The sequence below is a fragment of the Rhinoderma darwinii genome, chromosome 3, assembly GCF_050947455.1.
Source record: "Rhinoderma darwinii isolate aRhiDar2 chromosome 3, aRhiDar2.hap1, whole genome shotgun sequence".
NCBI classification, from domain to species: Eukaryota; Metazoa; Chordata; class Amphibia; order Anura; family Rhinodermatidae; genus Rhinoderma; species Rhinoderma darwinii.
The window spans coordinates 237,707,459-237,779,547 of NC_134689.1; the positions used below are offsets into that span (position 1 = coordinate 237,707,459).

At 42.8% G+C, this 72,089-nt stretch overlaps 1 protein-coding gene across 1 annotated transcript; it reads left to right on the plus strand.

Annotated features, from left to right (window-relative positions):
* Positions 1-5,138: 5,138 nt before the first annotated feature.
* RBM28 (RNA binding motif protein 28) lies at positions 5,139-60,135 on the plus strand. Its single transcript, XM_075857564.1, has 19 exons — positions 5,139-5,315; positions 19,279-19,437; positions 20,026-20,117; positions 22,370-22,445; positions 24,901-24,993; positions 27,280-27,351; positions 27,557-27,776; positions 28,172-28,344; positions 29,805-29,871; positions 30,300-30,409; positions 36,530-36,603; positions 37,027-37,162; positions 38,810-38,874; positions 39,213-39,371; positions 40,038-40,187; positions 41,422-41,496; positions 49,596-50,029; positions 58,699-58,798; positions 59,574-60,135. The coding sequence occupies exons 1-19, from the start codon at positions 5,198-5,200 to the stop codon at positions 59,712-59,714; spliced, it is 2,514 nt and encodes an 837-aa protein (XP_075713679.1). The 5' UTR covers positions 5,139-5,197; the 3' UTR covers positions 59,715-60,135.
* Positions 60,136-72,089: the final 11,954 nt, after the last annotated feature.

Below are 72,089 nucleotides of genomic sequence, written 5' to 3' on the forward strand. Positions count from 1 at the left end.
CAGAAGCAAGGACTAGGAGCGGAGGGAGCGGCGGCGGCTGGAGCAGGTAAGTTATGTTTGTGTATGTACGTGTTTTAGTGTGTGATTACCACTGTATGTAAGCCTACTACACTGTGTATTCGCTCAAAAAATGGCAGCACACAGTGTAGGAGGTTTGAACATTCAACCCCCTCCTTTCTCCTGGCACTAGCCAGGATAAAGGAGGGGGATTAATTGAGCACACTAGAGCGAGTGTGTCTTCTCCAATTTTGCAGCATAAAGCAATGAGGTTGCTTTACCACTTGCCAATGCTGCAATTTTGGGAATTGCTCCCTCTAGTGACCAGCACATGGAAATGTTATAAATTATAATCTAATTTATAATATTTCCTGACTTGTGAAAAAAATTAAAAAAATTAGAACAATGTCTAATCATTGATATACTAACTGTTTAACTAAAAAAAAAAAAAATTTTCTAGCGACACATTCCCTTTAAAGAGGCTCTGTCACCAGGTTATAAATGCCCTATCTCCTACATAATCTGATATGCGTTGTAATGTAGATAACAACAGTGGTTTTTATTTTGATTGGGCAGCGTCATACACTTCTCTTTACAACGCCCAGTTGTCCATTAAGAACTAATTAGCATAAATTTAAAATTGCTCATAACTTGCCATTCTTGTTATCTACATTACAGCGCCGATCAGATTATGTAGGAGATAGGGCATTTATAATCTGGTGACAGAGCCTCTTTAAAGAGGATCTGCCACTAGTTTAGTATTGCCTAATTTCCTAGTTAATTTAATAGGCGCTGTCACACTGAATGCTAGTGAAAATTGTGTCCCAAAAAAGTTTATTATTTTAAAAGTTATGAGCTTTTTTCTAAATATGCAAATGAGGCTATACTTGACAAATGGGTGTAAACAGCAGGGATTCTCCTGAGGTGGAGCTACCTCACAGCCACTGACGCTGTCCAATCAGTATGAAGCTGCTTCACACAGTGTAAGAGACTGAGGCTAGAGGGAAGGGGGATCACTTCAAATAGCTAGATCTCCGGCTGTGGACCACCTAGAACAGTGGTTCTGGTGGCATATGAAAGATAAGATTCCAATCTTTCATATGCCAACTGGCTAGCTGTGAAACAACGGGAGTTGGTATAGTGCCAAGGGACTGGCGCAGCGCAAAGGTGGTGCCGATTTTCAAAAAGGGCTCTAGGTCTTCCCCGGGTAATTATAGACCAGTAAGCTTAACATCCATCGTGGGGAAAATGTTTGAGGGGCTATTGAGGGACTATATACAGGATTATGTGACAAAAAATAGTATTATAAGTGACAGCCAGGACGGTTTTACTAAGGACAGAAGTTGTCAAACTAACCTGATCTGTTTTTATGAAGAGGTAAGCAGAAGCCTAGACAGAGGGGCCGCTGTGGATTTAGTGTTTTTGGACTTTGCAAAGGCATTTGACACTGTCCCCCATAGACGCCTAATGGGTAAATTAAGGACTATAGGTTTAGAAAATATAGTTTGTAATTGGATTGAGAATTGGCTCAAGGACCGTATCCAGAGAGTTGTGGTCAATGATTCCTTCTCTGAATGGTCACCGGTTATAAGTGGTGTACCCCAGGGTTCAGTGCTGGGACCACTATTATTCAACTTATTTATTAATGATATAGAGGATGGGATTAATAGCACTATTTCTATTTTTGCAGATGACACCAAGCTATGTAATATAGTTCAGTCTATGGAAGATGTTCGTGAATTGCAGGCAGATTTAAACAAACTAAGTGTTTGGGCGTCCACTTGGCAGATGAAGTTTAAAGGGAATGTGTTGCCAGCAAAACATGATTTTTTTTTTTTAGTTAAACAATTAGTGTATAGGTGATTAAACATTGTTCTATTTTTTTTTTTTTTCACGAGTCAGGAAATATTATAAATTGGATTCAATTGGATTCTAATTTATAATATTTCCCATTGCTGGTCACTAGATGGAGCCATTCCCAAAATTGCAGCATTGCATGTGGTAAAGCAACCACATTGCTTTATGCTGCAAAATTGGGTAAAAAGCCCTCGCTCTAGTGAGCTCTCAGCATCCCCCCCTCCTTTATCCTGGCTAGTGCCGGGAGAAACGAGGGGTTTGAACGGTCTAACCTCCTACACTGTGTGTCGCCATTTTTTGAGCTAACACACAGTGTAGAAGGTTTACATACAGTAGTAAACACACACTGAACACAAACATACATAGAAATCCCTTACCTGCTCCAGTCGCCGCCGCTCCCTCCGGTCCATCCGCTCCGTCTGCTGCCGCTGCTCCATGTGCACAAGTCCGGAAGCCGCGACCGGAAGTAGTAATCTTACTGTCCGGCCGAGACTTCCGGTCCACAGGAAAATGGCGCCGGACGGCGCGCATTTCAAATTGAACTGTGTGGGAGCGGCGCATGCGCCGTTCACACAGACGGCGTACACCATAGTGACTGCGAACGGGCCCCGTTCGCAGTCCCTATGGGACTGTGGCTGCCGTATTCCATGTCTGTATGTGTCGTTAATCGACACATACAGAAATGGAAAAAAAAATGGCAGCCCCCATAGGGAAGAAAAAGTGTAAAAATAAGAAAAAGTAAAACACAAACACACAAATTAATCCAAACGTTTTTAATAAAGCACTAACATCTTTAACATATAAAAAAAAAAATTGTGGTAACACTGTTCCTTTAATGTAGATAAATGTAAAGTTATGCATCTGGGTACCAACAACCTGCATGCATCATATGTCCTAGGGGGAGCTACACTGGGGTATTCACTTGTTGAGAAGGATCTGAGTGTACTTGTAGATCATAAACGAAATAACAGCATGCAATGTCAATCAGCTGCTTCAAAGGCCAGCAGGATATTGTCGTGTACTAAAAGAGGCATGGACTCGCGGGACAGGGATGCAATATTACCACTTTACAAAGCATTAGTGAGGCCTCATCTAGAATATGCAGTTCAGTTCTGGGCTCCAGTTCATAGAAAGGATGCACTGGAGTTGGAAAAAATACAAAGAAGAGCAACGAAGCTAATAAGGGGCATGGAGAATTTAAGTTATGAGGAAAGATTGAAAGAATTAAACCTATTTAGCCTTGAAAAAAGACGACTAAGGGGGGACATGATTAACTTATATAAATATATTAATGGCACATACAGAAAATATGGTGAAGTCCTGTTCCTTGTAAAACCCCCTCAAAAGACAAGGGGGCACTCCCTCCGTCTGGAGAAAAAAAGGTTCAACCTGCAGAGGCGACAAGCCTTCTTTACTGTGAGAACTGTGAATTTATGGAATAGCCTACTGCAGGAGCTGGTCACTGCAGGGACAGTAGATGGCTTTAAAAAAGGGTTAGATAATTTCCTAGAACAAAAAAGTATTAACTCCTATGTGTAGAAATTTTTCCTTCCCTTTTCCCGTCCCTTGGTTGAACTTGATGGACATGTGTCTTTTCTCAGCCGTACTAACTATGTAACTATGTAACTATATGTATCACCAGTTGAAAACACAGTCGGGAATGGAAGCTGTATACGCTGTGTTGCTGGGCTGGGAAGAGAACTGTATGCTGATTGGATATCATCATACAGAAAACATTACACCACCCAGAGTGAAAAGAAAGAGTAACCTCCCATTTGGCAAGTATAGCCAAATTATAATATTTAGAAAAATGCTCAGAACTTTGCAAATAATAGAAGTTATTTTTTTGTTTTTTTTACACTGTAGTTATCAGCATCATAGCACTTATTTGATTAAGTAGGATCTTGTGACAGATCCTCTTTAAGCTGCACATACACATTAGATTAATGTTGAATTAACAATGAATGTATGCGGCAGATGTCAGAGGGAACTAGGATCAGGCATGTTGGATTTCAATGTGACAATCCTTTGTTCTGCTTGGAGATAAGCTGCTTCTAAAAGTTGCAGACTGTGGCTTTTTTCACTTTTCCTATTGAAATAAACATGCCTGCTCTGCCGAGTTAGGCCTCATTCACACAAGCGTGAATCACGTCCGTGTGACGGCCGTAAAAACAACGGCCGTCACACGGACTCATGCATTTCAATGGGGCTGTTCACACGACAGTTGTTTCAACGGAGCGTGTGAACGCTCAGTTGAAAAATAGGACATGTCCTATTTTACTGCGTGTCACGCATCCCTCCATAGACTATAGTCTGTGGGGGATCTGTGACGTGTCCCGCATGGGTCCACCTCGGACGTGGAAAATGGCAGTTTTCCACGTCAGAGGTGGGCTATATTCGTGTGAAGGAGCCCTTAAAGGGGTTGTCCAGGCTGGGGGCTGTTTTTTATACTGATGACTTATCTACAGGATAGGTCATCAGTATATGATCTGTGGAGGTCCTACACCCTGTTCCCACACCGATTAGCTATTCCGACCACTGTATAGTGGCCGTGCTGGGATACTGCAATTTCTGCATATAAATAAAAGTGGTCAACTTTTATTTATATTCCAAAGTTCAAGCCCTGTATCGAGCCCATTCATCAAATTCCCTTTTGACGTAAAAGATTTTTTAAGTACGACGGAGTTGATAACATCAGGACCGGAGCTACTACTATAGGAGCTGAAGCCGCTCTTTTGACATCGGCACCACCAATACATAGACATCTTCAACTTGAGTCCCTCTGGCATGAACATTTCCTTCACTGTGTCATCAGGAATTTCTGGAGAGGAACGAGAGGTATTTTTGTACCCCCAAAATATACTGAACCATGAACAGAACTTCGCTTTACATTTGCTAGAATGGATATATGGGCTAGTAATGTAATACATTGTCAGGGGAAACAAAAAACAATTAAAGGAAGTATTTTCTTCTCTGTATGGGATCAGTTTTCCATTTAATTATAGCAATGGGACGTAAGTATTTTACGTGAGATTTTGTGTAAAAAAAAAAAAAAGTTTCCCAGAAAACCACTGCACACTAAGGTTTAGCTTCCCTGTAACAGAAATCCTGAGACCCCCTCAAATAATGTTATTTACTTAACTTACACATGGTTCGGTATGATTACATTACACGCAGCACAGATTATTGAGAAATATAGTGCTGACTTTGAAACTAATGCAACAGCGGAACCAAATTCACCGTCACAGGGCGAGTTCAGCATGGGAATTATTACGAGGAAGGACTTCCGGGTAACATGGCGGCGCCCTGTAGAAGCGTGGTTTAGCCTGAAGTGTACACCGTGATGGCAGGACTCACGTTATTTATCCGGGGTCTCCCGGAAAATGCCACCAGTGAGCGGCTAGAGGAGATCTTCAGTGAGAAAGGACCGCTTCGGCAGAGCTTTGTGGTCCGAGAGAAGGGTAATACGTTTCTGCTTGTTATACGCGGTGTACGGCAGAATACACTACACGTAAAGATAAGCAGGTCTCCTGCTATGTTTATAGCGCTTTGTGAAGTGCTGCCGGGTACTGAGAGTTCTACGTCTGGTCCTTGTTCCAGTTATCAGATACTGGTCTGTTACTGGGCCACAAAAATGTGTCACGGCGTTCACCGTCCAGTTAAATTATTCTATGGGTCAATACGATGTGTATCTTTTTTGTGTTAGGGCCTATTCACATCAGTGTTGGCTGCAATATGGATTCTGTCGAAAAAAAAACGGAAACCTTCCGGAACGGTGACAAACGGAAACCATTAGCCAAGTTTCCGTCACCATTGATATCGATGGTAATGCAAACGGAAGCTGAGGTTTCCGTGTGACATTCCGTTGAGGGGTTCCACGACGGAAACCTCCGACGGAACCCCTGAACGGAAAAAAGCCAACGCTGATGTGAACCGGCCCTTACTTTTAGGCATTATTCACATCTGTGTCGGGGCTTCCTTTCAGGCGTTCCGTCTGAGCTTTCCGTCAGAACGGAATCCTGACTGAAACAAACTTTTGCATCACCATTGATTTATATGGTTACAGATTCGGTGCAAATGGTTTACGTTTGTCACCGTTGTGCAAGGGCTCTGTCTTTTTGACGTTGACGGAGAAATCAATGGTGTTGCGAATGGAAACCCATGGCTTCCATCGTTTGTCAGGTTTCCGTTCCGATTGGGTGCCTGGACGGAGCCCTAACACAGATGTGAACGAAGCCCTACAAAGAAAAAAACTATTTGTTAAAAGAAGAATGTATTTTGAGATCCGCAACTTATTTATTTTTCCAGCGATGGAGTGCTGTAAGGGCTTGTTTTTCTGCGGGGTGACTTGTAGTTTTAATTGGTACCATTTTGTTTTTTCTTTTATATTGTAAAAGAGTTACTCATTTTAAGACAATTTGACATGTCAGAATTTTTGATCAGTGGGGTTCTGCCCGTTCGCGAAACGAACGGGCAGAAGCAGTGCGGTGTAATTATTTTGTTAGGCACTGTTCGCACTGAGTTTTTTTTTGCCGTGGAAACCGTGCAAATAGTTCACTGGCGTTGTCATAGCGACATGTCCTGTTCTCTGAGCAGCCCGGCCTCCTGTGATGACGCTGCAGGCCAGGTAACCGCTGCAGTCTGTGATTGGCTGCACGAACAGCTGGAAAGAAAAGGAGCCGTCATTTGTTGCAGGTTTTACTTCCCTGTTGAATTCAATGGGGAAAAGCCACAACAAAAGTGCAATGATTCAGCAACATAAATTCACATGCTGCGGCTTAAAAAAAACCAACGCACCACAGGTCAATTTCTGAAGCTTTTCTCATGGTATTTTTTCTACAGTGTATGGCTGACATTGTTCAAGTCTCATCTTTTTGCAGCTACTGTAAATGCTGCAGATGTTCTGCACAAAGTTCTGTTGCTGAAATTCCGCCGGTTTTACACGGTTAGTCTAAGGGTATGTTCACACGGCCAAATTTCAGACGTATACGAGGCGTATTTTGCCTCGTTTTACGTCTGGAAATACGTCTCAAATACGTTGTCAAACATCTGCCCATTACTTTCTATGGGTAGAACGCTGTATTGTCCACACGACGCGTAATTTTACGCGTCGTACGGCAATTACGACGCGTAAAATTACGCCTCGTAAAAAGAAGTGCAGGACACTTCTTTGGACGTTTTTGGAGCTGGTTTCTCATAGACTCCAATGAAAACAGCTCCAAAAACGGACGTAAAAAAGCTGCGAAAACGGCGTGAAAACGCCGCGAAAAATGCGAGTTGGTAAAAAAAGTCTGAAAAGCAGGGTCTGTTTTCCCTTGAAAACAGCTCTGGATTTTCAGACGTTTTTGTTGACTACGTGTGAACATACCCTAATTCTGAACTTCCCGGTTTGAATTTGCCTTCACATACCACAAGCGGAATACTATTTTCTCATTTGCCTCATTAGGGGACAGACTATAAGTATATGCTTTTGCCACTAGGAGGCGTGACATTAAGAATTAAAAAGTAGGTACTCTTTCTATAGCAAACGGTATTTACTGTTAGAGGAGTCACTACTTTTTTAAGACTGACTACTTCAGACTCTATGCTAAGCCAGTTTCAGCTTAGGCCCCATGCACATGACCGTAAAATCGCCAATAACTACGGATCCGTTTGTTTCTATGGCCGAGGGACACCTTCCTGTATATTTACGGGAGGGTGTACGTGCTGTAGAAACGTACCAAAAAAAATAGGATATGTCCTAGTTTTTTTATTTTACGGACCGTGCTCCCATACTTTACTACGTTGGATTCCAGGAATACTTCGATGGCGTTTTTTTTTTTTATCAATAAAATGGTTAATGATGGTTGTGTTTTTTTTTTTTTTTATTTTTTTTTTATTTCAATAAAATATTTTTTCTGTGTCTTTGTGTTTTTTTTAAAACTATATTACTACTGCCTTAGTAATGGCCGCCGGCTGATTGACAGCGTCCATTGCTAAGGCGGGGCTTTGTGTTAGCCGGTGCAGAGGCGAACACTAACCCCCATTATTACCCTGGTACCCACCGCCACCAGGGGTGCTGGGAGGAGCCGGGTACGATCCAGTACCTGACCAGCTGTAGTGATGGTCGGGTAATGGGGCGGCCGCAGGCTGGTATCAGGATGGGAAAGGCCAGAAACAGCGGCCCTTCCCATCCTGGTAATGCTGCCTGCTGCTGCTTTATTCTATCTGGCTTGTTATGAAAAATGGGGGGGACCCCACGTCATTTAAAAAAAATAAACTAAAAAATAATTGGAAAGAACGATGTGGGGTCCCCCCAATTTTCATAACCAGCCAGATACAACACAGCAGCAGCAGCCTAGCATTACCAGGGTGGGAAGGGCCACTGTTTTTGGTCTTCCCCAGCCTAATACTACCAGCCTGCGGCCACCCCGGTGCCTGACCGTCACTACAGATGGTCGGGTGCTGGTTCGTACCCGGCTCTTCTCAGTACCCCTGGTGGCGGTGGGTATCAGGGTAATAATGGAGGTTAGTGATAGCCTCTGCACCTGCTAACATTAAGCCCCACCTTAGTAATGGAGGTTGTCAATCAGCCAGCGGTCATTACTAAGGCGGTGATAATAAAGTTTAAAAAAATACAAGCACATAGAAAAAATATTTTATTGAAATAAAAAAACACCCCCCATTAACCATTTTATTGAGAATAAAAAAATGCTGTCATTGAAGTCGTCCTCGTATCCGACGTAGTCCAACAACCGAACTTGTGAAAATAACACAAACACACAAAAATAATTAGTAACACTTAAAGAAGCAAACAATTATTATTACCGTTTCTGGGTCTGCTGGGCCACTGTATCTAATCCTATCATGTGTGATACTGTTTGCTGGGCCACTGTATCTAATTCTATCCATAGTTTATAGGGTCATAGTCCTATAGATATACTGTCTCCTATATACACATTTTTTTGGGGGGTATATGTATTGGGGCTATTTCCCCTGACATTTTAGGTCCTTACAGATGCCCCTGGCTGCTAGTGCTGCATTGTTTGGTCACTTAGGAGTATCTAATATAATCATCTGTGATACTGTCTGCTGAGCCACTGTATCTAATTCTATCCATAGTTTATAGGGTCATAGTGCTATAGATATGCTGTCTCCTATATACACATATTTTTTTGGGGGGCGTATGTATTGGGCCTATTTCCCCTGACATTTTAGGTCCTTACAGATGCCCCTGGCTGCTAGTGCTGCATTGTTTGGTCACTTAGGAAACCCAGCGATGCAGCTGAAAGCTGCGGGCCATCGGCCATGAGAAGTTTGTGGTGGGGGGGCCCAATAAGAACTTTTGCATTGGGGCCCATGAGCCTTTAGCTACGCACCTGCTGAGACACCTAAAAGATCCCTGATGCGGAGCCATCCCCCTTACCTAAGACAGTCACTTTTTGCCAACCTGGAGAGTTTCACAAGTCTTTTCTCTCTCAATTAGAGTTTGAGTAAGTAGTCTCCAAGTAATAGAAACACTTCTCTTCCCTTTTGCAGGATCCCGACTGTGCGGGACTTGCCTGGATAAGATAATTTTGGAAGCCACAGGTGGAAAGAGCTCTCAATTGCCTCAGACCAAGGTTCGCCGTGCGAAGGCCACTAGGAAACAGGGAGCTCGTTTTTGTCACTTTCACAGATTCCTCAGTCCACAAGCATCCAGACAACTGTCCCACCAGGACTCTAAGCACAAATCCTCCTTCAAGCCTTGTAACTCTTGTCCTCAGGCTGCAAAACCCAGATCGGGTAAAACCCTGAAGTTGTGCCCCATCTTGAGTCCCAGGTGGGAGGTCAGGCTTCTGCTTATCAGTGATGTCTAGCTCTCTCAAATCTTACACCTGGGTGCAGAAAGTTATCACCTTTGGGTACAAAATCAGGTTTGTAAGCCTGCCACGCCTCCTCTGTCAAGGAGTAATCATCCCTGTCCCTAACAATCAGGAATATCTGGGCTTTTACTCCAATCTCTTTGTCGTTCCAAAAATAGGATGTTTGTCTATTCCATCCTAGACCACAAATGCATACGTCCGTCATTTCCGCATGCAGTCTCTGCTTGGTTATCACCTCCCATGGATCAGGGAGAGTTTCTCTCTTCTATGTACATAAAGGACACGTACATCCATGTCCCCGTTTGCCAGTCCCATCAACGCTTCCTGTGCTATGCAGTTCCCCCTCACCATGTGACCGTTACTAATTTGTGCCACTCTGATCAAGTTTCCTTTCAGGGAGGACAACTTCGCCAGCCTCCAGATCGCGCTGGATACCCGGACCTGACACCATGTTGGCTTAAATTCCTTCGTCCACATTAAAGAGCGATTCCCTTCCATGGAAACCACTACGGATTAATTGGACCGACAAAACCCTCTTACTCTTACTCTGACCAAACGACAGTCCTTCAGCTGGTCACTCTCATCTCTAGCCATGCCTCTGGGCTGCTACTTTCTCCCGCTCTGCTGGTATGTCCTTTCTATGGACTCGAGTCTCTGAGTTTGGGGAGAAACGTTGTGAAATCTTACAGCACAAGGTCTCTTGTCCCAATAGGAGTCCTGCCTTCACATTAACCACTTGGAATTAAGAGCGATCTTGCTGTGTCTCCGCTATTGGGCAACCCTTTTTTATGGCTTTCCGGTTCGAGTCCAGATATGCAATTCGCCGTGACGTTCTCTATCTGAATTGCTAAGGAGGGATGTAAAGTTGGGCAACAATGGCAGAAGCCAAGAGGATTCCAGAGTGGGCAGAGCTCCACGTTCCTGCCCTCTCTGAAGTGCACAGCCCAGGGGTCGACAGTTGGGTCACGGATATCCTCAGTCACGAACAGGTTGTCCCAGGGGAGTGGTCTCTCCATCATGAGGTGTTTGATTAGATCTGCTCCATGTGGAACAGGCCGAACGAGGTTTAACCGCAAGGTTCCCTGATTTAATCCTGAACCATGTATGGTCGACGCTCCAGTGTCTCCATGAGACCAATTTAATCTGATTAATTTCTATCCCTCCTCCTCCTCGTGACACTGGCCATCTCGTTGTTGGTATGCCGACGTGGTGGCTCTGCTGGCAGCTTTTCTCTATGACACAATCTATCTTGGGTATCTCTTTTTCCAACCGAATTTATAGACGCTACCAATAAAGGTAGCAATTAAAAATAAAATGGATAAAAATTGAAAGCGCTACTGATAGAGGAAATAATAGCAGTATAGGTAATATCTTAATAGATTCTAATGCATGGCTACGCGTTTCAACACCTGTGTCTTCATCAAGCCCTTTATCAGTAGGCTGTTGAAGCCACAGTTCCTAGAGCATGGGGCTTGTCGGCGCGGCTGGTCTACACCACGTTGAAGGCTAGGAAGCCTTGTTTATACCACATAAAGCACTGTACTTTCACTGGTGCAAGGATAGGACTCTTCCTCCCTTGGTTTTTTTTTTTCTGTCCAGTATTCTGTATTACCTCCAAGAAGGGTTGGATCACAGTGTTGCCCTCCGTTTACTTAGGTGTCTGTGTTGTCTATACTAATTTTTTTTACAGGCCTCTGGCATCCAAATCTGGTGTTTGGTCTTTCTTGCAGGGTGTTGCTTACGCGGTCCCTATCGGTCCCCTGCTGCTACCTGGGATTTGACCCTGGTTCTGGACACGCGGCAGTTGGCTTAGTTTGAACCTCCGTGGGAGATCTCCTTACGTCTCCTCACCTAGAAGGTGGTGGTCCTCTTTGCAGTGACCTCTATCCAGAGTGTTTCTGAACTGACAGCCCTGTCTTGTTGTTCCCCCGTATTTGACTCTCCATCAGGATACAGTATTTTTACGTACCGTGCATTATGTTTTGCCCTTCTTTAAAGAGGCTCTGTCACTACATTATAAGTGCAGTCCAAATACAATGTCAGCCGCACAGCCTTGTAAATCGTAGGTGGGTGCCGACCTGCCCAGGTCAGGGCTAACAGACCTGCTGTAGTAGAATCCAAAAATCAGGCAGCACTCCAAGGTATAAGCAAGGTAGAAAAAGGTGCTTTATTGGTCCATATACACACGACGTTTCAGCTCAACACAGGAGCCTGAGAAAGGCTCCCGTGTTGAGCTGAAACGTCGTGTGTATATGGACCAATAAAGCACCTTTTTCTACCTTGCTTATACCTTGGAGTGCTGCCTGATTTTTGGATTCTACATTATAAGTGCCCTATATTGTACATGATGTAGATTACAGCAGTGTTTTTTATTTAGAAAAACGATCATTTTTTACCTCCGTTATGACCTATATTAGTTTTATGCTAATGAGTTTCTCAATGGACAACTGGGCGTGTTTTACTTTTTGACCAAGTGGGCGCTATACAGAGTGTGACGCTGACCAATCAGTGACCAATCAGCGCCATACACTTCTCTCTATGTCAGCCACATACACAAACGCTAACATTACTGCAGTGTCCTGACAATGAATATACATTACCTCCATCCAGGACGTGATGTGTATTCAGAATCCTGACCACTTCTGTAGCGTCTCTGTGCTGCACAGCACAGCGAGATCTCGCTGTGAATGACATTTTACAGCGTAATCTTGCGAGACTACGCCTGCTATGCTGTAAATCAGAGACGCTACAGAAGTGGTCAGGATTCTGAATACACCTCACATCCTGGCTGGAGGTAATGTATATGCATTGTGAGGACACTGCAGTAACTTCTTCCACTTCTGTAGCCTCTCTGTGATTTACAGCATAGCAGGCGTAGTCTCACGAGATTACGCTGTAAGATGTCATTCACAGCGAGATCTCGCTGTGCTGTGCTGTAAAGCACAGAGACGCTACAGAAGTGGTCAGGATTCTGAGTACATGACATCCTGGCAGGAGGTAATGTATATTCATTTTCCAGTACATCCCTCATGACAGCACTACAGGAGGTTGCCCTATTGATCTCTGTAGGGACAGGAAGACAGAGAGGTTAAAAGGCCCCTCCCACCACCCACTTGCCAGTGTTCTTCCTGTCCCCACAGGGTCAGGAGCAGAGAGACGTCGCTCCTGTATTACTGCAGGAAAGAAACTCGGGCAGGGGGCAAGATCGGGGGGTCCGTGCACTCCCCCTTCTCTTCCCCCTAAAGCCCAGGCTAACACCCCTCGGACGAGGGGTCCCTTAGCTCCCACCCTGAGACACCTACCGGAGGAATCCTAGGCAGGGTTCAGGTAGTGTGTGGGGGCTGGGGATTCCCAAGCAGGCTTCGGCCTGGCCGCGGACCAGGCGGGGACCGGCAGCTCCATAGACGTGGACGCAGCGGCAGGGATCCTCGCTGCGCCGCATAGCAAGCCTCAGTCGCCGGCTATGGCGGCTGCACTACAAGGAAAGAACAAATAGCCGACCGGAAATGACGTCGGGCTACTTCCAGTCCGTGGCCATCTTGGAAGGCGGGAAATTCAAAACGCCCGCATTTAAAGGGACACGCACAGGTATGTAGTTAGAGCTGATAACTCTAACTTGGATTATTTTTGTGGATTGCATATTGCATTGCATGTTACCTGTCGCGGTATGGAATTTCCTCATCCTGATGGAACTCCAGATATGTCCCAGGGTCACGTGAGTCTCACCCTTGGGGTAAGGGTTATGACTCCTTATGTATGTACACCATACTTTACCTACCTTCTGTTTTCTCTAGGATAAAGATTCCTCTCAGAGACAAACTGAAAAAAGAAGGTTAAAAAATGTGCGACTTGTGCAAACAAATTGTGTGCGGATTGTATTGCAAAAATACTAAAGGAGGAACAACCAACGTTCATGTCTGAACTTGGGGCTATGATTCGTGAAGAAGTGGGTCAGTCAGTAGCCTCCATCGCCCCTCCTCAAGAAACTCCCTCCCACTCCCGGGCAAAAAGACCACGTATGGAAGTGGATCAAAAATATTGTCCTCATTCTAAGGGGTCTGACTCGGAGCAGGAGTGTTATTACCTATCGGAGGGTGAGTTAGAAGAAGGAGAGGAACTCTTGCCTTCAACTTCTTCCACTCAAGAGAAAAAAAATGTCTTCTCTTCCGAGATGTCTGATAAATTAATTCAAGCAATACGGGAAACCATGGATATTCCCGAAGAAGACCAACCACATACCATCCAAGATGAGATGTTTGGAGGTCTAACGGAAAAGAAAACAAAGGTTTTTCCGGTAAACGAAAATCTCAAAAGAATGGTGACAACTGAATTGGAAGATTCAGAAAAAAAGCTCTTCATTTCAAGAGATTTTAAAAACAGACTTCTCTTTGATCCAGAAGACACTGGCTCAAAATGTGGTCAGGAGATACGAAGTCCAAGAACAAATTGTGTTCTATCCCGTTTACAGGGTCTCTGATGTTCGGTCCTCTCCTCGATAACATGCTGGAGAATGCAGCAGATAGGAAAAAGAGGTTTTCTAAAGAGAAACCAAAAAAACCCCCTCCGTTTGGGAGGTTTCGCCAACAGAGGGATCCTACCTTACAGAACTACAGCGGGAAAGGGAAGTCCGGTCGCTGGAGTTACCCCAAAGGAAAAAGGGGTCGAGGATATCTCCTTATCCCAAATAATTCATTTCAGCCCTCAAAGCAATGACGCCAAGAGCATAGGAGGAAGACTCCTACAATTTTATCCCAAATGGTCGAGAATAACCCAGAACCCCTGGGTTCTAAAGATCATAGAAGAAGGGTACAAAATAGAATTTTCCTCCATTCCTCCAGAGAAATTTCTAATAACCCAGTACCAAGCAAAAGACCTTCATCAGATCCTTATCCAGGACGTCCAGAAACTACTCAAATTGAGAGCCATTTCTCCAGTTCCCCACAACGAAATAGGCAAAGGCCACTATTCAAAAATCTTCTTATTCAAAAAACCAAACGGTTCCTACAGGACAATAATCAACCTGAAGGTCCTAAACAAATGGGTGAAATATCGAAAATTCAAGATGGAGTCTATCAGATCGACTATTCCTCTAATAAGGGAAGAGGCATCAATGTGTACGATCGATTTAAAGGATGCGTATTATCACGTTCCTATCCACCCCGCGTACCAGAGATTCCTCAGATTCGCAATACAGGACGGTCCTTCCATTCTCCACTTCCAGTTTGTCTGCCTCACTTTCGGCATTTCCTCCGCCCCCAGAATTTTTACAAAAATTATGGCAGAGATCATGGCATTCATAAGAAGTCAGGGTATAGTAATTATACCATATCTAGACGACTTCTTGTCGACGGCAGATACTCCGTCTATCTTAGACAGTCATCGGTCACAGGTTCTTTCCCTACTACAGGAATTGGGATGGATAATCAACTTTCAGAAGTCGAGTCTTCCTCCCCAAAAACAGAAGGTCTTCTTAGGAGTACTACTAGACTCCTCCCTTCAACATTCCTTCCTCCCAAGAGAGAAACAAATACTCCTACTGGCAGAAGTAAGGAAATTTTGGGGGAAAGACGCCTGTTCCATAAGGGAATGTATGCGGATGTTGGGAATGATGACGTCTTGCTTCCAATCTATTCCATGGAGTCAATTTCACTCCAGACCCTTACAGAATCTGATCTTGTCCCAGTGGGATCGAAAACAGAACTCCCTGAATTCAAGAATTCAAATTTCCGAGACTGTGAAATCATCCCTCCTGTGTTGGCTCTGCACAAACATAGACAAGGGAGTCCCTGGAGAATGGTCCCTAAACAGGGAAGTCTTTCTGTCCTTAACCCGAAGGTGGGGTTATCCACAAATAGACCTGTTTGCCACGAGGAAAATCTCCCAAGTAGAGACATTCTTCTCCCTAAATCTCAGAGACAACCCATTGGGAGTAGATGCATTGTCCCAACCCTGGGGCATGGATCTGGCCTATGCCTTTCCTCCGTTTCCTCTAATACCAATGGTATTAAGAAAAATCCAGGAAGATTTGACAAAGCTCATCATTATTCTTCCCTATTGGCCAAAAAGAAGTTGGTTTCCAATCGTAAAATACCTAGCGTTGGAAGACCCTATCATGCTCCCAGTGAGGGAGAATCTTCTCTCCCAGGGTCCCTTATTCTTTCAGGGAATAGAAACTCTGAAATTGTCAGCCTGGATCCTGAAAGGCAGATCTTGAGGAACCACGGTCTGTCAGATGAGGTAATTTCAACTATCTTATCAAGTCATAAAGAAGTTACCTCAAAAAATTTGGAAGAAATTCTGTTCCTGGTATGGAGACCCAGGACCAGACCCCTTTTCTCCCAACATCGCGAAAATCCTAGATTTTTTACAATCGGGATTCAAAAAAGGGCTTAGTCCTAGTACCTTAAAAGTACAGATTTCAGCCTTAGGAAATTTTTTTAATACTCCCCTGGCTGAACATCGGTGGATCAGAAGATTCACTCAAGCGGTCTCTAAACTGAAACCTTCCCTAAAGAAATCCCCTCTTTGAGCCGCTCGACACAATTAGTATGCACTTTTTAACTCTACAAGCTGCATTCTTAGTCACTATTACTTCAGCAAGAAGGATTGGAGAAATCCAATCTCTGTCAGTCATAGAACCGTACCTAAAAGTACAAAAGGATAAGATCATCCTAAAGCTGGATCCCTCCTTTATTCCAAAGGTATCTACTGCTTTCCATAGAGAACAAGAAATAATTCTACCTTCCTTTATTCAGATCCAAAAAACCAACAAGAAGAAAAATTCCATTGCCTGGATGTCAGGCGAGCAATTCTTCAGTATCTGGATAGAACCTCCTCCTGGAGACAAGATGAAAATCTATTTGTCCTGTTTGGGGGAAAGAATAGAGGAAAGAAAGCCTCAAAAGGCTCTCTAGCGAGATGGGTAAAAACCACCATACAAGAAGCCTACAAGTCCCAAGGACTATGTGCCCCACAAGGCATCAGAGCCCATTCAACAAGGGCAGTTTCGGCATCCTGGGCAGAAAGAAGAGAAGCCTCTATGGACAAAATCTGCAGAGCTGCCACTTGGTCAAACCATCATACGTTTTGCAAACATTATAGGCTCGATGTTCTGTCCGATACGGATTTAAGTTTTGGACGGAAAGTCCTTCAATCCGTAGTCCCGCCCTGAGCATTATAATCTGGTATTGCTCCTGTAGTGCTGTCATGAGGGATGTACTGGAAAATAGGAATTAGACCTACCGGTAATTGTATTTCCAGGAATCCATCATGACAGCACTCTTACATTCCCTCCCTTATTGAATTCTGATTTGTGCAATTAACATGTCAGTTATTATCCCTAGAAATAAAATAGGGTTGCATCCATCCTGGTGTAGTAATTGAAAAACACTGGCAAGTGGGTGGTGGGAGGGGCCTTTTAACCTCTCTGTCTTCCTGTCCCTACAGAGGTCAATAGGGCAACCTCCTGTAGTGCAGTCATGATGGATTCCTGGAAATACAATTACCGGTAGGTCTAATTCCTATTATCAGGACACTGCAGTAATGTGGGTGTGTGTATGTGGCTGCACATAGCGATATACCTATATCGCTATCTGCAGAGTAAATGAATGGAGAGAAGTGTATGATGCTGATTGGTCAGCGTCATACACTCCTTTGTACAACGCCCACTTGGTCAAAACGTGAAACACGTCCAGTTGTCAATTGAGAAACTCCTTAGCATAAAGCTAATATAGGCCATAACTCTGTCAAAAATAATCGTTTTCTAAATAAAAAACACTGCTGTAATCTACATTACAGCGCCGATCACATTATGTACAAGATAGGCCACTTATGTGGTGACAGAGCCTCTTTAACAAGGATATAGTTTTGCCACCCTTTTGCCTATCTCCAGTGCATTCTATGGAATGCTGTCTTGACAAGTTGGATGTCGTCAATGCTTTGCGGGTCTACCTCTTCCTCTGTCCACACATGTGATTACTTGTTGGTGTTCCATGACGGTCCGAGGAAGGGTTTTGTGGCCTCTAAGGCTACTGGCGCTCGCTGGATTCATTTGACTTTTTGCGGGGTCTACTAGGTCAACGGGAGGAAAACCCCGTTTTGGATTAAGGCCTATTCCTGGGCTGTGCACCATCAGGCTCCTACTCTACAGTTGTGCAAGATGGCTACCTGGTCTTTCCTGCACACATTTACCAAGTTCTACAGGGGGTATGCAGATGCTTCCCTTGGTTGCATGATCTTGCAGGCATCTGTGGAATAGATGATCATGTCCTTTGTTCGTTTGCCCTCCCTCTGGACTGCTTTAGGACATCCCAATGTCTGTACCCCAATGAGACAAACAAGATTTTTTGAGTAGTTACCGTAAAATCCTTTTCCTGTCCAGTCCATTGGCAGTCGCAGCTCCCACTCATTTGTTTCTACAGTTAATATGGTTGTCTTTTGGACCGTTTTCTGTTCTCTGGTTCTGATATTTCTTTACCGTGTGTGTGTGTGTGTTACCTCTCCTACTGCTTATGTACAGACTGAATTAGCTCTGTGTCTATAGGAGTAGTAAATCCTGTAGGAGGAGTCAGCACTTTAATTCTTAAAGAGGCTCTGTCACCAGATTTTGCAACCCCTATCTCCTATTGCAGCAGATCGGCGCTGCAATGGAGATAAGAGTAACGTTTTGTTTTTTTAAAACAAGCATTTTTGGCCAAGTTATGACCATTTTTATATTTATGTAAATGAGGCTTTCTAAAGTACAACTGGGCGTGTATTGTGTATGTAACATCTGGGCGTTTTTACTTCTTTTACTAGCTGGGCGTTGTGTATAGAAGTATCATCCACTTCTCTACACAATGCCCAGCTTCTGGCAGTGCAAAGATACAGCGTGTTCTCGAGAGATCACGCTGTGACGTCACTTCCTGCCCCAGGTCCTGCATCGTGTCGGCACCAGAGGCTACAGTTGATTCTGCAGCAGCATCAGCGTTTGCAGGTAAGTAGCTACATCGACTTACCTGCAAACGCCGATGCTGCTGCAGAATCAACTGTAGCCTCTGGTGCCGATGTGTCCTCGCTGGTCCGACACGATGCAGGACCTGGGGCAGGAAGTGAGTGACGTCACAGCGTGATCTCTCGAGAACACGCTGTGTCTGCACTGCCAGAAGCTGGGCGTTATTTAGAGAAGTGGATGATACTTCTATACACAACGCCCAGCTAGTAAAAGAAGTAAAAACGCCCCGATGTACGCACATAATACACGCCCAGTTGTACTCTAGAAAGCCTCATTTACATAAATCTAAAAATGGTCATAACTTGGCCAAAAATGCTACTCCTCTCCATTGCAGCGCCGATCTGCTGCAATAGGAGATAGGGGTTGCAAAATCTGGTGACAGAGCCTCTTTAATATCACGCCTCCTAGTGGCAAAAGCATATATACATGGTCTGTGTTCCCCCCAATGGACTGGACGAGAAAAGGATTTTATGGTGAGTACTTAGAAAAATCTTCTTCTTTTTATGGAATGTAAAAAATGTAAGGCTTTGTCTAGACCTACTACAATAAAATGTCTGGACACTACAATATGCTGACTTGTTCTTGCAGGCGCAGAAAAATGTCGTGGTCTTGGCTATGTCACATTTTCCATATTGGAGGATGCACAGAAAGCAATGAAGGAAATCAAGGAGTACGATGGGAAGAAAATCGAGGTGATGGTGGCCAAGAAGAAGTTGCGTGAAAAAGATAAAAAAGCTAAAAGTAAAGGTACTGCTGAGTGTTAGATTATAAATGAAATTGATTTAGAATTGAAAAACTGAGCATTGTGTTTAATGGGGGTTATCTGAGGAAATGCCATAAATGTGTAATAGATGCAGAACGGGGGTCCCCTGTCACCCCATCCTGTCTGGTGAGGTGGCCGCCATATCCAGGCTGAGAACGAAATCGGAGAGGGGCCCAGAGTGCGCGTGGCCCTCTCCATTCAGTTCTTTGGGAGGTACCGTAATAGCCGAGCTCGGCTGTTTTAATAACACTCTTAGAACAGAATGGAGAAATCCGCACGCACGTGTGACCGTTTCTGCACTTATTCTCCACCTGGATTCAGTGGCCACTTCCCCAGGTGGGATGGGTGTCAGGTGACCCCAGTTCTTGATTTTAGGTGCCGGTCCAAGAACTGGGACCCACATCTATCAGACATTTATGGCATATATTGTGGATATGCCGTAAATGTCTGAGATGGGCATAACCCTTTACCATGCCAGAAATATTCTGTTGGCAAAGGTAAAATAAGGACTAACCGCATTTTTGAAAGTTTAACTAGAACTTACTTTATGCAAAATATATTTATTTTTTCAGAAACCACTGAGAAAGCAAAAGAAAGCAAGCCCAAAGATGTTAAAGTCCCACCCAAAAAAGCCCGGCTGATCATCCGCAACCTGAGTTTCAAGGTATAGTGCCAAGTGGGGGAATGCGAGTGTGCATAAAATATTTAACAGCTGCCCACATACAGTAAAATTAGTATTGTGGGGGTTATAGGGTTATACTCTAGGGCTTTATATCTTCCCTTAGATCTCCTCTTTAAAGGTTGCATGTGTCTAAAAGTGGCTGTAGATATGTACAATAGCAGTTTAGCAATTCCGCATTATGAAAACGTTTTTTTTTTTTTTTTAAAATAAAATTGTCCATCAGTGTGTTTAGTGCAGCTTTCTAATTAGTTTTTATTAAAAACAATTGTTACAGCTGCTTTTGTATCCTGTATACAGATCAGCTGTATCGTGCGTTGAGACCTGAATCGGTCAGATCAGCGGGACTGACGGGTTCAGTGTCAGCGGGTCCTGTGTCTCTGACATGCAGGATCGAGCTGCTATGCATCACATCTAAGTTCATAACTTTGATGTGATATTACAGGTGGATTCTGTGTGTCCGAGACATGCAGGACCCGCTGACACTGATCCTGTCAGATTCAGGTCTCAATGCACGATACAGCTGCTCTGATTCAAAGCAGCTGTATCTCAAAAAGAAAAAAATAGTTTTTAATAAAAACTAATTAGAAAGCTATACTAAACACACTGATGCACATACGTCAGACAGAAGAGGATCTACTGTCCCTGCTGTAACCAGCTCCAGCGGTGGACTATTCCATAGATTCACAGTAAAGAAGGCTTGTCGCCTCTGCAGGTTGAACCTTTTTTTTCTCCAGACGGAGGGAGTGCCCCCTTGTCTTTTGAGGGGGTTTTACAAGGAACAGGAATTCACCATATTTTTTTTGTATGTGCCATTAATATATTTATATTAATTAATCTTGTCCCCCCTTAGTCGTCTTTTCTCAAGGCTAAATAGGTTTAATTCTTTTAATCTTTCCTCATAATTTTGATTCTCCTTGCCTCTTATTAGCTTTGTTGCTCTTCTTTGTATTTTTTCCAACTCCAGGGCATCCTTTCTATGAACTGGAGCCTAGAACTGAACTGCATATTCTAGATGAGGCCTCACTAATGCTTTGTAAAGTGGTAATATTACATCCCTGTCCCGCGAGTCCATGCCTCTTTTAATACACGACAATATCTTGCTGGCCTTTGAAGCAGCTGATTGACATTGCATGCTGTTTTTTAGTTTATGATTTACAAGTACACCCAGATCCTTCTCAACAAGTGAATCCGCCAGTGTAGCTCCCCCTAGGACATATGATGCATGCAGGTTGTTGGTACCCAGATGCATAACTTTACATTTATCTACATTGAACCTCATTTGCCAACTGGACGCCCAAACACTTAGTTTGTTTAAATCTGCCTGCAATTCATGAACATCTTCCATAGACTGAACTATATTACATAGCTTGGTGTCATCTGCAAAAATAGAAATAGTGCTATTAATCCCATCCTCTATATCATTAATAAATAAGTTGAATAATAGTGGTCCCAGCACTGAACCCTGGGGTACACCACTTATAACCGGTGACCATTCAGAGAAGGAATCATTGACCACAACTCTCTGGATACGGTCCTTGAGCCAATTCTCAATCTAATTACAAACGATACGATCTAAACCTATAGTCCTTAATTTACCCATTAGGCGTCTATGGGGGACAGTGTCAAATGCCTTTGCAAAGTCCAAAAACACTAAATCCACAGCGGCCCCTCTGTCTAGGCTTCTGCTTACCTCTTCATAAAAACAAATCAGGTTGGTTTGATAACTTCTGTCCTTAGTAAAACCGTCCTGGCTGTCACTTATAATGCTATTTATTGTCACATAATCCTGTATAAAGTCCCTCAATAGCCCCTCAAACATTTTCCCCACGATGGATGTTAAGCTTACTGGTCTATAATTACCCGGGCAAGACCTAGAGCCCTTTTTGAAAATAGGCACCACATTTGCCCTGCGCCAGTCCCTTGGCACTATACCATATATTGTGTTTGAGCAATATAATAAACAAAGGATTATCATTTTTGATTGGAATCATTTTTCTTAGTTAAATTGTTCCATTTGTAGTCAGATGCTTGTGTGAGTTCATTATATGATGATCTAAGATAGGATATTACCAGTGTGAATTTGGAATGTATTTATCTTTTGGAATGGTGGAATATTTAGCTCTGTGTTTTCCTGCTATTAAACTACACCTGAAATGGTCAAACATTTACTTGTGTGCAACTTTTATGTCCGGTTAAAATAGATTGTAATTGTTTTGCATTATTTCACATAACAGTGTGCTGAAGAAGATCTCAAGACACATTTTTCCACCTTTGGGTCTGTGATAGAGGTCAACATACCAAAAAAGCCAGGTTTGAATTATTTTTGATTGAGCTTTTTAAAAGAAAAAAATAAATATATCACTGCATAATTTTAAATATAGATTGGAAGAAAGCTGTAGTAGAAGAAAGCTGTATCAAATGTCTATCCCTTTAACCCCTTCCCCCTGCTTGCATTCTTGGCCCTAATGACCAAGCCGTTTTTTTACGTTTTTCCATTGTCTTACAAAGTATTTTGTTAGGGGAAAGAGTTTTTTTTAAATTAACTTTATTCAACTTTTTTTTACTTTTATACTAGTCCCACTAGGGGACTTTAATATGCGATCTTCTGATCGCTATTATAATACACTGCAATACTTTTGTATTGCAGTGTATTACTGCCTGTCCGTTTAAAACAGACAGGCATCTGCTAGGACATGCCAGAGGCATGACCTAGCAGGCATACACTACAGGCAGACCTGGGGGCCTTTATTAGGCCCCCGGCTGCCAGCGGAGACACAGACACTCGGCGATCTTATCACCAGGTGTCGGTGGGATGAGAGGGAGCTCCCTCTCTCCAAAACCACTCCGATGCGTTGCACGCTATTGAGCACCGCATCTGAAGGGTTAAACGGGTGAGATCGATACTAATATCGATCTCACCCGGTCGAGCAGGGACGCCCCCAGCCCTCAGCTACATCTGGCAGCTGGGAGCAGGGAGATTTGACAGCTCCCTGCTCTGTTTACTTTATTCTGATGCAGCGCCGTGGAATGGCAGCGCTGTAGAATAAAGCCCACTAATGACTGCCGTGAAAAGGCTTATCGGCAGTCATTAAGGGGTTAAAGCAAACCTGTCAACTGGTTTATGCTGTCCTCTCCAATTTCAGAGTTCTATCGCTTTTGTGTGAAGTGGTTTTAGAGCACTTCGATTTAGAACGTTGCAGTGATTCCATCGTCACCTCCCTCTATTAAACAACTTGGATCCCACAGTTGCTATTGACCATAGCATTTGAGGGGTTAAACGTTGGGGTTCAGAGGTTTTTCTGATCTTGGCAGTTAGTGTGAGCCTGGTTGTCAATCTCCACCGGGATCCTGTGGTGTGCCTGCTCGATCACCATGACGTAATTGTATGGTTAAGTAATGGTGCATTTAGGGGTTAAAATAACACATGTTCAAAGAGAACCTGTAACTATGACAGACCTGATGAAATAAGAACATCCGTATGAATGAGTCGTATGTTTTATTAGATGATGCCTCTCAACCACCCGCTGCTCTGAAATGGATCTTCAGCCTGATGACGTGTTCATAGACTTTCTATGTGAGTCTGTCTTTAGGCATACTAGGATTGCGCATCGCAGCTGTAGAGTTTGTTTTAGCAGTTGCTGGGCGTTTCGGCACCTGTACCCCCACTGATCAAAATTTTTGACATGTCACTCACTATAAGTTTGCTGAAATGACTTGGATGAAGTTACTCTTTAATGGATGTGTCACCTTATCCTTTTGAGAGCAGCTTAGAATGTGATACACCATGTGCTTACACAGAGGCAAGAAGTGCTTTCTTTTCAGTATTCCTGTTTGTGGGGCTGTTTAGTGGATAAAATTTGCAATCATTAGTATTACTCTATTATGACATAAATCTGATACTTCAATTAAGTCTAGGTTCACACAGAGTTTTTTTGCAGGAGGAAAATCTGCCTCAAAATGCCGTTTGGAATTTTGAGGTAGAGTTTCCTCTGCCTGCACGCCGATTTTCGTGGTGTCTTTTTCCCGTGGCCATTGAGCGCCGCTGGCATAAAATGCAGCGAAATACGCTTTCTCTGCCTCCCATTGATGTCAATGGGAGGTCAGAGGCGTAAATGCCCAAAGATAGGCCATGTCCCTTCTTTTTCCTGCGAGACAGTTTTTCCGCTCGCGGGGAAAAAGACGCCTCCGCCTCCCATTGAAATCAATGGGAGGCATTTTCGGCCGGTTTTTTTGCGCGTTTTGCGGCGCGGTTTCCGCGTCAAAAAACTCTGTGAACTCCCCCTTAGAGGTCTGTCCTGGTGACAAGTTCTCTTTAAGTAATTCTACAAAATCTTAGTAAATCATCTTACGTTAACATTTTTCTCTAAGTTTGGCAAATGCCATTAGCCAGATTTCACTCTGTAAGGAAATATTCTATTTTTTTTTTTTTTTTGACAGGTAGAATAGACCTGTGGTGGTTTAGAGCGAAAGCCTCTCATTGCAGAGGATCCCCACTCTAACTTATATGGGATGCCTCTTTATGTCCGTTCCAACAGAAAGCAAAAAACAAAACCCCACATAGTTCAATAAAACTTTGCCTATTTAAGGCACAATCGCAACATGACTTACAATAATTTTGATACGTGGCATATGTATCATCTTCATGGCTTCAGAAACTCTTGCACAGTGTATGGACAGATTTAGGTTTCTTGGATAAGTTGTCATAGACTGAGTTGTTCATATTTATTTTCGAGATCACTAGTAATGAATGTGCTTTGTCCAACAGATGGGAAGATGCGAGGGTTTGCCTTTGTGCAGTTCAAGAACATGCTAGAAGCCAGCCAAGCTTTGAAAGGAACAAATATGAAGAGTATAAAAGGTAAGCAGACTTACATATGTTACTGATATATGCCTGTTTGCTATGCTGTATTGTGGATAGAAATTAGCATTTCAAGAAAGCCCTCGCAAACTTGGTTAGGGCTACACAATGTCTCCTGCTGGTCATGATAAAGCGATTCTGCTACTTCGGCGTTTTCCTGTCTTCGAAACTTTTTTCCCCAGAGGGTAAAGTTGTGGCTCCATCAAGATTTAGCCTAAAGCCAGAGGACCTTTTTTATTACTTCATTTCTCCAAAAGGCAGTGCAATGAAAGAAGGTAACTGGTGCTTCTGGAAATAAACCGCACACCAAGGTCTGAGGATTGGGGATGGGTCAGGATGCAATGTTTTTTTTTTTTTTTTGTTTTACTCATTTTATTAAAGCACAGAATGGTTACAATCAAAATCATTTGGGGGAGTATCAGAAAAAAACAGTACAGAGCTAAGAACTTGTAGGAATGTCATTGCGTACGGAGACGTAAAAAAAAATATCATGGTTTTGGGCTGTTACGACTTCATAGTAATAGAGCAGTTCATTTATAGAATTGGAAGTCCTCGGATTACATGTTGGGAGGTCCTTAATGTTAAACTTTCTTACAGAGAGCTGGTAAAGATATAGAGATGGACTGTGGGTTATAGAGAGTAGACGAGAAGGCACATTACAAACCCCACACCATGTCAAATTCTATGGTACGGCACCTTCCTTTCATGTACTATACGGTTAAATGGGACTGGAGTTGGCTAGATTTCTCCACATGAAATGAGATGTGGATCTATGGTCCATCCATTGCAGGGCTATTTCCTCTCTGGCCAAATATAAGGCTTCACGTAGAAATCTTTTTAGGTGGTGTTGCCAACATCTTCCTCGAGGTATTGGTATGTCCTACTGACTGTTCTAACATTCTGAAGCTTAGTGCAATCTCTTTCAAGTGGACTATGCCACGGCCAATGTTAAGCACCTGGGCGGCAGACACGGCAAACCGAAATGAAAGATGCGGCTCAGATCCTCTTTTGGACTAAACTCCTCGTTTCTGCAATATCTGCCATCCACCTTTTCGGAACAGACATTTTGGTCGCCATCTGACTTAATCATGAATGTCTAGTCCCTAGAGCGTTGGTTCCCCACCCCGTTATCTTGGCTCAGCTCTCGGAGTGTTGGGGCACCCCAGGCATTTACCGCATTGCTTCTCAAAGATGAACCATGGTACCGTGTCAAATATCCAAGTCCTGCGACCCTATGGTAGTCGCAACGGACGCTCTGGTATCAACATGGGCTTCGTTCTCACTACCCTACCTCTTCACCCCACCTCTGCTTTTTCTTCGGTTGCTCAGGAAGGTTAGATGGAAGGAGTTCCTGCCATTCTTGTGGCTCAGCACCAGCCAAAACGCTCCTGACATACAAATGTTGTCAGCCTCATCACAGACAGACCCTGGCACCCTGCGAGCTGTTTCGCTGAATAATGTGATCCCTACTGTACCCAGGTCCCATATTCAGTCTTTCTGCTCATTGTTGCACACGTGGTTCCTCTCTTACATGCCTACTGAGCTCCTGCAAGAGCTGTACCAGTTTTTTGGTTGCTCTCCAGCTTCCCCTTTCCAGGCCCCTCAGCTTTCCTCCATCCTGCGAGTCTGCTCTCTCCTGTCCCTTCCCCCTTTTTTTAATTATTTTTTTTCCCAGAATCATGTGGTACTGTGTCTGGTGCCTTTCCCTCCCATGCAGGTCCCTTCCACCTCAAAAGAGCTGTATTGTCTTCCTTTTGTTCCTCTAATCCTGGGGAGCGCTCCATTCACAACCTGCATGTCCAGCAGGCTTTCGCTTGTGTTTTGTATATCCTTTTCCTTCATGTGTTCGGACTCTTTTACTGCGATGCGAATGCACGGGTTATCCCTTTCCGGATCTTGGAGCATTCCTCCCAAATTCTGGCCTCTTCAGGTGCGCAGGGCTGCTGCCTGGTCCTTTATCAATACCTTCACCACGTTCTGCAAGGTGCGAGCCTTCATTACTAGCGTCTCAGACCGTGGCGGCTCAGCCATCCTAATAGACAACCTTCTTCTCGTCTTTTTCCCACTGCATGGACTTTAGGATATTCCATTGTTTTTTGTGTCCCCCAATGAAGACTGAGAGATTTTACGGTGAGTACAAAAATTCTCCTCTTCAGGCTGCATGATCCAAAAAAGCAAATGACCTGATACAGAGAGCTTATAGTCTTTGGCATTTTTAGGTTGCAAAGTAATATTGTGAAAGGAATGCTTTTGATTCTACTTTTTTTTATCTTTTCTTCTACATAGGCCGAACTGTTGCTGTTGACTGGGCTGTTGCAAAGGATAAATACACAGCAACTCAGGGAGTAACATCCAGTGGTAAGTTAACTATTTTTTTTTCTTCCCAGTTTGATAAAGTTTAAAATCTACGGCTTGAGTATTGTACAAGTGGGAACCTTTAAATCCAAAAATCATGATACATAGACTGATAAACATCGGCGGAACAAATAAAAGTTGTTAAAATCTTGTAAAACGGTTCTGAGGTTAAAGATAACTAATATGTACAATAATATTCCTAAATTAGTTCCAGAAACCAAGCAAAGTAGCAAGAAGTTGGACCAGGGCGAAGATAAATCAGATTCTGAAGATTCATCAGATGGCAACGATAAAACTTCATTGAAAGATGGAGGCGACTCGGAGGTGGAAGAGGAAAAGGAAGATTCAAGTGAGGAAGATAATACACCAGAAGAGGAGTCAGAAGATGAGAAAGAAACTCCACAACAGAAAATGAAAGGCAATACAATGTAAGTGCGGGTATCTGCCACGCATAAGGAAGGAATTACTCTCTTTCTTTTTAGGGTTCTATTTCTCTTACGTCACTTCTGCTCCCTGCATTTCTTTTGGTGTATTCCACTATTAAATGAACAATTTCGCTGGTAAAGGAGGACAATGCAGGGGGTTCTAGTACTCACACGCTTTAATATAACAAACATCTGAAAGAAATTATGAAGGGGTTTGCAGGTTTTGAGAACTAAGATGAATTAACACTGGTGAAATGCCAAAGTAATTGCTAGAGGATATACGTTTACGTGTTTAATATTTGTTTGTGTTTCTTTTATTGCCAACATTTAATGGACTAATTTGTATATGCGTATCACTCTGTGTATGACTCCTTTTGTAAATGTTTTATGTTTTTTAGGTTGGTTAAGAAACCTCAGACTACAAAAAGCAAAGTGGATAAAGATAGTGAAGATGATCAGGAAGAGGATAGTGATAGTGATGATGATGAGGAGGATGTATCTGCAGACTCTGGTCAGGAGAGTGATATGGAAGATGAGTCAGGAGACTCCGACTCTGAGAGTAAAAAGAAAGGTACATCAGGTTATTAACAGGGTTGTTCCAATACATGTCATTGCAAGCACAATAAAAACGTAGGATCTACTCACACAGTGCGGTCGTGTAGCGTGGCCGAAAACCGCACTGCTAAATCGCATGCAGTTTTTTTTACTGCGATTGGCATTAACCCCTTGGTGACATGCCAAGTACATGTTCGTGGCAGCCCCCAAGGGAAAGTAATGGATACTGAACGGTTGTCGGCTGTATGTTACAGCCGACACTTCACTGCAGCAGGCCAAAATCTAAGTTTTCCCCTTAGATGCAGTGGTCCATTTTTTTATTTTTCAGTCAAAAAAGCTCTGTAAGGGCTTGTTTTTTGCGGGACGGGTTTTAGTTTTAATTGGTATTATTTTGGCGTACATGCGACTTTTTGATCACTTTTTATTCTATATTTTGTGAGGGGTGGTGACCAAAAAATTGTGATTCTGCCTTTGGTTTTCGTTTATTTTTTTTGCAGTGTTCACCGTGCAGGAGAAATAACATTATAGCTTTATAGTTTGGGTCATTACGAACGCAGTGATACCAAATATGTGTACTTTTTTTATGTCTTCATTTTATTCCTATAATAAAAGACTTATTATATGGGGAAAAAAAGCAGTTTGTTTTTTTTGACTTATATCTTTTTTATTTTTACACTTTAATAAAACATTTTTATTAACTTTTTTTTTTGTTTTCTTACTTACAGCACTGATTGCTGCTGGAATATATTAAACTACCTAGGTAGTGTAATGTATTCCAACTGTCAGCCAGAGACTGTTTCTCATAGGCTTCCATACATGGCAGACCCGGAGCTGCCCATGATTGCATGTGGGCTGCCGTTGTGCTGCAAACTCCCTAAATGCGGCGATCGCAATCGATCGCCGCATTTAAGGGGTTAATTGCCGAAATCTGCAGCGATGAGTCGCTGATCGGCAACAGTGGAGTGTCAGCTGTCGGGGACAGCTGACCTCTCGGTTCCCGATGCACACTGTCGCCGAGAGTGCACCGGGAACCGCATAGTAACTGAACGTCCTGGTGCGCTAAGACACTGGCCACCAGGACGTACAGTTGCGTAAGTGGTTCACCTAGGGGTTAATGTAGCTGTTGGCCGCACATGCCTATATGAAGGATAGTGTATCTTTTTACTCCTGGTTTACTAAATGTGAACACACAGCAGCTACTGTCAATCAGTATAAAGAGCATGAAGTCTATCCAAGTTGCTCAGTGTTCATATGGGCACTGCCTTGTGCTTGTCAACTAAAATATCTGGATAAATGAGTTCGTTTTTTTCCCCACCCTTCTGTGATGTGTGTTAGGCTTTATAATCCGCATTCTGAGCAATAATACATTGCCTAGAGTGATGTAATGTGAAAATCCCTGTAATGGGTCATTAGCACTTGAGTTAATCTTTAGTTTACTAATGTGAACTGACTAAAATGTTTTTATTTGTTTTCTAGCTAAAACTAAAGTGAAGAAGAAACAATTGCCGTCAGACGTCAATGAGGGAAAAACATTGTTCATAAGGTGAAGCATTAGCTCTGTAGAGGTCTCTTTGCCAAAAACATAATTGCCTATGCAAAATGCGGATAAAAAAAATCCAATACTATGTTCACACAAGCCAGTATTTGTGTGCCTGATTTTATGGGACCCGTTGAAGAAAGCGCATGGGTAAAAAATGTAGTCCATTTTTGAGTTCTGTAATGTAACGGGGTTTCTGATTTTAATGTGCTCTAACCAAACTTCTATTTCTATCTTGACATTTTGACCTGCGTTGCTGGAATCTGTCATGCGTTGAATAGCTGTGTCATTTTACATTTGAAAACACGACATACTACCATTTACTGTGCATGAAAAATTGAGTAGTCAATTTGGGTTTAAAGCGCATACAAAAATGAGGCAAATTGTATAAACTCTGTACTGTATCTTTTGTTCGTGTTGTTTTTGTGCTGTAGGAACCTGTCTTTTAACTCTGAAGAAGAAGATGTTGAAGAATTGTTACTGAAATATGGAAACATTAAATATGTCCGGATAGTGCTGCACCCTGATACAGAGCACTCTAAAGGTCAGCCCAATATTGTGTGAATAGACTTTAAGGCCCAGTTCACACTTCGTTTTTTGACATGGAAACCACGTCGGGATCTCCGGCAAAAAACGGCATTGATTCTAATGGGAGATAAAGGTGTTTTTCTTCCGTGACGGTTTTTAGCGGCTCGCTGTAAAAAAAAAAAAAAGTGGCATGCTTTTACTTGACGCGGTTCCGCCTCTGAACTTCCACTAAAATCGAAGGGAGGCAGAGAAAGTGTTTTTTGCAGCGGCGCTAAATGGCCGTGGGTGAAAAAAAACTATATGACAATCGCGGCAGGAGTTTGCAGGCAGGTCAAAATCTGCCTCAAAATTCCTGAAGGAGTTTTGAGCCAGATTTTTCCGCCTGCAAAAAAAACTATGTGTGAACATGGCTTCACAAAGTGTTAATAAATCCTGGAATGAGAAGCAATTCTGTTGATTTTAAAGGGTTGTTCCAGACTCAAGCATTTTTCATCAACTGGATAGGATAAAAATTGGTCGGGGTCTGACCACTGGGACCTCCATTGAGCGCCAAAACGGGGGACCCAGCCGCAAGATGTAGGTAGAGTTTAAATGGAGCGGAGGCCGGGCACTTGCGGTGCCGCTCCATCCAAGTCTATAAGGCTGACGGAAACGGCCAAGCGCTATGCTGCCGATCTGTGGGGGTCCCAGTTGTCGGACCCCAACCGATCAACATTTTTCACCTATCCACTGGATAGGTTAAAAGTGCTAGGACCCTGGAATACCCCTTTAACTCCTTCTCGACCACCCCACGTAGATTAACGGGCTTCAGCGCTGGTACTTGTGCCTGCAGCCCGTTGATCTACGTGTGCTCCTAACGTAGTGCACAGGCATTCCCCGCAGCCCGGCATCTCCCAGTACAGGCTGCTACTAGCAGCCTTAGTACTGGGGGTAAGCATCGGGTCGGATCACAGCGTTTATCGCCACTGATTAACCTCTTAAATGCAGCTGTCAATGGCGACCGCAGCATTTAAGTTGTTACAACATCGGCACCCCGCAGCGCGATTGCATGGTGCCAATGGTTGCTGTGGCAACCGGAGGCCTAACAAAGGCCTCCAAATCTGCCATCTACAGAAGGCGATCTAATACGCTGCCTGTCCGTGTCAAACTGACAGGAATAATACCCTGCAATACATAAATGTTGCAGGGTATAACCACTAGTGGGACTAAAAAAAAAAAAAAAAAAAAAAAAGTATAAAAAAATGTTCAAAGTAATGAAATTAAAACTCACCCTTTATAAAGTACTTTTATTAGAAAAAGATGAAAATAATAAAATATGCATAATTGGTATCGCCGCGTCCGTAACTGCCTGAACTATAAAAATATAATAATATTATTTATCCCTCGCGGTGACGCCATAAAAAAACTATACCAGAATCGCTATTTGTAGTCACTTCCGCTCCCAAAAAATGTAATAAATTGGGATCAATGTCGCATGTACCCAAGAATGGTACCAATAAAAACTACAGTTTGTTCAGCAAAAAACAGCCCGCACACAACTTTCTTGATGGAAAAATAAAAAAGTTATAGCTCTTAGAATATGGCGACACAAAAACAACAAATATACCTATATACATATGGTATCGCCGTAATCGCATCGACCCGCAGAATAAATTAAATATGTCATTTAGAATGCACGGTGAACGCCGTAAAAAAAATAATAATAAAAAACAGATGTTTTCATGGCTTAATTACACTAAATTCAGCAAAAGACCTGTGGAATCAAAATGCTCACTATACCCCTAGATTATTTTAGAGCTGTAGTTTCCCAAATGGGTCACTTCTGGGGGGTGTCCACTGTTTTGGTCCCCCTAAGACTTTACAAATGCGACATGACACCCGAAAACCATTCCAGCAAACTTGATCTCCAAAAGCCAAATAGCGCTCCTTCCCTACTGCCGCGAGTGCTTTTTCTTCTTTATGCCTTGTAAAAATGGATAATCTCTAGTTTTATTTGAAAAAAATTAGATTTACATTTTTGTGGACAAATTCCACTAATTTCAGGAAAAAGCCTGTGTGGTTAAAATGCTCCTTATACCACTCTAAATTCCTTGAGGGGTGTAGTTTGTCAAATGGTGTTTCCACTGTTTTGGCACCACAAGACCTCTTCAAACCTGACAAGGTGCCTAAAATATATTCTAATAAAAAGGAGGTCCCAAAATCCCCTAGGTGCTCCTTTTGCTTCTGAGGCCGGTGCTTCAGTCCATTACCACACTAGGGCCACATGTGGGATATTTCTAAAAACTGCATAACCTGGGCAATAAATATTGAGTTGCGTTTCTTGGGTAAAACCTTTTGTGTTACAGAAAAAAATGGATTATAATGGGTTTTCTGACAAAAAAAAGAAATTTGTAAGTTTCACCTTTACTTTGCTTTAATTCCTGTGAAACACCTAAAGGGTTAAGAAACTTTCTAAATACTGTTTTGAATACTTTGAGGGGTGCCGTTTTTAAAATGGGATGACTGATGGGGGTTTCTAATATATAAGGCCCTAAAAGCCACTTCACAACTGAACTGGTACCTATAAAAATAGGTTTTGGAAATTTTCTTGGAAATGTGAGAAATTGCTGCTAAAGTTCTAAGCCTTGTAACGTCCTTGAAAAATAAGAATCGCTCAATCGCTTGGATAGGTAAAAAATCGGCTACGTCAACAAGGCCAAAGCAGGCTCAGTCCTGAAGGGGTTAAACATATAAATGTATTGTAATCACTGATAGCAAACCCCTAATTTACAGACTGGTGGAGAGAAATATTTCTCAAGGAAGGATGGGCAGTAGTTAAAGAGGCTCTGTCACCAGATTTTGCAACCCCTATCTCCTATTGCAGCAGATCGGCGCTGCAATGTAGATAAGAGTAAGGTTTCTTTTTTTTTAAACGAGCATTTTTGGCCAAGTTATGACCATTTTCATATTTATGCAAATGAGGCTTTCTAAAGTACAACTGGGCGTGTTTTAACGTTAAAGTACAACTGGGCGTGTATTGTGTATGTACATCTGGGCGTTTTTACTTCTTTTACTAGCTGGGCGTTGTGAATAGAAGTGTATGATGCTGACGAATCGGCATCATCCACTTCTCTTCACAACGCCCAGCTTCTGGCAGTGCACAGACACACAGCGTGTTCTCGAGAGATCACGCTGTGACGTCACTCACTTCCTGACCCAGGTCCTGCATCGTGTCGGACGAGCGAGGACACATCTGCACCAGAGGCTACAGTTGATTCTGCAGCATCATCGGCGTTTGCAGGTAAGTAGCTACATCGACTTACCTGCAAACGCCGATGCTGCTGCAGAATCAAATGTAGCCTCTGGTGCCGATGTGTCCTCACTGGTCCGACACGATGCAGGACCTGGGGCAGGAAGTGAGTGACGTCACAGCGTGATCTCTCGAGAACACGCTGTGTGTCTGCACTGCCAGAAGCTGGGCGTTGTGAAGAGAAGTGGATGATACTTCTCGTCAGAACGCCCAGCTAGTAAAAGAAGTAAAAACACCCCGATGTACGCACATAATACACGCCCAGTTGTACTTTAACTTTAAACACGCCCAGTTGTACTTTAGAAAGCCTCATTTGCATAAATATAAAAATGGTCATAACTTGGCCAAAAATGCTCGTTTTTAAAAAAACAAAACGTTACTCTTATCTACATTGCAGCGCCTATCTGCTGCAATAGGAGATAGGGGTTGCAAAATCTGGTGACAGATCCTCTTTAACATCACCAGTTAGGGCCTGTTCACATCACCGTTCACTTTCCGTTCCGGGGTTCCATCGGAGGTTTCCGTTGGGTGAACCCCAATACGGAAAGTGAAAGTGACAGCACAGCTTCCGTTTCAGTCACCATTGATCTCACCCGACGGAAACCTCAGACGGAACCCCGGAACAGAAAGCGAACGGTGATGTGAACAGGCCCTTAAGGCCGGTTCACATCAGCATTCGCTTTCCGTTCAGGGGTTCCGTCGGGTGAACCCCTCAACGGAAAGTAAAACGGAAACCCCTGAACAGAAAGCGAACGCTGATGTGAACCGGCCCTTGGGGTCCGTTCGCATGTGTCTAGTATCGCCATCGTTTTTTTTTTTTCTTGTGATTACAACCGATGCAAAAACTGATGCAAAAATGTATCCGTTGCCATCAGGCTTTTTCACGATTTTTACTACAAAACCATCAGTTGTCCTCAGTTTTTACCATCCGTTTTTAAGATACGTTTTTACCACAATGATCCACAAAATGGTAGTCTAGGCTCTGAAAGTGTGCCCCTGTATATAGTGCCACACACCCCCTGTAGATAATACTGCAGTGCCACCTGCCCCCCCCTGTATATAGCGCCACACAGGCCCGTTGTAGGTAGCGCCACACAGGCCCCTTGCAGGTAGCACCACAAAGCCCACCCCCTCCTCCCTGTAGATAGCGCCACTGTAGCTCCCTGAAGAAGCGAAATGCCCCTTTGGCCAGGGATTCCGCTCCATGGAGTGCTCCTCTTCATGTATCTGTCCATATATTGACAGTGGCATCAGGGCCAACTCCTGAAGCAAATTCCCCGTACACAGTGTTGCCGACGCTGTGACCTTGGTTTCCACTCCAGGAGAAGCCCCTGTCGTCTGTGTCCATTTATGGACAGTGACATCACAGAGTCTGAAACGCTGTGGACGGGGATTCCGCTTCAGGAGTTTCCCCTGATGTCACTGTCCATATATGGACCGAGACCTCAAATGGAGCGCTCCAGGAGTGGAATCCCCAGCCACACGGGGATTCTGCTCCTTCAGGGAGCTACAGTGCCGCTAGTAGATAGAGCAGGGAGATACCTCCCTGCTCTGCTATAGTGGCATCTCTACCGCAGTAACAGTGGCTGCTAGTGGTGCTGCCGGCCATGGGTGGGGTGGGGTCCCCCGTCCCGACGGGCGCCCTCATGCCCAGTGTCGCCGCTATGGCTGCTACAGCGGCAGCGACGCCACGGAGTAAAGAAGTGTCCGGGCGGAAAGGCGACTGAGTCGCTGGGCCTGGGTGCTTCTGAAACAAGCAGAGGAAGGGAGCCAGCGCAGCGCCCCCTTCCACCTGCTGGGGTGATGCGCCATGTGCACATGGCGCACACCCCTAAGGCAGGCATGGGTGGGAGGGTAGTCGTCAGGGTGTCCGCCTGGAGCGGAATCCCCAGCAATGCTATGACCGGGAATTCCGCTCCTAGCTCATTCCCGCCGGGTGCTGCTGGAAGGTGGATGCAGCAGCACCCGGCGTTCATCCGTCCACCATTAAAATAGATAGTATACGGCGCCGGACCTCCTTGGGAGCTGGAACCAAAAACGCTGCAGGTAACATTTTTGTATCCCGCTCCCAGGAAGGTACGGCGCCACAACTGATGTCCCACGTGCCAGAACAGATCCCATAGAAACTGAGATCCGTTCTAGCATCAGTATGCCTCTGGCTTTTTTTTCAATGCGCCGAAGGTAAACTGAAGTGGACGCCGGACATATGTGAAAGGCCCCTAACTTAACCAAATCGAAATTACTCTACAAAGTGGTGGAAAAGGCTGTCTACGGAGAAAGATTTCTCTATAGATGTTTACCCACCTGTGGCTTCGATGCATTGACACTGGCATCTGCTACTTCTGACTTTGACCACCCGGGATGCCATCATGTATCCCCTTTTTTGCTCTTTGTAGGTGCCCCAGGAGTAAATTCTTGATGCTATTAGAAATGTAGTTTTTGTCTCTTCAATTAAATCTCTTTTTGAAAAGCACTGTTGACAGATCTTCTATAGTCTTACTGTTATGAAAGGGCACCTGTGTGTATTTTTCTTTCTCCTGACATGTCCGAAGATGGCATGCACGAAGACCGGCACTTATTGCTGGAACAAAGGGGGTTGCGCCCCTTTGATTTATAGCTTGAAGATTCCGTACACTCTGTTCTACTGAATGGTGGGGGTTCCAGTCTTCAGACTACCACTCATTTTGTCTTTTGATAATTCCTTTAATTTATATTTACCTTCCTGTTGCAATTTATTACTTCCCTTTTTTCTATCTTACCACATCCTCTTATAGATATCTCATAGATATCAGGTAATATGATGAACATAAATTCTTCACATCATAAATCCTTTGTTTTATTTTTAAGGTTGTGCTTTTGTACAGTTTGTGGATAAAGAGTCTACAGAGAAATGCCTAGCAGCTGCCAAGGATGAGTCAGAGGTAAGGGGTTATCTACCTAAATACTTTAATTGTATATTGCTAAGATATGCCGTAAAGGTACCCCACCCCCCACTGATTGGTAGAACTAATTGGCAGTGGCGCTCGGAAATTGCTGTGAACCTTTTGGCTCTTTCCAGTTATGCGGAAGCTGTATGTGAAGACTGATTAATGTGCATTCATAAAGCAGTTCGTTTTCTGTATGTTTTTGATACTCAAAAGCTTTACGCTACCTATGCAAGTCAGTTTTTTTTTTTTTGTTCAATCCTGTTTGTTTATACATGTTTTTATTTTTTTTTCCTTTCATTCATACTATACAAGCTATTTGTAAGATTTCACAGTGGTATGTTGTTTGTGATAATCCCTAGACTTTAGCATTAATTTACTGTTACATAACACATCCATTTTATTGTTGGCCCAACTCAGAATGGAGGATTGAAACTTGCTGGAAGGAAGCTGTTTGTGGATCTGGCTGTGAGCCGAGACGAAGCTGGGAAGCTACGCCAAACGAAAGTGAAGAAACCTACAGGAACCAGGAACCTATACCTAGCAAGGGAAGGCTGTGAGTACACTACTGTGACCATGTGCAGACTGACTAGAACTGTCATTTTTACACCCAGCGGCACTCCGTTCTGTGGTGGAAAGAGTAATAGAGTACACTTATATAAATATATGTAGTTCACAGTGTCTTATTCGTCATGCATAATAAAAAGAATATCATACCAAACCCCTTTAACTCGTGTTAGCTATGGAATTCTGCCTCAATGGGGTTTTCCAATAATCATTATGTATCTCCTATCCACAGGATAGAAGATAAATATCTGATCGGTAGGGGTCCGACTGGTAGGACCTCAACGGGCTAGTCTTTCCTTTCCTGGGGGCCCCATAGGAATGGAGCGGTATTGAACATGCTTGGCCACTGCTCTATTAATTTCTATGTGGCTGCTGAGCGCTATCTTCAGCAGCCCCATAGACGTTAATGGAGTGGTGGCCAAGCATGTTCAATACCGCTCCATTCCTATGGTGCTCCCAGGAATGGAAAGGTAAGCCCATTCTCATGATTGGTGGGGGTCCCAGCGGTCGGACCCACATGGATTAAGATTTTTATCACCTATCCTGTGGAATAAAACCCCTTAACAACCCAGCTATTTTTCGTGTTTACGGTTTAATTTTTCACTCCTTGCCTTGCAAGAGCCATAACGTTTTTATTTTTCCATCAATGAAGTGGTGTGGGGGCTTTTTTTTTGCGGTTGTAGTTGTTGTTTTTATTGGCACCATTTAAAGTACCATATAATGTACTGGGAAACGGAAACTGTTCCTTTTTTTTTTTTTCGCTAAGGTGACCAAAAAAAACACGAATTTTTTTTTAAGGCGTTCTAGCTAAATAATGGTATATTGTAATAGTTCGGACTTTTACGGACGATACCAATTTGTTTTGTTTTTTTACATTGTGCTTGGGGAGATTTTTTTTTTTTTTTTGACTTCTAATATCTTTGTATTTTTTTTTTTTTTTAACGCTTCTGACAAATGTATTTAACTTTCTTCTACACATTTTTATTAGTCCCACAGGGGGCTTGAAACAGCGATTGCTAGAACTCTGATACAATACACTGCAATACAAATGTATTGCGGTATATTGTCATTTGTGCAGGATTCTGTTATTCTGTGCCGGAGGCATGACTTAGCAGAGACAGAAGGCAGACCGTGGGGTCTTTATTAGGCCCCTGGACTGCCATGATAGCCATCGGCGCCCCCCCCCCCGATCGTGCTGCTTTTAACGGTTTAAATGCCACGGTCGCTATTGACTGCGACATTTAACTAGTTAAATTGCCAGTAACAGCTGTTCCTGGCCGTTTAACAAGTGTATTTTCATCCAGGTCAGTAATAGGTTAAAGATTGTTCTGCTGAAACATCAGGTATTAAAAAAAGTTAGATTGTTGGAGACCTGGTAGTTGGAACTTTCAATCTTGTTGAATACCATTGCTTGTTTTCAGTGGAGAGTTTAGCACTATGTGAGTGGATCCTCTCAATGGAAATTAATGGCTGATATAAATTCTATGGACTTCCACACCTATTAAAAGACTTTCCCATCATGTCTTACATTGAATAACTAAATATTTAATCAAATTGACTGAATCTGCTAAAATAACTTTTATATCTATAAATCTAACTAAAATTGTGTTTATTGGTTTGATCTGTGTGCCCATAGTGATTCGGGAAGGAACAAAAGCCGCAGAAGGAGTAAGTCCAGAAGATATGGCAAAAAGAACTCGGGTAAGAACTACTTCTATTTTGGGAAAAATCTAATCTGCAAAAGGAGGGTATCTAAAACAAATTGATTACTTTGCTGTACTTTAAGTACCAGTTCCTTGAGGGTTTTTGTGTTTTGTTGCAAAAAATAATGAAGCAACGAGTAGTTACTGATGGATCACACACACGAGCACATACCTAATTTAGCCTGCAGGACAATTTATTTAGTAGAGTCACCTGGTTTATAAAATAGATTGTGTACTTTCTTTCCATTATCCATGGCATAGGAGAACACTGGGTATGATTAGCCTCACTGTTTGGTAACTTTTGTATGTTAAGTGTTTATATGTTTTATTTTTCAGTTTGAAGACCTAAAACGACAAAAGTTGCGGTCTCAGAATATTTTTGTCTCCCAGACTCGTCTGTGTGTTCACAACATTCCAAAATCGGTGGATGACAAAAAACTGCGCCAGCTATTTTTAAATGCAGCTGGTGGGAGTCGTTCTGTAAAAATCAAAGAGGTAAGAAGATGAATGAATGTGTAAAGTAGAATTGCTACATTAGGACATGCCCTAAACCAGGGCTTCTCAATCATTATCGACTCCAGCCCCACCAGCTAGAACATGGCGATGCCTGGGTCTCCCCACCATTGCTCAGTCTATTCCAAAAACGCCCCAAAAAAAAAATGGCTTAATTTATCTTTCATTTGTCCCCTGAACCCAGTATTTCATTATAATAAGCTCAAAACAAGTCCGTTATGTTACTACACCATAGATTGGTGCAGCCAGAGAAATAAGTGTGCAGTTTATGATCACTACTGTCAAGACTGCATCTCCAGCTGCGCCTGACCAGCCACTTCAGAGCGCCTCACTGGGGAGATCCAGCTCAGAGTTTGAGTGGGAGAGCCCTAGCAGTGTAATATACGTAAATTGTCATAAGAAGGCTCTTTTAGCCAAAGCTGAACTATTCTCTTAAAGAAAGTTACAATTTAATTCCCTTTTGGGTGAAACAAAGGCCTGGAAGGCTGCATTTTTATTTTTGTTTCCTCCCATGAAAACCTTTTCATTACTTTTTAAAAAAAAAAAAAAAAAAATACAAAATGCACATTCAGCAAAGACTTCCTGCAAAGCCTTCCTACACGACATGCTACTCTCTTTTCTACTAAAACATTGTCGTCTTCTATACAGTGTCGTGTGATGAGAAACATAAAAGGCATGGAAGGAAATATAATGGGGCAGTCTCTGGGTTATGCATTTGTGGCGTTTATCGAGCATGAGCATGCGTTGGCAGCCCTGAGACAGGTGAACAACAATCCAGACCTGTTTGGGCCAAAGAAGGTGAGATTTTATTTACTATAATGGCTTGATATCAACACATTATTATAAAATCTGGTAATGATAATAATTTTACTTCTGGCATACAGATGTAATATTTTCATAATTAAAGCGTACCGCCATTTCAGTTAAAAATGATTATAGTGCAGGAGTGAGCACCAGAATTGTTTTTCTAAGTGCTTTTAATTGCCATTTTTGCTTCTAGCAGCAGCAGCAGCAGCACGGACTGTGTATAGTCTGTGCTGCCGGCTGCTCATAACTCTTCAGTGGGAGTGTTTACATGGCTCTCATATGAAGAACGGCCGTTAGTGCAATAGGATTCTATAGCACTGGCGGACATTCTGCATACGACTTGATTGGAAGGGTCGCAGACTAAAGAAACTTTTCTCCCGAGTTGCTACCCACATGACCTTTTTAGATGGACAGTGGACGTAGTGTATTGCACCTCTGTAGTGGGCACTCTGAACACCTGCTTCTTCTAATAGATGTCATGCTGCCCTATCCCTTTGTGGTGCTTATATAGCCCATATATTTTCTCCATTAAAAACAAAAGTAGGAATGTAGCATTAAAAGGGATCTGTGTTTTCCATGTAGGAACATTTACTGCTTTACTGAAAAAAAAGCTAAAAAACCCGTTCTGACCATGAAAAAATATTCATTTATGTGGGAACCACTTACCTCCCCTTATTCCTGGCGTCCTCTCTATTCCAGCTCTGTAATTTTTATTTTTTTGGCCCCCTCGTTGTCCTGCTATGTCCCCTGCTTGGTACCTAATATGCTAATTGTGAGTAAAGTTACAGAGAGGAGGAGACCTCATCTCTCCTCAGTAGGCGTTGCCTCTGCATCACTGACGCTGTCCAATCAGAGCGTGTCTACTGCATCACTGTGAGGCTGTCCGCTCTGAAAAAAAAACATGACCGATCCTCTTTAACCATATAATGTAACATCACCATAAACTTAAAGCCTAATTCTGGAGCTTTCCTCCCCTGATCTCCCCCTGGTCCCTAATTGAATTGTCTGACCATGACCATTCTATATATTAGGAGACACGACTCCATGGGAGGCCAGAAGTAATGTCATTTGCTTGACAGATGCAGAGAGGAGAACATCATAATTTGCAATAATTTCCCTGGGTGATGCCCGCTTCAACCATTTTACATGGCATGCTATCTGTTACACAAGTCACATGTAACCTTGACTTGACATGTATTTATTCTTTGTCATTTTAAAATTTTAGCGGCCAATTGTGGAATTCTCCTTGGAGGATATGAATAAACTGAAGATAAAGGAGCGGAGAGTGCAACGCAGTCTAGTAAGAAACAATTTCTTAGGTTTCTGGTTTACACACTACTACTTTATTTGCCTATATTCAGTGTTACCTCTAATACTGTAAAAAGTCTTTAGTTAATGCATTATGTTTGTATGTACGTGTACGTGTACGTGTACGTGTACGTGTACGTGTACGTGTACGTGTACGTGTACGTGTGGACCATTTGGGATATAAGTTTTCTTAACCCCTTAATGACCGGGCATGTTTGTACCTTAATGACCAAGCCAGATTTGTCAAATCTGGTATGTCTGACTTTATCAGAGAATAACTCTGTGAAAGTTTTGAATATCCAAGTAATTCTGACATTGTTTTTCGTCACATGTTGTACTTTATTTTAGTGGTAAAAGTAGACTGATACGATTTGCGGAAATTAATTAAAAAATAGAAAAATGGAAGAAATTTTGTAAAAATTACCATTTTCCCCTATTTTTAACTGCAATATGTCACATATGTACACACATACTGTACAATTTTTTTAATTAAATATATTTTTCTATCTCTTTACTCCATTTTGGCAGCACTTTTGAAAAAATAAAATAAATTTTCAGCAATTTAGAGGACTTACAAATTGAATAATAATTTTATAAATTTTGACTTTTCATTGGGGTACAAACTGTATTCTGCAGATGATTTGCACCTAAATGGAAGGGGGTCCGCTGTGCTGGGGGAGAGAATTCTAGCTGGGGTGGCGGAGTATTTAAACTAGGGCTGAGGAGGGAGGTCAATGTAGAAAAAAAAGGGGTAGCCAGGTTAGAGAGGGGTCAGACTATATTGGTGGGGGGAGAAACAGAATGTGGGGAGAGGACTAGACAACAGGATAAGGAGATCCTTTCGTTACAAAACATCAGTGTAAATAAAAAGGACCGATTAATGTCAAATCACATTTCTGATAATAAAAGTGAAAAACTGACAGGCAAGTTAAAGTGTATGTTCACAAATGCCAGAAGTCTAGCAAGCAAAATGGGGGAGCTGGAGGCCTTGATACTGGAAGAAAATATAGATCTAGTTGGTGTTGCTGAAACATGGCTGGACTCTTCACATGACTGGGCTGTAAATCTACAGGGTTTTACACTTTTTCGTAAAGACAGGACAAATAGGAAAGGTGGTGCTGTATGTCTGTATGTGAGAAGTGATATGAAGGCGAGTGTGAAAGAGACAATAGTGGCTGAAGACTGTGAGGAGGTTGAAACCTTGTGGGTGGAACTAGAAAGGGAGGTAAACACTGAAAAAATTACTTTTGGTGTAATCTATAGACCCCCCAATATAACTGAGGAGATGGAAGTTCAGCTATATAAACAGATGGAGCGGGCTGCACAGGCGGGTACTGTAGTGATAATGGGAGATTTTAATTTCCGGGATATTAATTGGTGTCATGGTTCGGCTTCAACTGCAAAGGGGAGACATTTCCTCAACCTGTTGCAGGAAAATTTTATGGGCCAGTTTGTGGAAGACCCGCCTAGAGGTGAAGCTCTGTTGGATCTGGTCATTTCTAATAATGCAGATCTTGTTGGGAATGTCAATGTTCGTGAAAACCTCGGTAACAGTGATCACAATATAGTTACATTTTACCTATACTGTAAAAAACAAACGCAGGCTGGGAGGGCAAAAACATTTAATTTTAAGAAAGCCAATTTCCCCAGGATGAGGGCTGCAATTCAGGATATAGACTGGGAAGAACTAATGTCAAATAATGGAACAAATGATAAATGGGAGATTTTCAAATCTACTTTGTTATTATAGTGCAAAATTTATTCCTACAGGTAATAAGTATAAACGACTCAAATTAAACCCCACATGGCTTACACCTTCTGTGAAAGGGGCAATACATGACAAAAAAAGGGCATTTAAAAAATACAAATCTGAGGGTACAGCTGTAGCCTTTGTAAAATATAAAGAGCTTAATAAAATCTGTAAAAATGTAATAAAATTAGCAAAAATACAAAATGAAAGGCAGGTGGCCAAGGATAGTAAAACAAATCCTAAAAAATTCTTCAAGCATATAAATGCAAAAAAGCCAAGGTCTGAACATGTAGGACCCCTAGATAATGGTAATGGGGAGTTGATCACAGGGGATCAAGAGAAGGCAGAGTTACTAAATGGGTTCTTTAGCTCTGTATATACAACTGAAGAAAGAGCAGCTGATGTAGCCGGTGCCAGTGCTGTTAATATATCAGTTGATATACTGAATTGGATGAATGTAGAGATGGTCCAAGCTAAATTAAATAAAATAAATGTGCACAAGGCTCCGGGACCAGATGGGTTACACCCTAGAATTCTTAAAGAGCTTAGTTCAGTTATTTCTGTCCCCCTTTTCATAATATTCAGAGAATCTCTAGTGACTGGTATAGTGCCAAGGGACTGGCGCAGGGCAAATGTGGTGCCTATTTTCAAAAAGGGCTCTAGGTCTTCCCGGGTAATTATAGACCAGTAAGCTTAACATCCATCGTGGGGAAAATGTTTGAGGGGCTATTGAGGGACTATATACAGGATTATGTGACAATAAATAGCATTATAAGTGACAACCAGCACGGTTTTACTAAGGACAGAAGTTGTCAAACTAACCTAATCTGTTTTTATGAAGAGGTGAGCAGAAGTCTAGACAGAGGGGCCGCTGTGGATTTAGTGTTTTTGGACTTTGCAAAGGCATTTGACACTGTCCCCCATAGACGCCTAATGGGTAAATTAAGGACTATAGGTTTAGAAAATATAGTTTGTAATTGGATTGAGAATTGGCTCAAGGACCGTATCCAGAGAGTTGTGGTCAATGATTCCTTCTCTGAATGGTCACCGGTTATAAGTGGTGTACCCCAGGGTTCAGTGCTGGGACCACTATTATTCAACTTATTTATTAATGATATAGAGGAAGGGATTAATAGCACTATTTCTATTTTTGCAGATGACACCAAGCTATGTAATATAGTTCAGACTATGGAAGATGTTTGTGAATTGCAGGCAGATTTAAACAAACTAAGTGTTTGGGCGTCCACTTGGCAAATGAAGTTTAATGTAGATAAATGTAAAGTTATGCATCTGGGTACCAACAACCTGCATGCATCATATGTCCTAGGGGGCGCTACACTGGCGGATTCACTTGTTGAGAAGGATCTGGGTGTACTTGTAAATCATAAACTCAATAACAGCATGCAGTGTCAATCAGCTGCTTCAAAGGCCAGCAGGATATTGTCGTGTATTAAAAGAGGCATGGACTCGCGGGACAGGGATGTAATATTACCACTTTACAAATCATTAGTGAGGCCTCATCTAGAATATGCAGTTCAGTTCTGGGCTCCAGTTCATAGAAAGGATGCCCTGGAGTTGGAAAAAATACAAAGAAGAGCAACGAAGCTAATAAGGGGCATGGAGAATTTAAGTTATGAGGAAAGATTGAAAGAATTAAACCTATTTAGCCTTGAAAAAAGACGACTAAGGGGGGACATGATTAACTTATATAAATATATTAATGGCACATACAAAAAATATGGTGAAATCCTGTTCCATGTAAAACCCCCTCAAAAAACAAGGGGGCACTCCCTCCGTCTGGAGAAAAAAAGGTTCAAGCTGCAGAGGCGACAAGGCTTCTTTACAGTAAGAACGGTGAATTTATGGAATAGCCTACCGCAGGAGCTGGTCACAGCAGGGACAGTAGATGGCTTTAAAAAAGGGTTAGATAATTTCCTAGAACAAAAAAATATTAGCTCCTATGTGTAGAAATTTTTCCTTCCCTTTTCCCTTCCCTTGGTTGAACTTGATGGACATGTGTCTTTTTTCAGCCGTTGTAACTATGTAAGTACATTTTGTTTTCCTGCACCAAGCCAGGTTTTCAGAGGCTCATAGGTGTCAGAATGGTGGAAACCCCCACAAATTACCCCATTTAGAAAACTAGACCCCACAGTATTTTGACCCCACAGTTTTTTGCTAAATTTAATACATAGCAGGTGAAAAAAATAATAATTTCACTTTTTTTCATAAAAGTATCAGTTTGAAGACCAATTTCTTTGTAAAGCGACCATGAGAATGAAGAAACACACCACAAAATCTATCACCCTGTTTCTCCTGTTTTCAAAAATACCAACATTGTGGCCCTAATGCGCTGCCTGGACACACGGCAGGACCCAAAAGGAAGGGAGCACCCGGAGGCTTTCAGGACTCATATTTTGTTTGAAAATGTTTTAGGCCCCACTGTACATTTGGAGAGGCTTTGAGCTGCCAGAACGATAGAAACTCCCCATAAACGACCCCATTTAGAAAACTAGACCCCATAACGTAATTATTTAGGTGTATAGTAAGTGTTTTGACCCCACAGTTCTTTGCTAAATTTAATGCATATCAGGTGAAAAAAAAAATAATTTCACTCTTTTCATAAAAGTATCAGTTTGAAGACCAATTTCTTTGTAAAGCGACCATGAGAATGAAGAAACACACCACAAAATCTATCACCCTGTTTCTCCTGTTTTCAAAAATACCCACATTGTGGCCCTAATGCGCTGCCTGGACACACGGCAGGGCCCCAAAGGAAGGGAACACCCGGAGGCTTTCAGGACTCGTATTTTGCTTGAAAATGTTTTAGGCCCCAATGTACATTTGGAGAAGCTTTGAGCTGCCAGAATGATAGAAACTCCCCATAAACGACCCCATTTCGAAAACTAGACCCCTTAAGGTATTTATCTAGGGGTATAGTTAGCATTTTGACCACACAGGTTTTTCGCTAAATATATTGAAATTAGTCTGTAAAAATTAAAATGTACTTTTTTTCTGAAACAACATAGACATTTTTATTATTTACAAGGAATAACGAAGAAAATGCACCCCAACATTTGTAAAGCAATGTCTCCCGATTACGACAATACCCCATATGTGGTAATAAACTGCTGTTTGGACCCACAGCAGGGCTCAGAAGGGAAGGAGCGCCATTTGGATTTATGATTTTGCTGGAATGGTTTTCGGTGCCATGTCGCATTTGCAATGCACTGGAGGGACCAAAACAGTGGAAACCCACCAAAAGTGACCCCATTTTGGAAAAACCTTCAAGGAATTTTTCTAGGGGTATAGTGAGCATTTAGACCCCACGGGTCTTTTGCAGAGTTTATTGGAATTAGGGTGCGAAAATTAATATCAACATTTTTTCCACTAAAATGTTGCATTTTCTCATTTTCACAAGGGATAAAGGAGGAAAAAAACAACCATTTTTTATAAATCAATTTCTCCCGAGTACGGAAATACCCCACATGTTGTCATACGTTTTTTCATTAGAAATGAATTAACCCTTTCAGGACTGATCCATTTTTTGCTTTCATATTTTAGATTTTCACTCCCCGCTTTCCAAGAGCCATAACTTTTTTATTTTTCCATCAATAGAGCGGTGTGAGGGCTTATTTCTTGCGGGAGGAGCTGCAGTTTTTATTGGTAACATTTTTTGGTACATAAAAAGTGATTCAAAAGTTGTATTACATTTTTTTTTTAGAGCGAAGGTCACAAAAAAGAAAAAAAAGCGATTTTGGCGGTTTCAATTATTACATTTTTTTATGGTGTGCACTGTGCAAATTAAATAATGGTATATTGTAATAGTTCGGACTATTACGGACGTAGCGATATCAATTTTGTTCATTTTTTTTTACATTACTTTAGAAGAAAAATGCGAAAAGGTGTTTTTGTTTTTTTAACTTTTAAAAAAAAAAAAAATTCTCACTACTAATTACTATAATTCTTCTACACATTTTATTAATCAATCCCCTTAGGGGACTTGATCCAGCGATCATTGGATCACTGGTACAATATACTGCAATACTAATGTATTGCAGTATACTGTTATTCTTACAGGCTTCTGTAACAGAGCGATCCCTGTACCTGTCCGTTAGTCCCAGGTGTCAGCTGTAATACACAGCCGACACCCGCAGCGTATGGAGCGGGCTCAGCACGTGAGCCGGCTCCATACATCAACCGCCGCATCATGACGGGCAATTAAGTCATGGTGCGCAAAGGGGTTAATGCGCAGCGGATGGTTCAAAGTGAAAATTGCAATTTTCCACTGATACGCCATTTTAGTGCATAATATGTTGTGCCCAGTTTGTGCCACAGAAGACAAGTACCTCATAAAACGTTAAGCGGGTTCTCTCGGGTATGGCGACGCCATATGTGTGGGCGCAAACTGCTGCTTGGGCACGCTGCAGGGCTCAGAAGGGAGGGACGCCATTTTGCTTTTGGAGTTCAGATTTTGCTTGGTAGGTTTCTGTCTTGGGTTTCGCTGGTATTTCAGTTTATAATGTGGGGGGCATGTGTAATCTGTGCGGAGAACATCAGGGCATAATAAGAGGGTATAATAATGGGGTAAATAAATAATAATCCGCAGATATGTGGCCGGTGTCGCACTTATAAATGGCGCCCGATCTTATCCGCTTTTGGACACTCTGCACATTTTGCATCGCCATATTCTGAGAGCCAGAACTTTTTTATTTTTTCACCACCGGAGCTGCGTGAAGGCTTATTTGTTGCGGGACAATCTGTAGTTTTCATTGGTACCATTTTGGGGTACATGCGATTTTTTTTGATCACTTTTTATTCAATTTTTTTGCAATCCTGAGCAAAAAACAGGAATTCTGACACCGTTTTTTAGGTTTTCTTTTTGCGGCGCTCACCGTACGCTATAGGTGACATTTTTACTTTATTCTGCGGGACGGTACGATTACGGCGATACCATATGTATATAGGTTTGGTCCTTTTTTTTTGCGTTTGCGCAATAAAATGACTTATTTATAAAAAAAAATAATTCTGTGTCGCCATATTCTGAGAGCCGTAATTTTTTAATTTTTTAGTCAAAAAAGCTGTGTAAGGGCTTGTTTTTTGCGGGACGGATAGAAGTTTTTATTGGTACTATTTTCGGGTACATGCGACTTTTTGATCACTTTTTATTCTTTATTTAGGGAGCGGTGGTGACCAAAAAAATTGCGATTCTGTCGTAGTTTTTTATTGATTTTTTTTGGGGTGTTCATCGTGCGGGAAAAATAACATTATAGTTTTATAGTTGGGTTCGTTACGAACGCGGCGATACCAAATATGTGTACTTTTTTAACGTGTTCATTTTTTTTCTATAATAAAAGTCTTATTATAGGAAAAAAAGCATTGTGTTTATATAACTTATAACTTTTATTTTTACACTTTTTTTAAAACATTTTTATTACTTTTTTTTACTTTTTTAACTTGTCCCACTAGGGGACACTTAGTCTTGCAGCTTTGATCGCTGCTAGAGTACATTACATTACACTACACACGTAGTGTGATGTACTCTAACTGTCATTGTGACGTGACTGTCACACTGACAGGAAGCAGAGGAGGAACGGCCGGAGGCTGTTCCTCCGAGGCTTCCGTGCATGACAACCCGGAGGTCATTATCTGACCTCCGATTGCCGTGACAAGCATCGGTAGCCCCCACGATCACTTCGTGGGGGCTGCTGATGTGCTTCAAACCACTTAAATGCGGCGACGGCAATCCGTCGCCGCACTTAAGGGGTTAACTGCCAATCAGCGGCCATGGTCCGCTGTCCGGCAAGACTGATGTCTCAGCTGTCGGGGACAACTGTCAGCGCGGGTCTGTCACTCTGTGTTTACACAGAGTGACAGTTTGAAATGCGGACGAAAATGAACGTCATGGTGCGGGAACTAGCAGCCGACCATGACGTTCATTTTCGTCCTTGGTCGTTAAGGGGTTAAATGTAGAAACTGTAATAAGCTGTTTATTTTAAGAAGCAGTCCTTCTCAATTACAAAATGTAATGTATTAAAATGATTAAAAAAAAGGCATTTTTACTGGCCTTTTATATTATATGTTGTAAAAATAATGTATCTCCTTAAATTAGAATTTCAGATATAGGTGATAAATGTCATATTTGATGGTGATCTATATTATACCATGTTTTGGGATATACTGAAGTTTTATGTAATAGCACAAAATCACAGACAGAAAAGAATGACCTACGTTCTGTTGGCTTTCATGTTCATGTCTGGTGTACTTATTCGATTGAATTCTGTAGTGATGAACCTGAATGGCATGTGATATTAGGAAGTAATGTACTTTCATTTAATTTGTAGGAAGTTCTGAGGCAAAAGCAGGCTAAAGAGCAAGCAGCTGGTACCGCTGTGAAACAGCCTGCTCAGACTAGTGATCAAAAGAAACCAAAAAATAAGAAAGGCAACAATAATTCACCAATATTACCTCCGACTGTCCCAGGAAAAAAAATAGAACAAAATACTCAAAAGGACACAAATCCACACACAAAAGCGACATCAACGCAGGGGACATCACCTAAGTCGCAACCTTCAAATTCGACTACTCCAAAAGCAATGAAAAGACCACATCCAGCTAATACTGAGCTAGTAAAAATGGATGGAAAATTGGGGTCGTCTGCGAAGACTCAATGGTCAGGTTTCCAAACTAAGGAGGAAATAGAGCATGAAGATCTTCCTGATGGTAAGAAGAGACGGAAAGTTCTTCCCATGCCTTCTCATAGAGGTCCCAAGATAAGGTAAGACCACACAGGAAGCCAAGTCCATTTTGACTTTCCATAGCTCCTCTGTTTGCTAATTATATTAAAACGGTAAGATCTAAGAGATTATCAATCTGCACTATTTGAGAGAAGACCTTTAAACAAGTAAAATCCTGAGTTGCATTCAGCAGTAAAAATTGCGTTTATCTGGCTGAAGGTTCCCCACCCCCATAAACTAATTTTATTGACATTTTAATATATAAAAAGGAATACTTAGGAAATTGCAGGGATGTGGAGTCAGTAAGCCAATCTTCTGATTAATCTATTTTACATATTGCCCCAGCACCACTGGAAAGATTGCCCCTTGACCCTAATAGGAACAGGAAACAGAGAGCTTAAAAGCCCCTCCCCCTGCTAGCTTTTCCAGCGCATTCCTGTTACGACTTTGGATCGTGGTTCAGAGGAGTTTTCTGACCTTTTGAGGTACCCTGTTGCTGACGGCAGGGACTCTGGATCGGTGTAGGATAGGCGCTATTCAGCTCCCCTTTCTTTCAGTATACTATACCTATACCTGGTTGGTCTGCTGCACTCTTGGTGTCTTACATGCAGATTTACCGGTGGCTTGTTACCACCAGCGCTTCAACTGGGTACCAGCTGCGTAGAAAACTAATTACAGTAGAGAGTTCTGATGACAGGGGGAACCGCGATCTCATAAAAGGTCATGGCAACAAAATTTAAATGTCTGATAAAAGGTAAGTGACCTCCTTCAAAATCTGTAAGGTGTGCAGGATGTCCTTGGTAGAGAATTAATGTGCGTCTCAACCCAAACCTGTAGAAAAACTTTCCAAGCCCATCCCAGTGCGTATGAATGAATGACGAGAACCAGAAAAAAAATGTTTGGCCCCAAGGAAGATGAAAGATAGACTACCCTACAACAATGAAGAAACTGAGACATGGGACGAGATCCCAAAAATTCAGGTGTTCAGGTGGCCAATGTGGTAAAAAAGACATCCCTTCAATTTGTTGATTCGTCACAGCTTTGCGATCCCATTGATAGAAAGGAGGATGGTCTGCCACACAGAATCTAAAACCAAACATTTGTAACTACTAGTGTAGCCCGGTCTATTCACATTTGGATTGACCAACTGAAAGGCCATCTGAGAAGCAAAGCATCAAGAGAGCAGATCAGGGGCGTAACTAGGAAAGACTGGGCCCCATAGCAAACTTTTGACTGGGGCCCCCCCTCCCCTGGGTGTCACACAACCCCCCCCCCTTGTAGATAGTGCCTTTTTTACAGCCCCCCCTGTAGGGAACGCCATACAGCCCCCCCGTAGGAAACGGCATACAGCCCCCCCTGTAGCGAACGCCATACAGCGCCGCCCCCCCCTGCAGGGAACGCCATACAGCGCCGCCCCCCCCTGCAGGGAACGCCATACAGCGCCGCCCCCCCTTGCAGGGAACGCCATACAGCGCCGCCCCCCCCTGCAGGGAACGCCATACAGCGCCGCCCCCCCCTGCAGGGAACGCCATACAGCGCGGCCCCTCCCTGCAGGGAACGCCATACAGCGCCGCCCCCCCCTGCAGGGAACGCCATACAGCGCCGCCCCCCCCTGCAGGGAACGCCATACAGCGCCGCCCCCCCCTGCAGGGAACGCCATACAGCGCCGCCCCCCCCTGCAGGGAACGCCATACAGCGCCACCCCCCTGCAGGGAACGCCATACAGCGCCACCCCCCTGCAGGGAACGCCATACAGCGCCGCCCCCCCCTGCAGGGAACGCCATACAGCGCCGCCCCCCCTGCAGGGAACGCCATACAGCGCCGCCCCCCCTGCAGGGAACGCCATACAGCGCCGCCCCCCCTGCAGGGAACGCCATACAGCGCCGCCCCCCTGCAGGGAACGCCATACAGCGCCGCCCCCCCTGCAGGGAACGCCATACAGCGCCGCCCCCCCCTGCAGGGAACGCCATACAGCGCCGCCCCCCTGCAGGGAACGCCATACAGCGCCGCCCCCCCCTGCAGGGAACGCCATACAGCGCCGCCCCCCCCTGCAGGGAACTCCATACAGTGCCGCCCCCCCTGCAGGGAATATAGCGGCTGCTAGCGGAGCCTGTGGCCATGGTGGGGGTCCGTGCTGGCGGGCGACATAGTTCCCCTCATGCCGCGGGCCCCGTAGCAGTCGCTACGGCGGTAGTTACGCCACTGGAGCAGATCCTATCATACATTCCTATGCTAAAACTAGGAACTGATTTTCTAGCTGATGCTTCAGCCGAATCACTTCATATTGCAGACTGTTGAGCAGTCTTATCTGATGCGACAAGATCCTTATGGCTGAAACACTGGCAAGGAGATGCCATCTCTAAATCCAAGCTCTGTGCAGTTCCATTTGAAGGAAAGTTTGTGTTCAGGCTGGCGCTAGACAACACCCTGGAATAAGCAGCAGGTTAAAAGATAGGATTTCCAGAGGAGAAGACTTCAAAATAGATTTGTTGTGGTTCAGATAGCACTAGGTTTTCAGGCAGGTGCATGCGTAGCGGCCCAACCCAGGGGGTCCTATTGGATTACAAAAAACAAGTTCTGTTCCTTCCAGAGTAAGAAAATTATATCTCTAAAAGCATGTGACACAGTTGGCTACAAGACCTGTCATTTTGGATCATTTTCTGGGCAGAAAACAACATTCTTTCCCTCCTTTAAAATGGCAACAACAACGTGATAGCAGATTTCCTGAGTTGTTCACCTTTTTGGATCCAGACGAATAGACTATAAACCAACAGATAAACTTGTCATTAGTCGAGAAACGGGGCTCTTCAGAGATAAAAGAAAAACAAGAAACTGACTTTCTTACCCCTAACCCAAAGGACAATCCAAGGACAGGGGATGCACTGTCTCAGTCATGGAATTTCATCCTGGTCTTTGCCTTGCCTTCTCTACCATTAACTCTGGTAATATTCATTGCTCCCAACTGGCTAAAAAAAAAAGCTGCTACAGCCTGCTAAGAAGACAGGCTATAGAGGATCCCATTGTTCTTCCCCAGAAAGAATATCTTCTGCAGGGCCCAGTAACCTTCCCGGGCCTGAAAAATCTGCATTTAACAGCTTCGATGCGTAAAAATCACTGTTCAAGAAGCATTATCGTCTTGTGTTATTACCACTTTAAAATCCAGCCATAAGACGGTCATCTTCTTTATCAGAAGATTTCGACTTTGTCTTGGTGCGGTCACTTACAACCAGATCCCATCAATCCTGACATCCCTAAAGTGCTGGGTATTTAATGTCAGTCTGTATGTTTGTGTGGTCATTGGATTTTTTCCAAAGGTGCCAAGGAGGCGAATCCATTTCCTCATATTTTCTTTGTTTACGGGGAAATTACTAGTAGCCCTATATTCCCCAGCAGTTCTACATTGTTTATTTAAATTTTAACTTCCTAAATATCTAGCCGATAAATTGGTAGGAAATGTGACAGAGCCTGTTGATTATCAACATTGGCAGTTTTATTACCAGTTGGCCATAGACTATGGTTGGATCATAATTGAAAACTGCATCCTGCATGAAAGCCCACTCATTAGCATTCTGAACATAATGTGCTCTATCAGCTTGCTTTCTGGCATGGCTTCGGGAAGGAGTCTCTGCGCTTCTGAGAGCCATCTGTCTGATCTGTTGCTGAGTGCTCGAGTTTGCTGAGGAGTTTCAGCAGCTCGAGCAGCAGTATGACGCATTTGATCAGCTTGCAGATGGGCAAGAGGAGTCCCTGAAGCTAGTAATGCAGCTTTCCTCCTGGCCATCAATGATCTGGTTGCTATGGGTAAGTGTTCCCCTGTACCTTCCCATCTAGGATTATCTTGTAAAGTGCACTACCTGCTACTGCCAGACAAAAACCTCTTTACTATAAAAGCGAATGTCTGTATTCACTTTTATAATATTGGATCGTGTGCATGTGATAATGGCTGATCACCGAGAACAACAGCAAGGTCGGGACTTTTGCGAAAACCTTACTGAACACCCAATGTACCGATGTGCCAAATTTGGGGTCAAATAGTTCAGGTGTTTGGATGCCTATAGAGGACAGACAAACATTGACTCTTATAATATAGAATAGCAGTGCTACCCGGCTTCGCGTGCGTGCGTGTGTGTTTTTCATTTCCTACTGATCTGAAGCTAACATATCCAATAAAGTTCAAATGCATGGTTCCTTTTTGGAACCATGACTGGTCTGAAAGGTTTAAATTTATTAGAATTCTCAAACCCACGGGCTTGGTTCTGTTGAGAGAGTTCAGCAGCTCGGGCAGCGGCCATGGGCTTAGACTAAAGACTCCTGTGGCAAAGTACAGGGTTCTTTTTTGGAGGCATGACTGGTATTAAAGGGTTTCAATTTATGAGTGCTCAAATGCAGTATAGGTACAATTAGTTTACAGCGAGTAACACGTAAAGTAAAGATAAATGGCTTGGTTGTTAGTTTTAGACCAGGTCTCCATGTGTATGTGAGTGAGGCTAAGAATGAAGGACTTTCGAGCTTCCCTATTGGCTAATACGGGTCATGTGATATGGAGGAAGGTCCTTAATGTGGAAGCCAGTGGTGTCCTATATGCTTTTGTGAATATGTCGAGAACTGTAGGTCCTAAAGAGCCAAAACCCATTCTAAAACCTTTGGAAGAGCGTGACTTATGTGCCAAATTTGGTTCAGATAGGTCTAGTCATTTGGCTGTGCATAGAGAACATACATCAGACAACAGAAATTCATAGATAGTATAATATAATTTTTCAAAGCGGCTTTCTGGTTAAGACCAAGAATTAAGAATTCTACCCCTCCTTGGAACTTGGTTCTTTCAGGTTTGCCCAAAAAACCATTTACATCTATTGAATCTTAAGATTACTCACCTGGGGAAAAAGTTTTTCTAGTGGCCAAAGTGTCAGCTCGTAGAATAGGAGATATCCATTCTGGAGTGTAATTGCACATTGATGGAAGACAGAATTACCTTGAAACGAAGTCCTGCTTTTCTGCCTAAGGTGGTATTGAATTTCCCTGATCACAAGACCTTATTCTACCAACAATCCAAAGTCTACTCTTGAAAAAGAGTTTCACACTCTCTGGATGGTAGAAGAATAAGCCTTCTATATATTTCGACCACCAAGCCATGAAGAATAGACACAAATATCTTGATCTAGGTCCAGGGGCCAAGTAAAGACATAATAAAAGCCTTTAAAAGCTCTTTAGCTAGATGCCTGAAGAGCACAATTTGTGAAGCTTACAGGGCAATGGGTGAACGGGCTCCAGAAAGACTAAGTCCATTCTACCCGGTCTGTTGCGTTCTCCTGGTCTAAATGGTCGGCAGCCTCTCTAGAACCGATTTTGTTGAGCAGCTACTTGGTCCAATCCTCACACCTTTAATAAACACTATAAACTTGATGTGGCAGCTTCCCAAGACCCGGCTTTTGGGAGAAAATATTACATCCTCCCTGATACAGTATTTTATCCAGTGGTGCTGTTATGGCGGATGATATGTAAAAGATGAATTATACTTTACTGATAATTTGGCTTTTATGAATCCTCCATGACCGCACATTTACATTCCCTCCCTGTGTGTATAGTTGTTCTACTTAAAATAACATTTATGCTGGCCGTCCCTAGCGACTTTGTATTTTCTCTGACACTGTTTCTTGTTCCTATTGGTGCCAAGAAGAGGCAATCTCTCTGGTGGTGCGGTCATGGAGGGCTCATGAAAACCGTATTATCAGTAGATATAATGGTCTGACTTTAGCTGCGACTCCTTTTATAAATGGCTCATATATAATAATTAGTAGTAAAATGGTAATCTCAGGCGTTTCATCACCATCATGTAAATGATCAAGCTAGAAAATAAAATTACATTTATCGGAATATAGTTTCTAAACAAAAAAGCTTTTCTAAATTTCTTTGTCCATATGCAACACACTATGCATTTAATAAATTAACACAATATTAATAATATATAATATTTAATATTTTAATTTTGAAGTCTGAGTCCGTTTCTAACCTGAGAATAGCCTTTGAAATTGCAGTGTGAACGTTAGCACTCACGAGGGCATATAGAACATAAAAAAGAAGCGCCGTAGTGTAGCTCATGCAACAGGTTGGCATAGGCAGACCAATAGTTGAAGGTCAAAGGACAGAAATAAAAGCGATTTCCAAAGATAGACCAATGTCTCCTAAGCTATTATCCGTGACCTGACGTCTGCAGTCTGGGTATTACTATACTTTATATTACTGTCCCCTTCCTGACCACAAAACAGAACCAGGTATCAAAGACAGAAGGGCAACTTGAAGGGTGGGAGTCACCTGGATCCAGAGACTAAGTTAAATAAACACTATATATTGACAAAAGTATCGGGACACCTACAGGAGCACTTATGACATTCCATTCTAAATCCACAGGCATTAACATGGAGTTGGTACATCATTTTGCAGCTAAAACCGCTTCCACTCTTCTGGGAAGGTTTTCTACAAGATTTTGGGAATGTTTGCCCATTCATCCAGAAGAGCTTTTGTGAGGTCAGGCACTGACGAGAAGGCCTGGTATTTTTCGTTCTAGTTCATCCCAAAGATGTTCGATGGGGTTTAGGTCAGGGCTCTGCGGGCCAGTCCAGTTCTGCGACACCAAATTCACCCAACCATGCCTTTATGAACCTTGCTTAGTGCATTGGGGCACAGTCATGCTGCAACAGAAAAGGGCCTTCCCCAAACTGTTCCCACAAAGAAGGAAACATACAACTTGTCCAAAATTTCTTGGTATGCGCAAGCATTAAGATTTCCCCTCACTGCAACGAAGGGGCCTAGGCCAACCCCTAAAAAACAACCCCATAGCATTAGCCCTCCTCCACTAAACAGCTGGCACCATGCAATCAGGCAAGTAACGTTCTCCTGGCCTGCGCTAAACCGAGAATCGTCCATCAGACGGCCAGATAGAGAAGCACGATTCATCCCTCCAGAGGTGGTGGGCTTTACACCACTCCATCCTAAGCTTGACATTGTGCTTGGTGATGTAAGGCTTGTATTCAGCTGCTTGGCCTGGGAAACCTATGGCATGAATTTCCCAGCGTACCGGTTTTGTGAGAATGTTAATGCTAGAGGAGGTTTGGAACTCTGCAGATATTGAGTCAGAAGAGCAGTAGCGATTTTGTTTTTGTTTTTTTGTTTTTTTGCACTATGCTCCCCAGCACTCGGCGATCTCGCTCTGTAAGCGTACGTGGTCTGCCACTTGGTGGCGGTGTTGCTGTGGTTCCTAAACACTTCCAGTTTGTAATAATACCACTTTTAGTTGAATGTGGAATATCTAGGAGAGAAATTTTACGAACTGACTTGTTGCAACGGTGGCATCCTATTACAGTACAACACTCGAATTCAGTGAGCTCTTTTGAACGACTTATTCTTTCACAAAGGTTTGTAAAGGCAGACTGCATGGCAAGTTGCGCGTTTTCACATCTCTCTGTCAGCTGTTCATGTGCTGGGTGTAGTCAACTGGGCTGCAGACTTCCTTAACTGGGAGAAGCGGAGTATGAGAGAGTGGTCGCTTCCTTCAGATGTCGACCTCTTCATATCTCTTCTCAATCACCAGGTTTCAGCCTACATGGCCCAGGCTCTGGATCTCAGGGCTTCTGCACTCTTGCAAGTGTTCCACAACCTCTCGGTGTAAGGAGAGATTAAGCACCTATATTTTGGGAAAGTTAACCTTGACGTTAGTCACGTGGCCAACTCTCTCACATTCCCAAATGAGGACTAGGAAAGAGACTTATGGGGGTTAGAGACACGCAGGACCCAGTGCCGCTGACATGACAAATTCAGGTCTCAGTGCAAAATGCAGCTGCTCTGTATACCGGATACAAAGCCGCTGTATCTGAAAAAGTAAAGAGAATTTTTACTAAAAAGTAATTAGAAATTTTCACCAATCTCACTGATATGGTTTTATAAAAATTAAAGTTTTCAAAGGTGTGCATAGCCTTTAAAAGTAAACACTGTGCAGAAGCCTACCAAAGTTTCCAACAAAGTGGATTACATAGAGACCGGGCCAATTTTGGCCTTAGTCATCTTAGAGATTTATAACACATCCACAGCATATCCAATAAATGTCTCCTATGTCTAGAACAGTGCCCCCTATCCCCCATCCTACCTTCTCCCGCTTGGGTTTTCCTTGACCGCTGAGCTCATTTTGCTACTCTGTTTCCGGAACTCCCATAGAAGTGAATGGGCGTTTCTTAATCAGCATATCACTGCGAAATATGCTTTTTCTGGAATTACGGACACCGCGTACCCCGATGTGCTACTCTGTTTCCGGAACATACAATTCACTTCTTGAGGGGGGACCCACACCTATCAGACATTTATGGAATATCCAATGGATATGCCTCAATGTACAAGATGGGAGTACCGGTGTAAGATTTAAGAGAATTCTTTGTTTTTTGTGCCTCCTCGCATTGTCCGTCGTAATTATTATTATTATTATTATTATTTTTTTTTTTTTTTAAGGCTACGTAGCTAATTGAGACCTTGTTTTTTTTTTTTGGGTCAAGTTGGATACGTCCCTTTGTCCGCTCCCTAATTAGCTTTGATCACAGGGCTACAGGGGCTAAACAGTCAGGATCCGATTTCTTCAATTCCGGCCATTAGTGCAGGAGTGCGTCTGTCAGTCACAGCTGAAAATGTGGAAAACCTTATTGATGACATGTTTCTTTTCTTCCAGGGCACGTGACAAGGGTAAAGTTCAACAACTGCCACCAAATAAACCCAAACCTCAGGGGCAGAGCCGAAACCAGCAAAGGCTGAAGTCAGCAGTAAAACAGGTGTGTATTTAGTTATATGGCTGAGTTATTACATCTCTGACAGTTTCTGTCTTAGGGTATATTCTCACGTCAGATTTGTTTTCAAGTGTCTCATTTATCTAAATTGGGTTTGCAGAAATCCATGCACAAGCTGCAGGAACAATGCAATTCACCTGTATGGAATGGATATTTCAGTGGCAGAACGGTCTGCAACAAATCTGCCATGTGTGACTATACCATGATCTTAGACTATGTCCTTTTAATTTCTTTGTCCTGTCTAGATTTTGCAGTCCATATTATTGGCCACGCTTTTACATCACACTTTGGCCTGTATGCAATGTAATACTTCAACCAAAAGCCATTTATAGTTGAAGTTTTTATTCTAACAGTAGTGATGAGATGCAAACCTACTGACTGAGTGATAGGGAGAATCTAGATTTCTGGATTTATAGTGTACCTTTAAATACATTTAACTTTTCACAAATGGCAAGGGAGGAAACTGTCTTTGTGTTATACGTAGATGGTATTCCCAGCCATTGAAAAACATGGAAATGCTTGTCCTTGCTTTTTGTATTTCCTTATGAACACATATTCGAAAAGAGACTGTCCCCTTGGCAGGCAGATTAAGCGGTTTGGCACGATTACAAGTGTTGAGGGAGGAAACCTAAGGAACTACTGATCATTTTATTTAGAATCTGGAATTGCAGAACTTTAGGGAGATCATTGAGTTTTTGGCATTTGAGAAGATGTCCACTCTGTGTTGTCTCCTGTATCTTAAATATTGTTCTCCTTCCAGGGACCTGCAAAGAAAAGGAAGCAACAAAGAAGCCAGGAAGAGACTCGCTTCAACCAGCTGGTGGAACAGTACAAGCAGAAGATCCTTGGAAAGTCCAATAGTGCCGCTCCTGCAAAAAAAAGCAAATGGTTTGAGGACTGAGTCTGACTCCTATGGGACGCTCACATCTGCATAGTGTTGTCCTTTGTATACACACAGCAGAGATTTTTGTTTAAAGTCTTCAAAAGATCATGAATATCTGTGTAACTTCCCATTTTTTTTAAAGGAAACCGTCTGACCTAGCAGTACTGCTGACATGGTAATTAAACAAATGGATAAGGGGATAAGGACTAATATGGCAGATGCACTGGATATGCCACACAAGTCTGACTGGTGGGGCTCTGACTATTGGGGTTTCCCACCAATATCCGAGGTTAGGACCTGTATCTAACAGAGGTTTATGGCATATCCTGTGGTTATATGCATAAATGTCTAAGATGGGAATATCCTCTTTAATAGTCCTCCGTCAAACTGTAAAAATCTTAGGAAGCGGTTTGTGAAGTGTTTTTTTTTTTTTAAAATTCATCAATGTAAAAAGCATTTTAATTGTTTTATGTAGTTATTAATATCAGACCATTTTGCAATTTCTAATGCATAAACATCCTGATATGTCATATTTGTCCAATAAAAAAAACAGCCACATACGCATTTTAGATGTTTGGAATTTGAATAATACTTCTCACACCACTTGTTATTCCTGTGATGTTTTATTTAATTCTTTCTATCGATCTCCTGCCTTTGCCATAACTGTTCAGAATTAAAATATTTAAATCCTAATATCTGGTGCTGCATCAATTCTCTACCACTAAAATTTTTTTTTATTTCGTCTCAAGTGATACAACAAATTGTACTGTCAAAGTATACACCTATGTACATTGTCCAGTCCTTGTAGTCAAGTATTGTATAATTATTTTTTTCCTTAATGTTAAGAGATTTTGATTCTTTCACTGCTGGATATTTTGGTGATTTAGCTCCCACAAATGGATAGCGTTTTTTTTTTTTTTTTGCTATTAATCAGCTTTAGGGATTTCTTCTGCAAACAGCTTATATGTAACTACTTATATATACTGTGTGTGTGTGTGTATGTTCAACTTTGTATTAGTAGCTTTTAAACTGAAAATCATGTCACACATTTTGATGTCAGAAATTACAATCTAAAAATAAAATTTTCCATAATATAGATGTCCAAATTTTTTTATTTTTTTCTTCTTCCGTTGGAGGTATATGTCGAGAGGAGTACTGATGTATACCTCATACAGTGGAATACATCTGTTCCTTCTGTCGAAGTAAACAGTGGGATGTCGCCCGAACTCCCCAGGCACATCACTACTTCAAGCGCGGAGCCCCAGAAAGGCCCAGACGCAGGGGCGTAGCTAAATACTCATGGGCCCCGGTGCAAAAGTCCTTCTGGGGGGGCCCACCTAAACTTCTCATGGTTGATGGCTCGCAGCTTTCAACTGCATCGCTGGGTCTCCTAAGTGACCCAACGATGCAGCGCTAGGAGTCAAGGGCGTCACTAAGATCTTAAAACGTCAAGGGAGACAGCATATCTATAGCACTACGACCCTATAGCTATGGATAGGATTAGATACAGTGGCTTAGCAGACATGATCACATATGATAGGCTTAGGTATAGGGCCCAGCTAGCTGACATTGCGGCTCCAGCACTGGACCAAGGAAAAGTAAGTATAATAATTGCCTTGATTTTTATGTGTGACTACTCTTCCTTTTTTTTTTTTTTTTACGGATTCGGTTGCTGGACTACTTCTGATTCAAGGACTACTTCGATGAGTGAGGTTTTTTTTTTTTTCGTTCTCAATAAAATGGTTAACGAGGATTGTGTGTTTTTTTTTATTTCAATAAAATATATTTTTTATATCCTTGTATTTATTTAAACTTTATTACTACCGCTTTAGTAGTGGCCACTGGCTGATTGACTGTGTCGATTACTAAGGCGGGGCTTAAGGTTAGCCAGTGAAAGGCTAGCACTGACCCCCGTTATTACTCTAATACCCACCACCACCTGTAGTGAGCTTCTTGTCATTTCCATAGTTCTGGTGGACCGCACTAAAGAAGAGCTGAGCCTGACGAAAGAGAGCTGGAACTGAGGCATTATATGCAGACTGGTGAAACCTGGGCTAGGCTGTATCTGTGCTAGGGCCTGAACTGCAGCAGAACCTGGGAGAGCAAGCAGTAGTTTAGGAGGTAGCCCACAGATGTAGGATAGAACGTAAAGCAGACATTCGGGATAGTGAAGTGAAGAGTGAGCTTGCAGTCAGGACCGATTCTAACTTTTCTGCTGCCTGGGGCGAAAATTGAAATGGTTCCCCCAGATCTTGATTGACATTCCCCTGGCTGTTCTACATCACTCCTCCCACTTTTGACGATATGCCGTTTCTTTGTACTCCCCTGGCATGCGCGGTGCAGCGATGAAGCCGGGCACAGTATGCCTTTCTGCTCGGTGCGTGCCGAAACAGTACAAGGCAATGGCGCATCTGAGAAAGTTTGATGTAGAACAGCCAGAAAGATGTAAATCAAGCATGGGAAGGTGGGTCTGGAGGCAGGACTATGTGACTCTTCAGGATCGCGGCACCGGACCATGATTCATTGCGGAAAATCTGCAGCAAATACAGTAGCAGTAAAGTGGATGAGATAAAACCAATCTCATCCACATGCTGTGTAAGTACTGAGCGGAAAAAACACTCAGAAATTGACCTGCGGCGCAGAATAATTTTCCGCAGCATGTTATTTGTATTTGCGTAAACGCTGCTTACTTGTTGAGGGTTTTCCTCATTGAATTCAATAGGGAGGTAAATCTCACCACAAACGGCGTGTTTTTTTGCGGCTGGTTCGCAGCGATTCCCCCGCAAAAAAACGCAACTTAGACTTCTGGGTAAGTATGAGATTTTTTTTTTTTTCTGTGTAACTTTCACCTCATGTGACCACTGAAGCCAATCACAGGCTGTAGAGGCGGTCACATGGGATGGAACGTCACAAGAGGCTGGTGTGGATGATAGAGGGCCAGCTTCCTGGGATGACTGTTCATCCAATGTGACCGCCGCTGCAGCCAATCACAGGCTGCAGTAGTCTCTTGGGATGAAACGTGTTACGGTTTTCTGCAGTGGACATTCTGTGTGAAAAACTGCACCATGTTGCTGTTAACGCAGTATATCCGCCCCGTGTGAACTCAGCCTTAAAGAGTAATTAACATATAATATGTGCAGTTTGAAAAGTTGAATTTATAGATTTTGCTGCATTTGAAAGAACATACAGGGGGATGTTTGGAAATATTGTCAGGTCATGTATTAGCACATGATCGCAGTTCAAGGGGTTAAAACTACTTAACGGTTCCTTGCTCCAGTATTCACCCTGCCATGAGCGGCTCGGCGCAGGCAGGCGTGATGTGGGAACGGGGATAGGTAAGTAATTATGTTATTATTTTTCTATTACGCACTATGGGGCATTATACTGGGTAGGGAAGGGGGGCTGATATGGTGGCAGCTATAGGAGCATTTTACTATATGGGGGGTATTATACTGTATGGGCGGCATTATACTGTGGGGACCGCTATGGGGGGCATTATACTGTGGGGGCAGCTATGGGGGGGGGGGTGGGGCATTATACTGTGTGGGGCTTTATACGGTGGGGCATCTATGGGTGGCATTAAACGGGACAGCTATGGGTGGCATTATACTGTGGGGGCATCTATGGAGGGCATTCTACTGTACGGGGCAGCTATGAGGGCATTATATTGTGTGGGGCATTATACAATGGGGCAGCTATGGGGGCATTATACTGTGGGGGGGGGGGGGGTGCAGCTACGGGGAGCATTATACTGTATGGGTAAGCTATGGGGGGCATTATACTGTGGGGCAATATACTGTGGGAGGAGCTATGGGAGGCATTATACTGTGTGGGAGCAGCTATGGAGAGCATTATACTGTGATGGAGAGCATTATACTGTGGTGGTCAGCTATGGGTGACATTATACTGTATGGGGGAATTTGGGCATTGTACTTCATGGGGTCATCTGTGTGGGCATTATACTGTATGGGTCATCTATGGGTCAGTATACTGTATGGTGGCAGCTATGGGGGCATTATACTGTGTGGGGGGCACTATGGGAGCATGATACTGTGTGGGCTGAACCGGGTGTGTACTGGCGAGGATTGGGTGGGATTAGAGGCGTGCCTTAAAAGAAAAAGAAATTGCCGCTGCGCGCCGCATCGATTGTCCCTCTTTGTGATACATGAAAGTATAGCACTGTCTACAGGGGGGCTGTATAGCACTGTCTATGGGGGAGGGGTCAGTATAGCACTGTCTACAGGGGGGGGGGGGCTGTTTGTACAGGGGGGCACTATCTACAAGTGTTGGCTGTGTGTGGCACCCAGGGGAGGGGGGCCTAGTTAACAGTTTGCTGTGGGGCCCAGTGTTTCCTAGTTACACCCCTGTTTGTAACTTTAATTACATACAGTAGGATTAAGGCATTCCTTTTTTTTTTTGCATTCATAAAACATACTTGTGACTTTTGTATACACAACTTGGTGACTGAAATTTGTCATAAAAACAGCAAATGACAAATTGTAGTCAAATTCCATTAACAATTTATAGGCACCGCTGCAGACTTCTTTTGCCACTAGATGGCAATATAAGTTCATTTTAACATGAAATTGCTCGTTCAATCTACTGTTTTAATTTATGTGTACAGGCAAAAATAGCTTGTAAAAATTAACATATAAAGTGATACAATACATAAAGATAAGTACACAATGTGCTAAACAAACACGCAGCAGACTTTGAAATCCCTGTTCTAAATAGATTTGCTGCATTTTTTTGCCTTAAGTCATATAGAGGCACAAGTTTAGTAGGCTTGTTCTCAAATATGCGTATGATACGCTACTGAAGCTGTTGTGTGAAAAATTAACTTGTGAATAACAGTAACATTACTATTATTAAGGCCTCATACACACGACCGTGCATTTGTGGCCGTATACTATCCGCAATTGCAGAGCTGCAATTGCGGATAGTATAGAACACATGCTATCCTATGGGCCAATGCACACGACCGTGGTTTCTGCAGTCCGGGCATTGCCCGGAGCCCAGAACGCGAAAAAAAATAGGACATGTCATTTTACGGTCTGCAATTGCGGTCCGGGGCTCATTTAAGTCAATGCACGTATTGTGCGTGCACGGACCGTGATTAAGGAACAGCGAGCGGATGATACTCCGCAGCCCGTCCGTGCTGTTATCACGGACCATGCACACCTCTATGGTCATGTGCATGAGGCCTTAAAGGGAACCTATCACCAGCATTTCACCTATTGAACGCTATTCACCCCTCGCTGGCCGCTGCTGTAAAAATTTCATTGCAGCTATCCCCTCTCCTAAACTCCTCCTCCGACCGTAAATAACGGTCTGCAAACATTTCACACTTTTTATGGTAATAATCTGACAGTCTCGTTCGTTCCTCTTCTTATACCCGCCCACCGCCAAGCACTGACCCGCCCTGAATGCCGAAAGAAGAAATTGCAAAAACATGGGTGAGCGTGAAAGACAAGAAAAAATGCAAAAGCAGCAGCACTCCGCGGGCACTAAGACATATGCAAACATTTAATAGATGGCTTATTTTACATTGCACTACTGCTATATTTACTATGCTTGAAATGTGAGGTCTGTAGGGCATATTTTGATCAAATTGTGTGAGCTTACCAGCCACGACAAGGCAACCTAATACAGATGGGCCCCTACACTAAACATTATGCCTGTACAGCCAGAACAGATATTTACTTAGTTAGAAGGTGCTGACTAACTCTATTTTTGTAAGGTACATTTATAAGAGGTGAGTGACTCCATCTTGGTTGTGCCCAATTTGTCTCCCTTTAAAAGGGAGACCAATTGTTTCAGGTATGGGTGGTGTTAAACAGTACCTGGGGATCTATGTTGATACTATACTACGTCCCTTTGTAGAGTCCCTACCTAAAATTAGAAGGGATTGAAATGGATGACACAATGCTTTTGGGCTCAATTGTTGTAGAGGCTCTCTATAGCTCAATTCACCATCACCTTGGATTAAGAGCTACCAAGTATTTTCTTGACTCTAGAGATGTTTATTTATGGCCACACAATGAATTTGTGCTTGAACTTCTAGAATTCAATCTCACAAAAAATGTCTTGGTCTTTGATTTCCATTATTATTACCAGCTCAGGAGAACAGCGATGGGCAGCCCTTTTGCGCCTACATATGCCAATTTGCTCCTGGGCTGCTGGGAAGTCACTGTCCTCTTAACAGAGGATCTCAGCCAGTGGCAGGAACATATCTGCCTCTTACTGAGATTCATTGATGAAATTTTCATTTTCATTGATATTGGTTTGAGATTCACTGCTGAAATAGAGGAACACTCTCTAGCATTTTTGCATGTCCTGATTGAACCTGACCAAAATGGCTATATTAAAACAGAAGTGTTCCTCAAGGCAACTGCAACTAATAAGGCTCCTGAGATGGGAAAGTTCTCATCCCTATTCCCTTAAAAAGGGAATTCCTATAGGCCAATACCTCCGTCTTAGGAGAAATTGCACTAAAACCTCAACTTTTGTTAAACAGGCTCATGATCTTCGCACACGATTCAGGAACCAGGGGTATCCCGACCAAACCCTAAGAGAGGGTTTTGATATGTCTAATAAAAGAGAAAGGAAGACCCTATTAACGCCTACATTCAAAACGGAGGAAGCACCTTCTCTTAAAGTAAAAGTAGATTTTAACATATATATATATATATATATATATATATATATATATATATATATATATAAATAAATATATACAGCCCCAGAACCAAGCTCAGTACATATATGCAGCAACAGAACTGAGCTCAGTACATATATACAGCACCAGCACAAATATAGTTCAGTAAAGGGATCTTTTGCAAATAAATTCAGTTTAACCCCTGCTGTATAAAGTTGTACGACATAAAACAACAGCACCCAGTATAGCCTGAACAATGGTTAGGTTATGCTGGGAGTTGCTATTTAACAAAAAAAGAATGCTACCATCCGTCATCTCGTTGCAGATCTTACAGTGACTACAGTACTGATCAGTCACAGGTAGAATAAACATTTACATTGAGTGACTCACAGGTGATGTCTCAGATTCTTTTTCGTTCTTTTTCTCTTTTTTTCTCCACTTCCGGGCGCGGCCCATTTCTGCAGTTTGCAGCTCAGATTTCTTCAGCTCCACACTTTTCCAACATTTCCGCACCTATAGATGAAGATTAAATTTCTCATGATGCCACACTCTATGCTTCTAAATATAATAGTATCATAAACTGTGCCACTGAATATAATAGTACTATACACTGCGCCCCTGAAAATAATAGTACTATACACTGTGCCCCTGAATATAATAGTATTATACACTGTGCCCCTGAAAATAATAGTACTATACACTGTGCTGCTGAATATAATAGTACTATACACTGTGCCCCTGAATATAATAGTACTATACACTGTGCCCCTCAATATAATAGTATTATACACTGCGCCCCTGAATATAATACTACCATACACTGCACCCCTGAATATAATACTACCATACACTGCGCCCCTGAATATAATAATACTATACACCGCACCCCTGAAAATAATAGTATTATACACTGTGCCCCTGAATATAATACGATCATACACTGCACCCCTGTATATAATAGTATTATACACTGTGCCCATGACTTAAATTGTGTCAAACACTGTGAAGTAAAACACTACACACTAACATTGCCCCCTGTAGATAGCGACAGTCACAATGCCCCCTGCAGATAGTGCCAGTTACAATTCCCTCTGTAGAAAATGCCCCCTGTAGATAGTGCTAGTTACAATGCCCTCTGTAGATAATGTCCCTTGTAGATAGTGCCAGTTACAATGCCCTATGTAGATAACGTCCCCTGTAGATAGCACCAGTTAGAATGCCCTCTGTAAATAATGTCCCCTGTAGATTGCGCCAGTTACAATGCCCTAAGTAGATAATGACCTCTGTAGATAGGGCCACTTACAATGCCCTCTGTAGATAATGCCCCATGCAGCTATTGCCCCCAACGCTGCCCAGAAAAAAAAAACACATTCTCACGTGTCCCCATTCCCGTGTCTTCCATCAGCGACGCAGGAGTGGTCAGAGACCAGACGGCGTCACCCAGCATAATGGCGCAGTTGGCGTGATGAGATCATCGTGCAAAATATGTCATTAGTAAAGCGTCGAATGGGAGGAAGGGAACGGATAGTTCCCAGTCTCGCCAGCGCTACAATAAGCAATTGTATCCGTATCCTAAGGATGCGGATACAATTGGGTGAGAGGTCCTGCTTCACTCCGGTTCTCTGAACCGGCTGTAAATTTAACAGCCGGTACGGGAGAACCGGGGCCAACTGGGTCCCCTTCCAGCCTCGGGCCCCGAGCACTTTCCCAGATTGCCCTAATTATAATCCACTCCTGCCCACGCTGTCCAAAGACATCACGGATTTTGTCTCCTCCTGCACCATGTGCGCAGCAAAGAATGTTGCCCACTTCAAACCGGCTGGCCTGCTCCAGCTGCTGCCTGTGCCCAATGCCCCCTGGCAACATATTGCTATGGACTTTGTCACCGACCTGCCTCCCATTGCTGGATGCAGTACGGTCTGGGTGTTGGTGTACCGATTCTCCAATATGGCTTATTTTGTTCCACTGACCGGCCTACCTTCTGCTTCCCGACTGACCAATCTCTTCATCCAACACATCTTCCGTCTGCACGGCTTGCCTCTGCATATTGTATCGGATCGGGGGGTTCAGTTCACATCAAAGTTCTGGAGAGCCCACTGCTGACTCCTCGGTGTGAAGTTGGACTTTTCCTCAGCCTACCATCCACAGTCTAATGGTCACGTTGAGAGAATAAATCAGATTATGGAGAACTATCTACGACACTTTATCTCCAGGCAGCATGGTGAATGGGTGCAGCTGCTTCCTTGGGCTGAGTTCTCCTACACCAACCACACTAGTGAGTCCACCGCCTCCAGCCCATTCTTCATTGTCTATGGCCGACACCCACGAATACCTCTCCCTGTTTCCACTACGTCCCAGGTACCTGCAGCTGACTCTACTTTCAGGGACTTTCTACAGATATGGCAGCAGACCTGATATTATATTCTGCTGGCGGTCGACCGCATGAAAAGAAAGGCAGACACAAGAAGATGAGAGCCTCTCCAGTTTCTTCTAGGCACTAAGGTCTGGCTGTCCCCAAAGAATATCTGGCGGACGGTGCCATCGTACAAGTTTGCTCCCAGGTTCCTCAGACCCTTCGAGATCCCCAACTCCTTCCATATCTCATTTCTGAAACCTGTGGTCCTGAACTACTACTCCAAGATTTCTAGTCCTGCAGTGGCACCCAGTGGTTCATCAGATACTTTTGAGGTTAAGGAGATCCTGGACACCAAGAGAGTGGGTGGATGAACCTTTTATTTGGTGGATTGGAGGGGGTTTGGCCCTGAAGAGAGGTCCTGGGAGTTAGAGGAGAACCTCAATGCTCTTACCCTTCTGAAGAAGTTTCTCACTCGCTCTGGCCCCAAGAGGAGGAGGCGTAAGAGGGGGATACTGTCATGCCTTGGTGGCAGATATCACAGGACACATTCAGTCTTGTTGAGTCCATGCTTTGGAGGGCCAGAGCTTTTTTGGCAGCAGGAGGGAAACACAATATTAGGCAGGTGATTTTAATGTTATGATTGAATGGTGTATATATATATATATATATATATATATATATATATATAAATAGATATATATCTATATCTATATCTATATATATATACACATATATATATATATATATATATATATATATATATATAGAAGATCCAAACATAGGAGCAGCACTGTGTCAATAGCCAGAAACGGTTGGTGCTAGCTTCAAAATATCAAGGAGTGACGGGCTCCTCATGCATATATCCAAGAAAAAGAGACTGGAAGCAGCACTCAGCAAAAAAATTTGAATTTATTCACCCAACACAGCAACGTTTCACTTCCTCCATGGAAGCTTGAAAATGCTTCCATGGAGGAAGTGAAACGTTGCTGTGTTGGGTGAATAAATTCACATTTTTTTTGCTGAGTGCTGCTTCCAGTCTCTTTTTCTTGTATATATATATATATATATATATATATATATATATATATATACATACACACAAGCACTGTATGAGCTGTGATTGTCAACACAACATTTGCCACATTTGATAAAAATTTGTTTAATGTGAAAATGAATAGCATGCATAGCAATACAAAAATATTGCGCATTCAATATTTTATCAATTTCATCTTTTTATACCAGCGGCCAGATGTCGTTCACTCTAGCACTGTAAGGATGTGTAAATATTTTATGTGAAAACTAAAGTATAAACTCTTTGCTGGCTTTGTAAAAATATTCTGTCAGCAGTTTTGGCTTGTGCTTTATACTTTGTATTGAAAGTATGGAGATTTGCTTTTAACATCTTATATCAGAGAGGGTGATACATTGTCACAAATTGGAGATGGATGGGCAGTGCCACAATTGTATGAAAAGAACAACTTTAAGGGGTGATCTTAAAAGCTATGTAGACCTTTGACATCATTTTTTGTTGTTTTAAAAAAAAATAAATTTCAGTTTGTGAAAGTATGGAACCATTTTGTAGATTGGAGTATCTATGAAAGTATTCATTCTTAGCAGTGGTGTGGGTATTTGAGGACTCAACAAGTCTGGTTTATAAGTTGCTGGCCGCTTCCTTGTCACATACACAATTTCAGTATCAAATAAAGGAGGGAAGCTTCTAATAATGTGATAATGTCAGGTCTGCATTTCACACCGAATAACCACCTCTGTAAATTGAAAGCTGAAGGCATGCCTGGAAAGAAGTACACCACACAGACAAATGTCGGTAGACATCTTTCCCTCTGTCAGCCAGGAGGAAGACTGCAAAAACTTTATTCAGAACAAAGAAACACAGAAAAAGAAAGACACATGCCTCCTCTCCAGAGATGTGGGAGTGCCCAAGCCCCCCACCGGTTTCTCAGCTGTAACTTCTCAGACTCACTCTTCTTGCATTCCAGGGGGTGGTGTCTTCCATAGGTGTGTCCGACATGAACAAAGAACTTATTATATATCAGTATATTACACAAAGAACTGAAATGTATATACATATGTGTGAGGATAATATTTTTCAAACAATATACATAGTAATGATCCCTGACAGTCCCCCCTAAAAATATTATTACTCTATCCCTGAGTCTTGCCTAGCAACCTACCACTGACCACTCGAACCAGGCGGGTAGGGGTTTTGGATTTCTTCACCAGCTTGAGACGAGCTACTCCTGATGAGTGACCCCCCTTTGTACCTGGACTTCCAAGGTGTCGGAGTGGTCCTAACTTTCCCTATTCTCCTCTGGATACAGGATGGTTGTCTTGGTATAATCTACAAACCGCTGCTGGTTGTAATATATATATAATTAATCCGGTCTACATTTTTATTAACAGTAATAATTGTCGCACTGTCACTTACTGTCCTAATGGGACTTTACCCCTGCAGATATGACAGGTCATGGGCAGCACAGTGACCTTCACCTCACATCTTCACATAAAACTCCTCAGATTGTAATTTGCAGTGCCGTGACATATTTACACACATTATAATTATAAACCTCAGACATTATATATAATAGGGCCTTAACTAATAACATAATGCTATCACCAATCTCATGCTATCACCCTCAGGGCTTCGGGTCCCATCAGTTCATTGCCTGTCCTGTACATCATCGTCCTCTTCTTCTCCTGTCTTCTGCTCTTCATTGACTGTCACCCTCAGGGTAACCCACACAATTGTGGAGTCAGACTACGTTGGTGTCCAGTTGGGGAGTTATTATTACCCCCTCCTAGCCACTTACTTATCAAAACACTTGATCCTGCTGACGGATTCACTCAGGTCGTCTTTACTTTGATCTTTGCTGATGTCATCAGGACTTGGTTTGGTTCTTCTCATCTGTCCGACACCGTCTCCTTTAGTTTACGTCACCAGGCTGTACATAGCACCTCATACTGTGAGCCTGGGGTGAGATCCCACGTAGGCGGAGTAGTGGAGTTGTATTGTGACTATCACAAACCCTCCGCATCTGTCCTCTTCCTCTGGGAAGTTACTCGTCTGGGCGGCCGCTCAGAATTGTGACACTGCTGTCAGTTCATGATAAATGCGTTGTAGTGGCTCAGGCTGCTGGGGACCCCCAACTCTTGTCAATTGTTAAAATAAATACTAATCTGGTGATAACATCATCCGCATACATTATAAACGTTGTTCTAAGTACATACAATAATGTCAGGCCCTTAAATGACATCAAACACCTTTATATATAGGAAAAAACTTCTTTGTTACAATGGACAGGGCACCTAGAAGATGTGTGATTACTGGGTACATTTCATTTGCTCTTGGTGATACTCTTTC

Excerpts from the sequence above, each read along its gene's own strand:
- RBM28 (XM_075857564.1), top strand. The coding sequence starts at position 5,198 with ATGGCAGGACTCACGTTATTTATCCGGGGTCTCCCGGAAAATGCCACC. Across the intron at positions 19,438-20,025 it reads TAAAAAAGCTAAAAGTAAAG|AAACCACTGAGAAAGCAAAA; the intron begins GTACTGCTGAGT and ends TTATTTTTTCAG. Across the intron at positions 28,345-29,804 it reads CTCTGAGAGTAAAAAGAAAG|CTAAAACTAAAGTGAAGAAG; the intron begins GTACATCAGGTT and ends TTTGTTTTCTAG.